This window comes from Podarcis liolepis, assembly GCF_965112155.1.
Source record: "Podarcis liolepis genome assembly, chromosome: 1".
Taxonomy (NCBI): domain Eukaryota; kingdom Metazoa; phylum Chordata; class Lepidosauria; order Squamata; family Lacertidae; genus Podarcis; species Podarcis liolepis.
In genome coordinates, this window is record NC_139554.1 from 8,106,250 (window position 1) to 8,167,197 (window position 60,948).

The 60,948-nt window shown below is 44.0% G+C and overlaps 2 protein-coding genes across 7 annotated transcripts; both read right to left on the minus strand.

The window, feature by feature from the left end:
* Positions 1–16,501: 16,501 nt before the first annotated feature.
* LOC310714448 (potassium channel, subfamily K, member 16-like) lies at positions 16,502–45,630 on the minus strand. 6 transcript variants are annotated; one of them, XM_083519831.1, is made up of 6 exons: positions 45,574–45,630; positions 35,379–35,579; positions 34,011–34,131; positions 27,948–28,111; positions 24,252–24,414; positions 16,502–17,042 (listed from the first exon to the last, which is right to left on the minus strand). In XM_083519831.1, the coding sequence occupies exons 1-6, from the start codon at positions 45,613–45,615 to the stop codon at positions 16,786–16,788; spliced, it is 948 nt and encodes a 315-aa protein (XP_083375957.1). In that variant the 5' UTR covers positions 45,616–45,630; the 3' UTR covers positions 16,502–16,785. The 6 variants fall into 6 exon arrangements, with proteins under 6 accessions (XP_083375957.1, XP_083375956.1, XP_083375958.1 ...); XM_083519830.1 differs by lacking the exon at positions 45,574–45,630 and adding an exon at positions 44,680–44,989; XM_083519832.1 differs by lacking the exon at positions 45,574–45,630 and adding an exon at positions 39,284–39,760.
* A 2,008-nt stretch (positions 45,631–47,638) lies between these two features.
* On the minus strand, positions 47,639–60,203 carry LOC310714646 (potassium channel, subfamily K, member 16-like). The gene is made up of 6 exons (XM_083520176.1): positions 60,074–60,203; positions 55,664–55,864; positions 53,000–53,123; positions 52,087–52,250; positions 50,108–50,270; positions 47,639–47,900 (listed from the first exon to the last, which is right to left on the minus strand). The coding sequence occupies exons 2-6, from the start codon at positions 55,856–55,858 to the stop codon at positions 47,740–47,742; spliced, it is 807 nt and encodes a 268-aa protein (XP_083376302.1). The 5' UTR covers positions 55,859–55,864; positions 60,074–60,203; the 3' UTR covers positions 47,639–47,739.
* Positions 60,204–60,948: the final 745 nt, after the last annotated feature.

Below are 60,948 nucleotides of genomic sequence, written 5' to 3' on the forward strand. Positions count from 1 at the left end.
CAGGGGATGGGGGTTGGACAAAACTTTGAAAACGGCATAGGTGCGATTTATTCTGAACAAAAGGGCAAATTGATAGTTAATAACGTGGTGACAGAAGAATTTAAAATAGAGAAAGGGACACGACAAGGCTGCCCAATTTCCCCATTGCTTTTTATTTCAGTTCTGGAAGTTTTGCTAAATATGATAAGAAGGGACCATTTAATTCAAGGTATTCAGGTCGGAGTTAAACAATATAAACTTAAAGCTTTTGCAGATGACCTTGTTCTGACACTACAAGAGCCAATATCTAGTACTAAGAGGGTTAGAAGTAATCCAGGATTTTGGGCGGGTTTGCCCTTGTGGCTCGTTGGAAGTTGAAACTGCCCCACACGTACTATTACGTTGCCGTCTTTATGAGGATATACGTTTGACTTTTATTACACCTGTTTTGCAAAAGTCCAGGAAAGAATCGGAACACCATAGTTTAAAACTACTGCTAGAGGACAAGAATCCCAAGACTACATTAAATGTAGCTAAATTCTGTGTGTCTGCAATCAATCGCAGGAAGCAAGTGGTATCCCATAATGACCAAATTCCTAAATGTTAACTACAGGGAGCACGCTAATTAATTTTAATTTTTATATTTAAATCCTTGTTATACTCATATTGTCCTATGTACTTCTGATATTTTTTTCTTCTTCTTTTTTTGTATGATCTGTGATATTGTGTGTGTTGACGCTGGTCGGTGACCGTATTAATAATAAATAAATAAAAAGATAGGATTGGGCTAGGCTTCCGGTTTGGATCGCGGACGGCGAGGAAGCGCAGAGAGCCTTGTAAAGGGCTTTCTGAGCAGTTCAGAGGCTTGGGGGAGTTGCAAGGGCACTGCACCCCCCATAAATCCCAGGGGGGAAACCCTGGGGGATAGGCTTCCCGGCAGCGTGGGAGCGGCTTTTGCACAGCTTGGAGTTTTTTCGCAACAGTGGAAAGACGCCCAGGGTGGAGCCGCGAGCGCAAGAACGGGAGAGCACCGACTCCGTGCTGCAATGCCTCCAGCTTCTGCCGAGAAGGGCGATAAATCTTCGTCAGATAAGAAAGGACTCTCCAGTGTGTGGTGTGCTGAGGTATTTAGAGAATTTGGAAACTAAACTGAGAGAGCCCGGGATGATTAAGGATTTACAAAAGGAATACACCCGTTGGTGAGCAGAAAATGGCGCAGACAATTATATCGCAGACAGTTTAAAAAGGCAATATCTACAAACGGCCGGACTGAGTGAGTAGTGAATGTTGCAGCTATTCTTGACAATTTGAAATAATTATTGGCCATAAAGTTGGCCTAAAAAGAAGATATAAAGTGACAAAAGAGGGTGCCAGTTGGATGAGAAGCTTGTCGGATGGGTTTTTCCTTTTTAATGTTTTATAAATACACTGTTTCTTTTTACGGAAGACAAAGCCGCAGAGAAATTTTGGACTTAAAAGTTAGGAGAAGGGGACCGAAGGCGGCATAGAGATAAAGGGACAAATAAGGATACTTTAATAGGAGCTCCGGGGGAGAAACCGTGGAGGAATTAAATAAAGCGAAGAGTACTAAACGCTAAGGGGACTCCCCCACGTGGGTTCTGCTTCCCTCGCCCATTTCCTCCCTAGTTGGATTTATTGTTTGCTGCTACCCGACGTCCTCGCCCACCCTGCTGGACCTTTCTCCTCCTCTGCTTTGTCCCCCTTGCCCCTCACTTCTATACTCCTCTTCCTACATTTAACTAAGGCAATGGACAGATTGGTGGACCTTTCTTTATTTGCTGAGGAAAGAGAAATGGATTATAAAACCTAAAAGTGGCTTTGCCTTTTAGACTGGAAGGAAAATAGACTTTTAGCGTGACAACATTGGCTAAACAGCTAATCTAAAACGGTCTCATAGCTTAATAGCTTTATTGGCTCTCACCTTAATTGACTCTGGGGAGCTTTCACCTAATATAGTAAGCTTAATAGTCTCATTTGTTTATTATTGGTTTAAGTGGACTACTCTAATAAGGGACAAAGTACTCCGGTTTGAGAGTTATCACTAAGATTTACAACACCTTCCTTTACACGGATTAGGCCAGCAAGTGGCTGAAGCTTGGAGAAATCAAATCGGATCGATCAGAAGGAGATAAAAAGCATAGATAAACTTGAGAAGACACCTTAACACCCTAAGTGTTAAAAACCCACATATATGTTAAAGAAGGCTTAGTTTGATTATCTGAAGAGAAGGAGATTGTGAGCCCCTAAAGGGGAGAGACCTAGTGACAACACATATAGTGGAAATAAGGTTTAAGATGTTGGGGAAAAATGGGAAAAAGGGGGGAGGAACCCCAACGGATAGAAAGACATCTAGACAAGAGGAAATTAAAGACCTTGATATTCTATGGCTTAAAATCTAAGAGGAGTTTAAACAAAATGAAAGCCATCTAGAAAGTAAACTAGAAGAAATGCAGGAGATGATAGATAGGAGGATAGAAGGAGCAGTAGGAGAACTCTCCATAAAAATTCAAGAACTATCTGTCAAATCCAAAGCATTTGAGGAAACCAATAAAAAACTGCAAAAAGACATGAGAGAACAGAAAAAAGAGACTGAAAAAATAAAGGAAGAGATGAGAGAGGTGAATAAAACACAAGAACAAATCTGGGATAATATTGCTATGACAGAAATGCGACAGAAACAATTACACCTAAAATTTAGAGGAGTAGAGGAAGAGACAAATGAGAACATAAAGCAAAAGATGACCAAAGAGTTAGCAAAATGGTTAGATCTGAAAGAGGAAGATGTTGCATACACAATTGAAAACTCTTTCAGAATAAAAATGAGAATAGCCCAAAATAGGACAAAAAGACCTCTTGGAGACTGTTTAGTAATATTTAACTCAATTGAGATGAAGAATTTAATATTAAAAACAAGTTATCATAAAAAGCTAATAATTGGTGGCAGGCCAATAATTGTTCTGAAGGAAATCCCAGTTAGAATTTTACGCAAAAGGGAGGGATATAGACAAATAGTGGCAGTCCTGACAAGAAACAGGATACGATACAGATGGGAATTTCCTGAAGGAATTGCTTTCTTCTTTAAGGATAAGAAATTCAAGTTGACAGACCAACAGGAAGTGGAAAAATTTATGAGGAGATATGAGAAAGAACTTGGCAAGGCAGAAGACAATACCAGAGACAGAGAAGGAGGTGGGGGTGGGAGGGGGGAGGGGGGAAGGAGGGAGAGGGCGGGGGGAGGGGAACGAAGAGGGACTAGAGAGCGGCGAAGAAGCGGAGGAAGCGGAGGAAGAAGGTTAGGAAGAGAAAGAGGAGCAACCAGAACTTAGTTTTAGTAATGTCTTTGAAGTTTTTGTCCTGGAATGTAAATGGCGTAAATGAAAAATCCAAAAGGAATAAAATAATGAAAGTTTTGAGGAACAAAAATTATGATGTGATATGCTACCAAGAGACTCATATAGCTAAAAAATATAAACATGTATTGATTAATAAAAAGTTGGGGGTGGAATTTATTAATTCTGATGTCAGTAAAAAAAGAGGACTGGTGGTTTATGTTAAAGAGAAATGGGAACCGACACTAATATGTAAGGATGAAGAGGGAAGAATTCTGGGAGTTCAAATTAATCATCAAGGAGAAAAATTTAATGTAATAACGGTCTATGCCCCCAATACAAAAAAAACAATTTTTCTGATGGTAAGAGCTGTTTGACAGTGGAATGGACTCCCTTGTAAGGTGGTGGACTCTCCTTCAATGAACGTTTTCAAGCAGAAGTCAGATGGCCAACTGTCATGGATGCTTGCGCTGAGATTCCTGGAACAAATGTTATTAGAATTAGAGAGCCACAAATTAATTCTTTTAGGAGACCTAAATGGAGTCCCCGACCCTGAAATGGATAGGAGTGAAAAAAAGAGAAAGACGAACCAAGGGAAACTCCCAAAATCTTTTAGATCTGATTGATATTTAGATCTGATTGATCTGATTGATTGATATTTAGATCTGATTGATATTTAGATCTGATTGAAAATTTAGATCTGATTGATATTTGGAGGTACAAAAACCCAACAATAAAACAATTTACACACTTTTCAGATGCACATCAGAGTTGGGACAGAATCGATCAGATTTGGACTTCAAGAGAGTTATTATTAAGAACAAGGAAATGTGAGATAGAACCTAGAACACTCTCCGATCACAACCCAATTATTTTGGAAATAAAAGGTAGATCATTGGGACAGTACAGGTGGAGAATGAACGAATACCTATTAGAAAACGAAGAGATTATTGAGAAAGCAAAAAACACCCTGAAAGAGTATTTTGAATGGAATTTAAACAAAGGAACCAAAATTGACATAGTCTGGGAAGCAAGTAAAGCGGTCCTCAGGGGATTCTTGATTCAGCAGAATAGTTATAGAAGGAAGTTAAGAGAATTAAAAAAGGAAGAAATAGTGAAACAACTGAAAGAATGTGAGGAAAAATTAATAATAAACCCAGAGGATGAAAAGATGAAACAAATATCTAAAGTGCTGCAAACTCAATACTCAACATTATTAGGGCAAGAGGTAGAATGGAGGATAAAATCAATGAAACAAAAATACTTTGAGTCTGCAAACAAGACGGGGAGATTGTTAGCATGGCAACTAAGGAAAAGGAAAAAACAAATGGTGATTAATAAGATTAAAATAGAGGAACATATAATAGAAGACCCAAATGAAATAAAGGAAAAGTTTCTTCAGTTCTATGAAACCTTGTACAAAAGAAAGGAGGATGAAGATACAATAGAAATAGAAAGATATTTGGAGAAAAATGGGGGTGAGCGGCTGACAGACGATGAAAAATCCCATCTAAATAAACCAATAACGACGGATGAGGTTAAGGAGGCTATTAAAAAAAATGAAATCAGGGAAAGCTCCAGGTCTAGATGGTCTGTCACAAAAATATTATAAAGTCCTGGAGGAATATGTAACACCTGTCTTATGTGACGTATTTAATAACATCTTACAGGGAGGGAGGATACCGGACTCGTGGAGAGAGGCCCATATTACCCTAATACCAAAACCGGAGGCGGATAAACTTGACGTAAAAAACTATAGGCAGATATCACTACTCAATAACGATTATAAAATATTTGCTGAGATAATGGCAAAAAGACTGAAAAAATATTTGACAAAATCAATTCATAAAGACCAAGCCGGTTTTTTGCCAGGCAGACAGCTGAAGGACAACATAAGAAATATAATAAACATCATTGAATATTTAGAGTTTAAAAACGAAATTCCTGCAGCTCTGGTATTCGTCGACGCCGAAAAAGCTTTCGACAATGTATCCTGGTGTTTCCTTGTAAAGTGTATGGAAAGGGTAGGGATAGAGGGGCCCTTCTTGGAGGGTATCAAAGCAATTTATTCGAGCCAAAGAGCGAAATTAAATATTAATAATAACTTAACAGATTCATTTATGATATCAAAAGGTACAAGACAGGGGTGCCCTCTGTCCCCCCCTCCTGTTTATTATGGTACTGGAGATAATTGCAAATAAAATAAGGGAAACACCGGAAATAAGAGGAATTAAACTTGGAGTGAAAGAATATAAATTAAAGGCATACGCCGACGATTTAGTGATATCATTAGAAGAGCCATTAAAAAGCATGGAAAAAGTCTTGGAAGTGCTTGAGGAGTTTGGGAAGTTATCCGGGTTTAAGTTAAATAAAAATAAGACAAAAATACTGACTAAGAACTTGGCAGAAGACTTACGAAATCAATTAGAACAACAAACAGGAATTAAGGTAGTGAAAAAGGTGAAGTATTTGGGTATTTGGGTAACTACAAAAAATATAAATTTAGTGGAAAATAATTACAAAAAAACCTGGAGTGAGATTAAAAAAGATTTAGACATCTGGAGTAGATTAACACTCTCCTGGGAGGGACGAATGGCAGCCATAAAAATGAACATCCTTCCAAAAATATTATTTTTATTTCAGAATATTCCAGTAATTAGAGGAACAACAATGTTTAAGGAATGGCAGAGGACCCTGTCCAGGTTTATCTGGCAGGGGAAGAGAGCAAGAATTAAGTTTAAACTGCTCACAGACAGGAGAGAAAGAGGGGGTTGGGTTAAGGACTGGATAGTCCTGTTGGGTTAAGGACTGGATAGTTCTGGAAAACTTAGATGTGTTAGACCTGGAAGGATTTGATGCTAGATTTGGCTGGCACGCCTATTTATGGCAAGATAAAGAAAGGGTGCATAAGGGTTTCTCCCACCATATTGTTAGAGGAGCGTTGTTAGAGGTTTGGAATAGAACTAAAAGACTGTTGGAAAAGGGCATACCTTGGTGGCTATCTCCAGTTAATATCTCATCCCTTAAAAATTTAAACACGAGAAGCCAAAGATGGACCTACGAAGATCTCCTGACCAAATCGGATAAGGGGTGGAGAATTAAACCATTTGAAGAACTAAAAGATAAGTCAATAGGGTGGTTACAGGTTCACCAAATTAATGCCCTATGGAATGAACACAAAAAAATAGGGATGAATGAGAAAAAATCAAAATTCCAAGTGGAAATATTAGAAGGAAAGAGTAAGCTTCTATCCAAAATGTACAATCAATTACTGGAATGGGATACAAAAGACGAGGAGGTGAAGGAGGTTATGATAAAGTGGGCCATAGATTTGGGATATAGTTTAGAATATGAGAGATGGGTGAAACTTTGGACTAAGGACATGAAATTTACAGCATGCGTTAGCCTCCGTGAAAATATGGAAAAAATGATGTATCGTTGGCATATTACTCCTGTTAAGCTTGGAAAAATGTACAAGACTGGAGACAAAAGATGTTGGAAATGTAAAAAAAAAGAGGGCGACTTCCATCATATGTGGTGGTCATGTAAAGAAGTGAAGAGGTTCTGGGGTTCTATCTATGATGAATTGAAAAAGATACTGAAATACACATTTCCTAAAAAACCAGAGGCATTTCTTCTGGGAATGGTCGGTGAGGAGATTAGAAAAGAAGATCAAACCATGTTCCAGTATGCAACGACAGAAGCTAGACTACTGTTGGCACAGAACTGGAAATCATCTAAAATCCCAACTATTAGTGAATGGCAAAACAAGCTATTTGAGTACTCTGAGCTAGCAAAAATGACACAGAAGATCAGGCATCAGAGTAATAAAATCTTTATTAATGATTGGAATAAATTTATATCATATATGGAGAAAAACTTAGGTAACATTAAAATAACAGTAGGTGAATTATAGAATCTGCGAAGTAAAGATAAAGGTAGAAAGAAGGAACTGCAAGAAGGGTATCAATGGGATATAGCTTAAATCGTGGTGGAGGAAAGTCAGAATGATGTTATGATAATTAATACTTTTGGAGAAATGTATTTACGTCTTGATATTTTATTGTCTACATCTGTTTATTTTGCAATGTCTTTTTTTTTACTTTCTTATTGTGATTTTAAAAGAGTGAATATTGGAAATAAAAGTTATTATAAAAAATAAAAAATAAATAAAAATAAATAAATAAAAAGATTTTAGCCTCACTGGATTTTAACAGAGTCACTACCTTCTTGCTATAATTTAGGAAACTCAACACTCAAGTTGCAATTATTTAACACAAGATCGATCTACAGCATTAAATTACCTGTCCCTTGGACACAGGTAAGAGGTACACAGCCCCCTAAAGTAGGTTAGAGCCTAAGAAACTGATAGGAATTTTATGGTCTTAGATATATGGTAATGTTTATAAGTGTACCAACCAAGCACATACATAGATCAGCACAGGAAGGCCAACCTGGAACCATTATGATTCCTAAACTGACCAAATGTTTTCTCTGCAAGGCCAAAGTGGGAAACCTCCCCATTGTCTCTTTTCTCACAAATCCTGTCTTAAGGGTACACTTAAGATATGAATAGGGTGTGAGCCTGTGACCTGGCCCAGGAACTAAGTATTTATCACTACAAAAGACTGGCCAGGCTCCCCAGGAAATCCAATCAAGCAACCTGCCAGACAGGAGATAAACAACAACAGGAGAAAAACAATATTCAAATTTCTGTTTTAGACCGCCTTTTCTGTGATGTAGGTGTGATGTATCTGAGGGGTGGTCTTAGGTTACACCCCTTCTGTGATGTATGTATGATGTTTCTGGGGGTGGGCTTGATCTACAGGATGGGAATTTCAAAAGTCTTTATAAGGCCTTGCGCACCATTTTTCTGGGTTCCTCCTCTCTCCTGCGGGTGAGGGGAGCACCCTGTTAAGATCAAGTTCACTAGCTGCTCTGCTTCTCAATATTCTCTGGTTGGCCTCTGTTATTCTCTCCTACCAATAGGGAACCTATGTAAGGACTTTATATGGGCTCTTGGATACCCCATAAGGGAAAAGAGCAATTTTTGTTTACAACAACGGTCACTACCTTCTTGCTATAATTCAGGAAACTCAACTCTCAAATTGCAATTATTTAATACAAGATCGATTTACAGCATTAAATTACCTGTCCCTTGGACACAGGTGAGAGGTACACAGCCCCCTTAAGTAGGTTAGAGCCTAAGAAACGCAAAATGACTTAAAAACAGTTTTAAATTTTATGGGGAGATCTCCCAATGATTACTGAAAGATTGAATTATAGTGAAGTTCAGGTAATAAAAACATATGTATTGTAAAACAGCTAACAAAACGAAGTAAAAAGCAAACATCAGAAAAGAAGGGTGGTAAGTCAAAATTTTGTTGAGGAGGGGAATTTGGAGATTTAATAAAAACAAGATAAAAGGAAAATCTCAACTCTGAAAATAATCTAGGGTTGCAAGGTTTTAAAAGTCTACGAAGTTTTCAGCTTCCTTCCAAAGACTCCAAGCCAGGGAATGGTTTACAATCTCAGGGTGAGAGGACACAGCAAATAAATCTGTGCTAAACTAGTATCCCCACCAGCCCCGCCCTTCAAAGACCAGTTAAACCATTCAAAAAGCTGATCCCCACAAACTAACGTAGCCATCCTGAGTGGCTAACAGTATCACATGGTTGAGTTTTTATAGCACAAAGAACAGGAGCAATTATTGCTTAATTTCTTGTAACACTACCCAATATTCTTGTAGCAAACTTCAAATTCCACTCTGCATTTGCCTGGGAAGTGACACAACTCAGAGATCCTCCCAAACTAAATTCTTTTTTGTGCTCTCCGCCCTCTACAAATGCCTCGGCTGGTGTGTTTTTTGTGTTTTGTTTGCAATAAGCAGCTGCAGCCAATAACTTCCAAAATGAGATTTAATGCTAAAAATTCCTCCACCCAAAAGCCTTAGTTGCAAAACCTTGCATTTAGCAAGGTGAAAACTGATGAAAACGGCCCTCAGTCCCTTCCTCTTCATCCAGATTCACTTGAATAAATTCCTGAAGTTTAATTGGAAAATACAGGATCTTGCTCGAGCTAGCCAGACTGTTCTTAAACTTTCCTCCTCAGAATTTTTATTATTTTCCTTCCTTTGCCATTTCCACACCCACCTTGTGTTTTTCAAGGCTGCAGCCCAGACTGCATTTTATCTGCAAAATACCGTAATCCTCTGCAAACAGGATAGTGCAAGAACACATCTGCTGCAGAAAAATTTGTTTGCCAGGAGGCTGTTTCTTCAAACTTCCTGGGTTAATCTGAAACCACAGGAATACTGTGTTTCATCACATAAAAGAGGCTGCACTTGTGTTGCTTGCAAGTAAGTCCTATGGAACTCATGGGGACTTGCTTCTGCACAGACATGAATAAATGCAATTATATCACTGAAGGGTGGTGGTTTTCCCCCCTCCGGGCCCTGCCCTCCCTCTTTGTTAGCTAAAACTAGCGAGGTCGGTTTGTATTCTGGAATTCAACTTCAAACTCGAGGCTCAGAAACGTAAGATGAGACTTGGTGCGGTCACGCTCTTTTGCATGCTAGATTATTATTATTTTGGTCTTCATATGGTTTTATTTAATATACATCCTGAACAGAGGATGGACAAGCTCAGAACATTAACATTGCAGCAAATCTTGCCTCACTTTGGGGCTTTCCTGCAGACCTAAATTGGAGCGCTCACGTGAATAACGGTTTCTCTTTAAAAAATAAAATAAAATCCCTATAACTGAAGAGAAGCCAGACCAGCAAACTCTGTATAATAAGTCATTTTCCTGTGCTCTCAGAAGCACTGAGAACCCCCTGGGTATAGGGAGGTATATAAATTCAACTAATAATAATAATCAGATGCACCCAAAACAGCATTTTCTGCACTGACTGGAAGGAACAGCAGAATTTCAGACAAGGGAGCTCCCTAACCTCACTGGGAGATGCCAGGGATTGAACCTGCAACCTTCTGCATTCAAAACAGATGTTTCCCCACAATAAACCTAAAGCTTCCCTCATCTTCACATCTATTACAATTGTTGCTGATATTGATATCCCAACCTCAGACTGGAGGCTCAAATTAAAACAGATAAAGTTGCAAAAAAAGAAACCGACCCAAAAAAACTAAGAACATGAAAGAGAAGCTCAAAAGCAAGCGAGGTCTAGTAGAATTAAAATGGTATATTTTTAAAAAAGCAAAAATTTCATAGGCAGCAAAGCAGCACTGCTCTGTCAAAAGCCCTTTCCTTTTAGGAACCACCAGTAGCATTATGTGCGTTTATAAATGTTATCTAGATTTCTGCATCGAGGGACCCTCCATCCGCAACATCCCCCCCCCCCAGCCCAAGCCTTTGCTCATCTCACGGAAGGCCAGCAGTTTGAGAAGTCAGCCTTTAAATAGCAATGAAGCTTCACATCACCTGCAGGGGAGGACCAAATTGGCAGAGGGAGGTGGTTAACCCTTGGCTCGCCCAAGCTGCTTTCTGGAAGGGAATCTGTTCCTTATCTCATTAAGCTGCTGATAGCCCCACGGAGGCAGAAAAGGGAAAGCCCCATATTATACCTCTTATTTTTCCCAGCAGAGCTAATAACAGGTTATTAGTTTCAGGTGTGCATTGGTACAAGAGAGAGATTTCAGCTGGGAAATTGGTAAGAGAGGAGGATGTAAAATATATTATTATTATATAAAATAGGGTTTAAAAAAGTGAAAATCCGGACACTTGTTGAGCTTTTTTTGCAAAAGCTATGAAAAAATATGAAGCTTTTGAGCTATGTTTTGGGGACAATTCACACAAAAAAGAGTTTTTTTTCTTTTTTAATGATTTTATTTCAGTTTTATACATTTCAATAGTTTTACAATCATTTTAACATTTCAAAACTTGACTTCCTTCCCTCTCTTTCTGCGGTTCCCTGAATTTGTTTATATATATATATATATATATATATACACTGCACATTCCAAATTAACATAATGGTCTGGTGCGTCTTATAGAGCGAAAAATACGGTAGTTGCTCAGAAGTAAGCCCCACTGGATTTAATGGGGCTTACTCCCAGGTAAGTGGCGGGGGGAGCTGCATCTTAAATGAAACCTGACTATTTTCAGGGATGGGGGGGGTCTGTGCAAGAACTCACTATAGTAGTGATATACTATCTAGGAGTCAGCAGAATTTTGAGAATACCGTATTGGCTGCAGCTTTAAAATTGGAAGGGGGGGGGGAAAGAAAAAATACCTGAGTATAAGCCACCCCCTTCCTGGCTGCATACTGGGGGGGGGGGCGTACTGTGTTGCCTTTCCCCTCCCTCACTCTTTCCCTTTCTGGCCTTGGGGAAGAGGAAGGGGGAATAACGTGTGGGGCAGCACTGCTTCACCGCACTCCTGGCCCTGTTTGCTCCGCTTTCCTGGCTGCATACCGTAAGGTCATGAATATAAGCCACACTTTAATTTTTTGTGGTCAGATTTTTTTTGGGGGGGGAGTGTGGCTTATATTCGGGCCAATACAGTAACCCCCATGTGACAAGTCAGAAATTAGGCATTGGGTTAGAACAGGGGTCAGCAACCTTTTTCAGCCATGGGGCAGTCCACCGTCCCTTAGACCTTGTGGGGGGCCGGACTATATTTTGGGGGGGAAATGAACGAATTCCTATGCCCCACAAATAACCCAGAGATGCATTTTCAATAAAAGGACACATTCTATTCCTGTAAAAACACCAGGCAGGCCCCACAAATAACCCAGAGATGCATTTTAAATAAAACGACACATTCTACTCATGTAAAAACACCCTGATTTCCGAACCATCCGCAGGCCCAATTGAGAAGGCGATTGGGCCGCATCCGGCCCCCGGGCCTTAGGTTTAGACCCTTGTTATGCATAATGGCTCGTAACCATTCAACTATAATGGCAAAGACTTGCTGGAGCTTTTTCAAAATGCAAGGGTTATATGCAGCACGTAGTCCTGAGCAAGCAAATCACATGAATACATTGAGTTTAGCAGGTTAGTCTGTATGATGCCCAAGTCGCATCTAATTCCTTTAAAATATACAGTGGTGCCCCGCAAGACGAATGCCTCGCAAGACGAAAAACTCGCCAGACGAAAGGGTTTTCCGTTTTTTGAGTCGTTCCGCAAGACGAATTTCCCTATGGGCTTGCTTCGCAAGACAAAACGTCCTGCGAGTTCTTGCGAGTTTGTTTCCTTTTTCTTAAAGCCGCTAAGCCGCTAAGCCGTTAATAGCCGCTAAGCTGTTAATAGCCGTGCTTTGCAAGACGAAAAAACCGCAAGACGAAGAGACTCACAGAACGGATTAATTTCGTCTTGCGAGGCACCACTGTACATATAAATAAATTTTATTTTCAATGCAAAATTACAACAAAAATTACAAACATTGTATCCAAAATAATACTATACAAACAAGAAAGAAAAACAGAAAACAAAAACAAAAGAAAAAGCACACATCTACAAATAAAACCATATCTTCATTCTAATCTAGTCATTACATACATATACACATATTGACTTCCTTCCTTTGTTCTCAGACCTCGAAATTTTTACTCTTTCTAAATTGTTGTGTCTAATGTGGATTACTTCTATCTTTATACTTTTTACACCGTTTTTCTCTTTCTTTAACCCTGCAAAGCATCATTCATTACATACCGATATGCTTACTCCAGAACAATGTTTTTTTCATATACTCTTTAGCACATCCCCATTCTTTTAATAATTTCTGGTCCGATCGTTCACTTATGAATGCTGTGAGTCTTGCCAGATTTATATACCCGCATCTAATTCTTTGGGTCGTGGTTCCAGCAAGAGTTAGAAATGTAGAGATTGAAGAGACTCTGAAGGGGTCGTCTAGTCCAGCCCCCCCCCCCCCCCCGGTTAAAATCTAAGGGAGGACTCCAGTGTAGACTAGCCAGGCCAGCATCTTGGTGAGTTGATGGGCCTGAGTATGAACATTAGTATGACAAAGGATGTGGCTTTGTGAGGGGGAACAAATGGATCCCCTCCCTCCCTCCCTGGCTGGTAGTGAGTAAGACAAAATTTGGGGCAGTAGAGTTGTGAGAGACAGAGCCCTGTCTGATTTCTGGTCTTTGACTGGGAGAAACAGGACCTTCTGGGGCGTTGATGCTGTGAGCCCCTCCATCTTAGCCTCAGGTTATATACCTGCCTGCGAGCACTCCAGTTGGAGAACAGCCTTGACCAAAGGTGTCATGGGCTTTGAAGACACTCAAACTCAGGACGCAAGGGAGAAACGTGCTAGGAGGAAGGCACGCTTGGCAAATCCACACCATGATCAACGCCTGCCCGGAAACCAATGTCCCCACTGTGGAAGTGAAGAGAAGGATGTGTGGATCCTGAACTGGCCTCCATAGTCACTTACGGACTCATTGTTAAAACCGTGTTTATGGAAGACAATCTTAGTCTGCTAGGAGTGATCGAAGCAGAAGAATGTGTAAATAAGCCATATATCCTGAAGACACCAAAGACTCTGCTGCACATCAAACTCTAGGTAAGGAAACCCTGCAAGCTTGCAGCACTTGGAGATTGGGGTGGCATGCAACAATATATAATAATAATAATAATAATAATAATAATAATAATAATAATAATAATACAACTTTTATTTATAAAATCAAACAATAATTAAATTATCTCCTAAAAACAGATCAAATTAAAGTCTAATTAGATGGCTTTCCACAGGGTATGGGTTGGGAACAGTAAATGGCCCAACTATTTACGCTGATCTTATATGGATGGGCCTATGAGAAAGCTGGGAGGCCTCTTTTATTTGAGTTCTTATACAAAAAGAGAAGGGGAGTCAAACCCTGACCAAAGGCCTGGCGGAACAACTCCGTCTTGCAGGCCCTGCGGAAAGATGTCAAATCCTGCAGGGCCCTGATCTCTTGTGGCAGAGCGTTCCACCAGGCTGGGGCCAAGGCCGAAAAGGCCCTGGCCCTGGTCGAGGCCAGCCTAATCTCTCTGAGGCTCGGGATCTCCAAGGTGTTATTATTTGCAGACTGTAAGGTCCTCCATGGGGCATACCAGGAGAGGTAGTCCCGTAGTGTCAGGGAACTGCCATCAGTGCCGGAGGGAGAGAGCAAAATCCAGAGGGATTCCGGAGAGCGTCCCGGGATTGGGAGAGGCAGCCCATCTTCTGGGGAAGAGAATCAGCGTAGCACCAGTGGAGAAGGGGGGCAGATGGGGGAAGCGGCGAGGCGGTCCCATGACTCCTAGCCAGGGACCAGCGAGGAGAGTAGGGGTCCTCTGCTGCCTACACCCTCCTTGCGCAGAAGGCTTTCGCGCAGAGAGAGTAGGAGGAGACTAGGCGTCAAAGAGCTTCTTTGCTGGAAGAAGTTTAAGAAACACCCACTGACGGATTCTGCCAGCGATTGAGTCAGCCACGGGACAGAAAAGGTTCACTCAGGCAATTCAGCCAGGTGTTTGCACCGGCTTACGCACGAGCAACCCCTGGAACCATTACACGTAGGTACAAGGGTCCTAGGCCGTACAGTGGTACCTCGGGTTAAGTACTTAATTCGTTCCAGAGGTCCGTACTTAACTTGAAACTGTTCTTAATCTGAAGCACCACTTTAGCTAATGGGGCCTCCCGCTGCCGCCACATCGCCACCGCACTATTTCTGTTCTCATCCTGAAGCAAAGTTCTTAACCCAAGGTAATATTTCTTGGTTAGTGGAGTCTGTAACCTGAAGCGTATGTAACCTGAAGCGTATGTAACCCGAGGTACCACTGTATAGGGCTTTAAAAGAAAACATTGGTCATGCGATCCTATATTTCAGGGGAGGCTATACTTCAGGGGGTGGGCAACTCCCAGTTTGGGAGCTTAATCTAGCCACCAGGCAATTTTTTTCTGACCCTTCAGGACCCCCCACTATTTTTGGCGATGGCACATATATTTAAATAGTGAGTGAGGCTCAGCGCCCTGATGGGGTGTCCTGGGAGGGGGGAGTTTGAACGCCCATCTATCTTTTGATGAATGGGGGTGCAGCTGTCACCTCCACCTCAGCTAGTCTTCACTGCTTTGGTGAGAGGGGGGACTCTGTGTCTCTGTGTGTGTTCACAAGCAGGCATGGACACGTGAGGGTGTGCAGTGCTCACTGGAAGGCAAAGGCCAGTGTGGTCCTCAAGCCAGAAAATTCCACCACCACCCTCCCACTTTACATGGGGACCCTTTGTCTGTCCTGATGTTGGACTAAAATGCCCCTTAGAATCATGGAATCATAGAGCTGCAGAGTTGGAAGGGGTTCCAAGGGTCATCTAGTCCAACCCCCTGCAATGCAGGAATCTCAACTAAAGCATCCAGGACAGATGGCCATCCAACCTCTGCTGAAAAAACTCCAAGGAAGGAAAGTCCACCATCTTCCGAGGGAGCCTGTTCCACTGCTGAACAGCTCTTACTGTCAGAAAGTTCTTCCTGATGTTTAGTTCAAATCTCCTTTCTTGTGACTTGAAGCCATTGGTTTGAGTCCTCCCTTCCAGAGCAGGTGAAAGCAAGCATGCTCCCTCTTCCATGTGACAGCCCTTGAGATATTTGAAGACGGCTCTCATATCTCCCCCAGTCCCCTCTTTTCCAGAATAAAAATACCCAGCTCCTTCAACCACTCCTCATAAGGTTTGGTTTCCAGACCCTTGATCATCTTGGTTGTTCTCCACTGCACACATTCCAGTTTTGAGAATCCAAGTAAGACCCTTCCTTTCTCTCCTTATTGCTAAAACACAATACATATCCTGTAATGAAGAGGCATTATAATCTGATGCAGAAAACCCATCTATTTCACAGTTTATTAGGAATTACCATATTTTTTGCTCTATGAGACTCACTTTTTCCCTCCTAAAAAGTAAGGAGAAATGTGTGTGCGTCTTATGGAGCGAATGCAGGCTGCGCAGCTATCCCACAAGCCACAACAGCAAGAGGGATTGCTGCTTTCACTGCACAGCGATCCCTCTTGCTGTTCTGGCTTCTGAGATTCAGAATATTTTTTTTCTTGTTTTCCTCCTCCAAAAACTAGGTGCGTCTTATGGTCTGGTGCATCTTATAGAGCGAAAAATATGGTACTAACATAGACCAGCTAGCCAGTTTTTAAGGAATCAGTTGAATGTCACAATGCCATATAATTATAAAAAGCTCAGCGGAAGTTCTTGTGTGTAGCTGATTTTTATGTAATTTTTTTTAATAACAATTTATTTTCCAAAAAGATGACATCAAAAATAAACATAAAAACAACAGTATATAAAACTGATTTTTATGTAATAGCCACCCTCCCTCTCTTGGTTGCCGAAACCTGGCTATTTCACAGTTTATTAGGAACTGCATAACTTAAAGAGCAACTAGTGAGTTTTTAAGGAATACGCAGAATGTCACAATAGCATATAATTATAAAAAGCTCAATGGAAGTTCTTGAGTACAACTGATTTTTATGTCAATCTAAACGAGACTGCAATGATGCACTTGTACTCTCCGTCACTGAAAATCTAACAGACTGACCCCTTTGGGACAGTGTTATGTTGTCCCCACTACTCTGTCTTCGTGCGCTGCTTCTTCTTCTTACTGGAGCTGGAGGTTCAAGTAATGAGGATACAAGGTCAAACAGCACAGCTATCCAGGCCAGACCAATGACGATCCAAGTGGCTGCGAGTAGCCGGTAGCCCATAAAATATGACCTGTCATGCTTCCTCCCTGGAGACACAGAGAAAAGCAACAGTAAAGTGTGAGGAGGTGATTTAAAGGACCCGCCAACTCAGACTTCCGGCTTCCGACGATGAGATATGGCAGCCTCCCAAGAGATCAGACAAACAGCTGTGCCAGTAATTCAGGGTTAAATAATTAACCCTGACACACACATCCCGGGGAGGGGGGAGCTGCGCCGCACCACCCGCAGACCGTAGGTTATCTGCGTCCAAGGCACGAATTTAGCAACTCTCCAACGTCAGTCCCATCAGCCGGGAGTTCCTGCTTCCTAAAAATTAAAAGGTTTGGCAAAAAAATCCAGGCGTGTTATGGACGGAAGGAGTTAAAAGAAAAATCTGCTAAACTACACAGTCGCTGGAGGCCAAGTTTCGGACTTCAAAAAGACTCCTTTCTTGTCGCTTTGATGAATGAGGTGAGCGGCTGCCGTACTTTGTTAAATTTGGTATTTCATGACTTGGCGAACCCCACCAAGAAAGAATTAATTACCCAAAGGAAACGCAGGAGGCGTAAAATAATTGGACTTATTGGCGTTATCGCAGTCCTCAACGAAGAGCCCTGATCAGAATTGGCAGAGCAAGATCAGATATGACCAGATCAGCTCGGGATGAGGAGGAAATATGGTGACAGTAGAAGCTCTGACACAGTAAGAAAAAGGATATGATCAGAAAAAGTCTCCTTCAATGGGAGGAGATTGGAGATATATTTTTATTGGAATTACAAAAGGGGTGTTCTTTACAAAGGATGCATTTACTTGCATGGAATTCAGTGGTACCTCGTGTTAAGAACTTAATTCGTTCCGGAGCTCCATTCTTAACCTGAAACTGTTCTTAACCTGAAGCACTACTTTAGCTAATGGGGCCTCCTGCTGCCGCTGCGCTGCCAGAGCACGATTTCTGTTCTCACCCTGAAGCAAAGTTCTTAACCTGAGGTACTATTTCTGGGTTAGCGGAGTTTGTAACCTGAAGCATCTGTAACCACAGTATTACAGTTTGAGAAGAGAGTGGCGGTGAACTCTGCCAGCTGTCCGAGGGCCCCGGAGAGCTGGCGTGGGTTTTTATGGGAAAACCAGAACAACCTTTGTGTGACTTACTGATTGACAAGTACACTCCTACAATACATTTGAAACATTAAAGATCAAAAGACAGTGCGAAGTCGCTAATGAACTTCAACCTTGGATGGAAGTCCAGAGCCTATTAGAACAACAATCAGCAGAAAAAGGAGGGGTCATCGAAGGAGCACTGTGCTTCAAAATATTAAGACTGAGAACAATGTGGAAAAAGCCCTCTGCATGATATTAGAAATAAGGAATGGTCAAATAAAACAAGATAGTTATACCAGCGACTGACTGATCGAGAGAGGAAATTGTCAATATCAGGACTGGAAAATTGTGAAGTAACAAAGAAGACAGCAGAAAGATAAAGGATGGACATTTAGCTCTTGAATCCAGAACACGGGAAGTCCTAGTGAAATTAATTAATTCGGATTATATAATTCCTATTTTGTTTTTGAATGTGGAAATATATGGTTTGATTTGTTATTAATAATGTTTTTTAATTGGAGAATGAATAAAAATTATTTACAAAAAAAAAAGAAAGGACTCGCCAACTCAGTTTATCTAAACTTCGTTAGGTCATGTTCACACCATACATTTAAAACACATTTCTACCACTACACATAGGAAACTACCAATGTCCTATTTGTGATGGTTTAGGCTCATGATGATGTTTGAGCCTGTAAAGGCTTTGGTGTGGTTGCACTACCAAATTTCCAATCAGTGCACATCCTGTAACTTCCTGCTCAATGATGATGATGATGATATTAATACAGTGGTGCCTCGCAAGACGAAATTAATCCGTTCCGTGAGTCTCTTCGTCTAGCGGTTTTTTTGTCTTGCGAAGCAACCCTATTAGCGGATTAGCGCTATTAGCGGTTTAGCGGCTATTAAAGGCTTAGCGGCTTAGCGGCTAAAAGGCTATTAGCGGCTTAGCGGCTTAGAAAAAGGGGGGGAGCGAAAAAAATCGCAAGACTCACAAGACTTTTTCGTTTTGCGAAGCAAGCCCATAGGTATATTCGTCTTGCGAAGCGCATCGAAAAACGGAAAACCCTTTCGTCTAGCGGGTTTTTCGTCTTGCGAGGCATTCGTCTTGCGGGGCACCACTGTAATAATAATTTTATTATTTGTACCCCAACCATCTGACTATACAGGGGTGCCTTCAGATGTCTTCTAAAGGTCTTGTGGTTCTTTATCGCCTTGACACCTGATGGGAAGGTGCCACCACTTCTTCCTGGTTCCCTGTATCCTCACCTCTTGCAGTGAGGGACTGGCACCAGGCCCTCAGAGGTGGACCTCAGTGTCTGGGCTGAATAATGGGGGTGGAGACGCTCCTTCAGGTATACTGGGCTGAGGCCATTTAGTGCTTTACAGGTCAGCACCAACACTTTTGTGCTCAGAAACATACTTGAATAGAAGTATAACCACCCCACCCAACCCCACTTACCATTCCTCCCTCCACCTCTTTCCCCCTCTTTTCTTCCTAATAGTTTAAACCATGAACCAAGAAATTGGTTCGCTAATAATGAACCATGCGTTGTAGATATTACTCCACATATATTATGCTATTTTTGTGATATACAAATGACATGAGAAAACTTGGTATACTTATTTGTATAACATTATTCTTGTTTATAAAACATAATGATAATGATGATGATGATAATAATAATAATAATAATAATAATAATAATAATAATAATAATAATAATAATAGAAATGTAGAAACATTTATTTTCATCCAACATTTGTTGGCAACAGTTTGTTCCAGTTATTGGCCTCAGGCAGCAGTGGTTGCAGTTGCTAGAATGGTGCAAAATCTATTCATTTTGTTAGATTGTGCCCAATTCTCCAGGTCATTCTGAATTCTGGTTCTGTCTTCTGCGGCATTAGCTATCCCTCCCAGTTTGGTGTCGTCTGTGCATTTGATAAACATCCTCTCAATTCATTCATCCAAGTCATTTATAAAGACAAAACCCTGTGGCACCCCACTTGTCCCTTTTTTGCAGGATGTCAACGAACCATTAATGAGTACTCTTTTGGTTCGGTTCGGTCAGTCAGCCTGCTACAAATCCACCTAACGCTTACCTTCTTCAACCCACATGTTACCTGCTTCCTCTGGAGAAAATCATGCAGTACTTTGTCAAAAGCCTTACCAAAATCAAGGTATAATATGTCCACAGCATTTCCCTGACCCATCAAGTTTGTAATTTGATCAAAAAAAGAAATGAGATTCTTCTGGCATGACTTATTTTTGAGGAACCCATGCTGGGTCTTAGTAATCACAGCATCCTTTTCTAAATGCTCACAGACCAAATGTTGAATTATCTGTTCTAGGATAGGGATGTCAATAATAATAATAATAATAATAATAATAATAATAATAGTAACAATAAGTTTATTGTTTATACCCAACCCATCTGACTGTGTTGCTCCAGCCACTCTGTGCGGCTTCCAACATATAGAAAAAGCATAATAAAAAAGTAAACTTTAAAACACTTCCCTATACAGGGCTGCCTTCAGTTGTCTTCTAAAGTTTAGAAGACGTGGGGATACAGGGCATAGCCCGTAACTGGTTGTGCTCTTTTATCTCTGGTCGGGGACAGAGGGTGGCACTAGGGAGGGAAATGTCATCACGCCACTCCTTGGTGTGTGGAGTGCCGCAGGGCGCAATTCTCTCCCCGATGCTTTTTAACATCTTTATGCGCCCCCTTGCCCAGATTATCCAGAGCTTTGGGCTGGGCTGTCACCAATATGCTGATGACCAATATGGGGTAGCGACGGCGAAGGCGGCTTTCTTCGCCGCCTCTATTGCATCTGCAGAAAACAGCAGCAGGAGACTTTTTCAGGTGGTCCGCAATTTAGCGGAACCACCTGCTACATCGGGGCCCAGTACGGGCCACATGATCTCCTGCAATGATTTTGCAAAGTTTTTTGCAGATAAAGTCGCTCAGATTCGGAAAGAGGTAGACGCCACCGTGGGAGCAGGGCCGAGGCGGGAGAGTGCTAGAGTCCTGTCTAGTCAAATTGCGTGGGATCAATTCCATTCTGTTACCTCTGAGGATGTGGACAGGCTGCTTGGACGAGTGAAACCAACCACCTGTGTCCTTGATCCTTGCCCATCCTGGCTTATAAAAGCTAGCCGGGAAGGGCTGGGCGATGGGCTTCGTGGGGTGGTGAATGCTTCCCTCCGTGAGGGAGCCTTCCCAGACCCGCTGAAAGAGGCGGTTATTAAACCGCTTCTTAAAAAACCATCTTTAGATGCGGCCACGATGGCCAACTATCGCCCAGTCTCAAATCTTCCATTCTTGGGCAAGGTGATTGAGCGAGTGGTTGCTGAACAACTCCAGGCATGCCTGGAAGAAGCGGACCATTTGGATCCCTTCCAGTCGGGATTCAGGCCTCATCACGGGACTGAAACTGCCTTGGTCGCACTGGTTGGTGATCTCCGGCGGGCTAGGGACAAAGGTGAGAGCTGTTTCCTAGTTCTGCTGGATCTCTCAGCGGCGTTTGATACCATCAACCATAACATCCTTCTGGACCGTCTTGAGGGACTGGGAGCTGGGGGTACTGTCATACAGTGGTTCCACTCCTTCCTCCTGGGCCGTGTTCAGAAGGTGGTGGTGGGGGATGAGTGTTCAGACCCCTGGGCTCTCACTTGTGGGGTGCCTCAGGGTTCTGTCCTCTCCCCCATGCTTTTCAACATCTACATGCAGCCACTGGGAGAGATCATCAGGGGGTTTGGGCTGAGTGTTCATCAGTATGCGGATGATACCCAGCTCTACCTCTCTTTCAAATCAGAACCAGTGAAGGCGGTGACGATCCTGTGTGAGTGTCTGGAGGCGGTTGGAGGATGGATGGCGGCTAACAGATTGAGATTGAATCCTGACAAGACAGAAGTACTGTTTCTGGGGGACAGGAGGCGGGCAGGTGTGGAGGATTCTCTGGTCCTGAATGGGGTAACTGTGCCCCTGAAGGACCAGGTGCGCAGCCTGGGAGTCATTTTGGACTCACAGCTGTCCATGGAGGCACAGGTTAAATCCGTGTCCAGGGCAGCTGTGTACCAGCTCCATCTGGTACGTAGGCTGAGACCCTATCTGCCCGCGGACTGCCTCGCCAGAGTGGTGCATGCTCTGGTTATCTCCTGCTTGGACTACTGCAATGCGCTCTACGTGGGGCTACCTTTGAAGGTGACCCGGAAACTACAACTAATCCAGAATGCAGCAGCCAGACTGGTGACTGGAAGCAGCTGCCGAGACCATATAACACCGGTCTTGAAAGACCTACATTGGCTCCCAGTACGTTTCCGAGCACAATTCAAAGTGTTGGTGATGACCTTTAAAGCCCTAAACGGCCTCGGTCCAGTATACCTGAAGGAGCGTCTCCACCTCCATCGTTTTACCCGGACACTGAGGTCCAGCACCGAGGGCCTTCTGGCGGTTCCCTCACTGCGAGAAGCCAAGTTACAGGGAACCAGGCAGAGGGCCTTCTCGGTAGTGGCACCCGCCCTGTGGAATGCCCTCCCACCAGATGTCAAAGAGAACAACAACTACCAGACTTTTAGAAGACATCTGAAGGCAGCCCTGTTTAGGGAAGCTTTTAATGTTTGATGTGTCACAGTATTTTAATATTCTTTTGGAAGCCGCCCAGAGTGGCTGGGGAAACCCAGCCAGATGGGCGGGGTATAAATAATAAATTATTATTATTATTATTATTATTATTATTATTATTATTATTATTATTATTACACTCAGCTCTATCTGCTGATGGATGGCCACACCAACTCGACCAGATGCTTGGAAGCTGTGGCTGGATGGTTTCGTGGGAGCCGATTGAAACTAAATCTTTCGAAGACAGAGGTCCTATGGCTAGGTCGGGATGGCATGGGGATGAGGGACCAACTCGCTTCTCTTGCGGGGGCCCAATTAGTGCCATTGCCTTCCGTTAAGAGTTTGGGTGTAATCCTTGACGCCTCCCTTTCCATGGAGACGCAAGTTACAGCAACAGCCAAGGCGACATTTTTCCACCTTCGCCGCATCAAGCAGTTGGTCCCTTACCTTTCCCGCCCCGACCTGGCCACAGTGATCCATGCGACGGTCATCTCCAGACTTGACTACTGTAATTCGCTCTACCCGGGGCTGCCCTTGAAGCTGTCCCAGAAACTCCAGCGGGTACAGAATGCTGCAGCCAGGCTCCTCATGGGGTCTCTGCCATGGGAGCATATTCACCCAGTGCTTTTCAAGATGAACTGTCTCCCGGTGGAGTACAGGGTCAGATTTAAGGTGCTGCTTTTGACCTTTAAAGCCCTTCACAGCCTAGGACCCTCGTACCTACGGGACCGCCTCTCCTGGTATGCCCCACAGAGAGCCTCAAGGTCCATAAATAGCAACACCCTAGTGGTCCCAGGCCCTAAGGAAGTTAGATTGGCTTCAACCAGAGCCAGGGCCTTTTCAACTCTGGCTCCGGCGTGGTGGAACGCTCTGCCTCATGAGACCAGGGCCCTGCAGGATCTGATTTCTTTCCGCAGGGCCTGTAAGACAGAGTTGTTCCGCCTGGCCTCTGGCTTGGAGCCAATTTGATTCCCTCCCTCCCTCTCTTTCTTTTTTCTTTTCCTTCTCCTCCTGCGATGAGGCTACATTTTAATATTTTAATGTTCCATTATTTTAATGTTGTATTTTATTTTTGTTTTTAAGTTGTAATCATTCATCTTGTTTTTATTATTGCTTGTAAGCTGCTCTGAGCCCGGCCTTGGCTGGGGAGGGCGGGGTATAAATAAAAATTATTATTATTATTATTATTATTATTATTATTATTATTAATATTATTAAAGTTTACTTATCTCCTTGGCTCGTGGGTCATAAAGCTCCATACCCTTCAATATTTCTCCAATGAAAATAGGGACGTCTTAAGGAAAAGCAGGACATTCCAGGATCAAATCAGAAACTGGGGTGGCTTCTGTAAATCCAGAACTGTTCCTGGAAAATAGGTATACTTGGAGGGTCTGTACTTGAGAAACTTAAAATACGGTTTGGGTTCCAAATTATAATCATTGCCAACCATCATTTTGTATGACACCTGATCTGAGCTTTCATATTCTTCAGCACAACAGTGAAGCCCACAGTATGAAAGTATTCTGAAAGCCTTACCTATTAGATAGTCTCCGAAACCAATGGTGCTGAGGGTAATAAATGTAAAATAGACAGCTTCACTATAATTCCAGCCCTCCATCCATTGAAAGAGAAACGAAGGCAAAATAAGAAACATTTGAATCCCCAAAACCACATAGAAGAAAAGATATTTTGCTGTTTTCTGAAAGATAAAGCAAAAAAGAAAATTAAAAAGGTAGGTTTGATGCAACAGAGCTCAGTGTTCTTGGCCTCCAGCCATGCACAGGGATTTTAGGCTGCATTAACAAATAAATAATAATAATTCTACCCTAGTTAGACTTCATCTGGAGCACAATACCCAGTTCTCCATATGACACATAAGCCAAGCCACGGTTTAATGTGGCAGTGCAAGGGTGCAAGTGTTGGAGAAAATAATAATTTAATAAAACTGTATTTTGATCATTCCGTGTTCTTTTGAGTCTATGGCCTGGCTGAACTAAAAAGGCCTGTACTGGCTTTTTTAGTACAGTACAGAACTTTTACAATACAGAACTACCTGCTTTGAGGTACTGTGCATAGTGAATGTCCATTCGCAAACACTGTTAGAATCTATGGGTTCCACTGTATGCCTAAAACAAGAATCAGCTAGGCATGGCAATTGTGATCAGTCTTGAATTGTTTTGTAAAAAAAAAAAAATGAAAGAGGAAGACATTGGAAAACTTGTAATGAACAGGAAAATTAGTCAAAGTCTTAAGAAAGAAAGACACTGAAAAATGGTTGTATGTGGGGGGCCACCAGGGGGCGCATTGGAAGATGGCCGACAATAACATCTCTCCGACCCACACAAGGTAATTAAGAGGCTGATATGGGAGTATGCAGCCTCCCTTGCCCCCCAAGGGAATGGGGGGCACTGCCTTGCCTGCTGTGTCCATAGTTCACCCCCGGATTCGAAAGAAGGGGGTGAGGGCACTAGGCACAAAGCCCTTGGGTGAGGTCGGCTCTCCTGGACGCTGTCTCTGATCGTGCACTGGTTTGCATCAGCTCGAAATATATAATTGGAAAAGAAACAAATGCACATACTTCAAGTGAAGATCAGGAGTAAAGACTGCTGATTAATGGGATCTCTGTGATGCGGAGTGACGGGCTGGACAAGAAATCAAGTGAAGACTCATCATTAAAAGATCGATATGTCGGAGTGAAATGGAAAGGGGGGAGGAAAAAACTTTTTTTTTGTCTTATGTGAGTACCCAATAACCCTCCCCCCCAGAGAGAAAGAATCGTTGCAAATTACTAATCACAAGCAGGAGATTTACATGTGAAAAGGATCTAGGAGTCTTGGTTGACCACAAACTTGACATGAGCCAACAGTGTGACGCGGCAGCTAAAAAAGCCAATGCAATTCTGGGCTGCATCAATAGGAGTATAGCATCTAGATCAAGGGAAGTAATAGTGCCACTGTATTCTGCTCTGGTCAGACCTCACCTGGAGTACTGTGTCCAGTTCTGGGCACCACAGTTCAAGAAGGACACTGACAAACTGGAACGTGTCCAGAGGAGGGCAACCAAAATGGTCAAAGGCCTGGAAACGATGCCTTATGAGGAACGGCTAAGGGAGCTGGGCATGTTTAGCCTGGAGAAGAGGAGGTTAAGGGGTGATATGATAGCCATGTTCAAATATATAAAAGGATGTCACATAGAGGAGGGAGAAAGGTTGTTTTCTGCTTCTCCAGAGATGCGGACACGGAGCAATGGATCCAAACTACAAGAAAGAAGATTCCACCTAAACATTCGGAAGAACTTCCTGACAGTAAGAGCTGTTTGACAGTGGAATTTGCTGCCAAGGAGTGTGGTGGAGTCTCCTACTTTGGAGGTCTTTAAGCAGAGGCTTGACAACCATATGTCAGGAGTGCTCTGATGGTGTTTCCTGCTTGGCAGGGGGTTGGACTCGATGGCCCTTGTGGTCTCTTCCAACTCTATGATTCTATGATTCTATGATTCTATGATTAAGAACTATGATTAATTACTGATCAAAGAGAGGACTGGTGGGAACATCGGGAATGGAAAGCAAGCTTTGTGACGCAGTTACAAATGGAGATTCGTCAAGACAGGCCTGCCCACAGGAGGACGAGGGGGAGGAGGACCATGGTCATCGGAATGTGAATGTATGGTTATCGGAATGTGAATTTGACCTGGCAGGGTCCCCTGAGATACATATTGGCAGGCCTGTGGAAATCAACGGACAGACTGTGGGAATGTTCTCTACGGAGGTGTGGAAATGGCGTCTGTCCTTTATGTGATATGGCTCTTGGAGAGTTTAAAATCCACACAGGATTTTCAACCCGCTTGTGAAGATTATCAGAGATCACAAAGAAAGAAATATATGATAACAACAAGAAGATGAGGAAAATAATAAAGAGACTATCTGGACAGAACTGTGAAATTAAAGCAGCAGCAAGAGTGATGTTTGGATCCCTTTTGGAGCTCGAAGTATGGGTACCCCCAACAATTTTTTTAAAAAAATTGGCTGTATAATTTGGAACTAATGTGATTTGGAATTAATGTGATTTGATTGGCCTGTTAATAAAAATTATTTTTTTAAAAAAAAAGAAAAAATGGTTGTATGTAATCACACGGCATTATGATGAGGGCTGATCTGAAGAACCAAATGATTTGAATTGGTTCAGGATGACGACATGGGGTTGCACCTGTTAAGATTCCTGTGATCCTTGGATTGGTGAATAAAAATGACGTGTGTAATCTAGAAATGTATAAAGAACATGGCTTTGGATGTGGTTCTTTGCAGCCTTCTTCTTATGTGTGAGGCTGTCCCTATGCACATTTCTTTTTCAGGAAAGGCCTATCATTTCACTTGGAGGTTGCATCCTTTTCTTTTGGGTTGCTCTGTGGGGAAGCTACAGTCGAGGAACCTCCTTTTCAATTTCTCCAAGACAGGCTCCAGGAGAGGAGATGGTGGCTGCTTTGGCCACAAACTAAGGCATGGTTTGGCTTAGCATGTTTGTCCAAACTCAGGCTCATTGTTTGTGCCTGCAGACAAACCACAAGCTGTAAGCAAATAAGAAACCTTCATTTTAGAAACAAGCAAGTATCTAAAAGCCTTGGTCTAAAAGCCTTGAAAAAAATGGAACTATAGGGGAAAGTAATCTCCGAGTTTGTAATATCCAAACTGTGTTGTACATTTTGTTAACGTTTACGCTTCAAAAGGTGACAATTCAATTTTTGTTCAGCAATTTTTGCACCCACCCTCACACCCACTAACATTTTGGAGAATTAAGAAGCATTAAATTCCATGAATTTGAGAAGATATATTTTGCAAATTTATACTGGAGCCATTTTCACTAAAGGCAAACAGCTGTGTTCCAAAAATATGTACTGCTAAAACAAATAATTTGGAAAGTTTCTCTCATTCCTATTTGAAGGCAAAGCGAGAGTTTATCTTCCTTACTTAATTAGAGGGCATAATTCACATGTCTAATTTATTCTTGTCTTCCTCCTATTATAGAGGCAGCTAATTATATATGCATATGTATATGCCATATAATAGAAGAAGAGCCCTGCTGGATCAGGCAAGGGCCCGTCTAGTCGAGGATCCTGTTCTCATCGAAGCTGACCAGATACCCACAGGAACCCTGTATACAGGACTTGAGTGCAGCAGCAGTCTATGTCACCCTCAGTCTTGTGACTGGTAAGATTAGAAATTATCTCCAGATGAATTACCTTGTTTTCTTTCCAATACACTTTCTCTGCACAGGTTTCACAGATTCTTGAGACAAAAAAGCCAATATAGTTCAAGCAGATGAGGTTGAAGGGGATTCCAAAGAGAGCAAAAATAACACAAAAGATCTGACCATCTGCTGTTTGGGGACAGAGGTTTCCATAGCCTGTTAAAAGATTAAGAAAGGGTTGCAAAGGACGTCAGCAACTGTCGATTTGCCAATTACCTTCAGATTTTTCAGTTCTTCAAAATTTGTGACACAGTTATTGGATTAAAAAATGAATTACAAAATTCTTATTTCTTTTGGGATAAATTTAGAAATGTATTTGATGATATGTCTTTGGTGATGAAATTGGGTATGCAAGGAGTGTCTTAGATAGAGGAACCACCATCGTGCCCAGATAACAGCCCATAACAGCCCTCAGTGTAAGCCTTCAGGGCATTTGCTCAGACAAACCTCCCTTTTAGGTTATTTTGAGAATGGACTCAATTATGACTTGGCTGATCTATCTGCCAATTCATTATTATTAAATAATTCTTATCCAGAATGTAAATTGGGACTTCCGGCACGGAATGCCATGGCGTGCAGCGGTCCCATAATAGCGGATCCCAATTCTGCACTTAATCAAGGATAAAAATGAGAGTAATTATCCTTCTGGAAACACACACACACACCCCAATCGGAGGGGCGAGCCTTCACTTGTGGGTTGTCCATTAACTGTATCTCGTTCCGACGGAATACGAGGGCAGGGGCACTTAAAGAACAGGCATGTTTTGGAACCAGAAGACATGGGAACCTGCTAAATGAAATCAGCCATTGTGTGCCAAGGTTTTGATCTGGAGAGGACTTCACCGTAACAGGATTATTATGTAAGTGAAGGAGAGCCTTTTGTTCTCTTTTTATATTTATATTATATTTGATGATCTATGATCCAGCAAACCTTCACTAAAGACATATTAAGAAATTATTAGTGGACTGAGTTTATTATTGTACAACTATAAAGGGAATGCAACAGGGACTTTAAAAAAAAAGACTTTAGAATCTGCCTACAGAGTTCTTCAAATGAAAGACTGTGAAATACTGTGATGCTTTGTGGCACTGTCTCCTATAGGTAAAGGTAAATGGACCCCTGACCATTAGGTCCAGTCGTGACCGACTCTGGGGTTGCGGCACTCATCTCGCTTTATTGGCCGAGGGAGCCGGCGTACAGCTTCCGGGTCATGTGGCCAGCATGACTAAGCCGCTTCTGGTGAACCAGAGCAGCGCACGGAAACGCTGTTTACCTTCCCGCCGGAGCGGCACCTATTTATCTACTTGCACTTTGACGTGCTTTCGAACTGCTAGGTTGGCAGGAGCAGGGACCGAGCAATGGGAGCTCACCCCATCACAGGGATTCGAACCGCCGACCTTCTGATCGGCAAGTTCTAGGCTCTGTGGTTTAACCCACAGCGCCACCCACGTCCCTGCTGTCTCCTATAAGGGTAAAGGTAAAGGTACCCCTGCCCGTACGGGCCAGTCTTGCCAGACTCTAGGGTTGTGCGCCCATCTCACTCAAGAGGCCGTGGGCCAGCGCTGTCCGAAGACACTTCCGGGTCACGTGGCCAGCGTGACATCGCTGCTCTGGCGAACCAGAGCCGCACACGGAGACGCCGTTTACCTTCCCGCTGGTAAGCGGTCCCTATTTATCTACTTGCACCCGGAGGTGCTTTCGAACTGCTAGGTTGGCAGGCGCTGGGACCGAACGACGGGAGCGCGCCCCGCCGCAGGGATTCGAACCGCCGACCTTTCGATCGGCAAGCCCTAGGCGCTGAGGCTTTTACCCACAGCGCCACCTGCGTCCCCGCTGTCTCCTATGGAGAGTGTTAATTTGGATCTACAACTGCTTTGGTGAGACATCAGCTTGTTAAAAAAGTTGGGAAGATTAAGAACAAAGAGCTAGATGTCAACCCGGCGCATGGCATGATGCCAGTATGCTTTTGGTTCAGATAAACAAGATGGTGACAGTGCTGGCTCTGACGCACTTTGAAAAATCACTCTCGAAGGGAGACAGCGCGGAAAAAGGATGATGCATTATAACATGAAAAGAAGTACAAAAGAAAAGTATTTAACACAGAAAATTATAAGCTTTAAATGCCTCTTGCAAGTTAATGGATATGGATTTTTTAAAATACGAGTGACGTTGTTACACTGGCGGCTGCAAAAGAACAACAGCAGAAGAAGGGATCGAGATAGGAATTGTTATTTTTGGATTACATATGAGACTATGTGTGGGACTTTGGAATAAATTATCTCCAAAAGATCAAAACACAGGAAGCCATCTAATGTGTTTAATTTGGAATGTATAATGGGCTTTATAAATTGTATTATGATTTGGTATGATTTGATATCCCCCTTCATGGATCACTGCCTTGCCGTGGCGAAGGGGCTTGAATAACTCAGAGAAGCTATGAGCTATGCCGTGCAGAGCCACCCAAGATGGACAGGTCATAGTGGAGAGTTTTGACCAAACGTGATCCACCTGGAGCAGGAACCGGCAAGCTACTCCAGTATCCCTGCCAAGAAAACTCCATGGACAAAGATTACCATAATAAAAGACAAAAGTGGAAAGGACCTAACAGAAGCAGAAGACATCAAGTTGAGGTGGCAAGAATACACAGAGGAACTATACCAGAAAGAAATGGATGTCTCGTATACCCCAGGTAGTGTGGTTGCTGACCTTGAGCCAGACATCCTGGAGAGTGAAGTCAAATGGGCCTTAGAAAGCACTGCTAATAACAAGGCCAGTGGAAGTGATGATATTCCAGCTGAACTATTTAAAATTTTAAAAGATGATGCTGTTAAGGTGCTACACTCAATATGCCAGCAAATTTGGAAAACTCAGCAGTGGCCAGAGGATTGGAGAAGATCAGTCTACATCCCAATCCCCAAGAAGGGCAGTGTCAAAGAATGCTCCAACTACTGCACAATTGCACTCATTTCACACGCTAGCAAGGTTATGCTTAAAATTCTACAAGGCAGGCTTAAGCAGTATGTGGACCGAGAACTCCCAGAAGTGCAAGCTGGATTTCGAAGGGGCAGAGGAACCAGAGAGCAAATTGCAAACATGCACTGGATTATGGAGAAAGCTAGAGAGTTCCAGAAAGACATCTACTTCTGCTTCATTGACTATGCAAAAGCCTTTGACTGTGTCGACCACAGCAAACTATGGCAAGTTCTTAAAGAAATGGGAGTGCCTGATCACCTCATCTGTCTCCTGAGAAATCTCTATGTGGGACAAGAAGCTACAGTTAGAACTGGATATGGAACAACTGATTGGTTCAAAATTGGGAAAGGAGTACGGCAAGGCTGTATATTGTCTCCCTGCTTATTTAACTTATATGCAGAATTCATCATGCGAAAGGCTGGGCTGGATGAATCCCAAGCCAGAACTAAGATCGCCGGAAGAAATATCAACAACCTCAGATATGCAGATGACACAACCTTGATGGCAGAAAGTGAAGAGGAATTAAATAACCTTTTAATGAGGGTGAAAGAGGAGAGCGCAAAATATGGTCTGAAGCTAAACATCAAAAAAACAAAGCTCATGACCACTGGTCCCATCACCTCCTGGCAAATAGAAGGGGAAGAAATGGAGGCAGTGAGAGATTTTACTTTCTTGGGCTCCATGATCACTGCAGATGGTGACAGCAGTCACGAAATTAAAAGACGCCTGCTCCTTGGGAGAAAGGCGATGGCAAATCTAGACAGCATCTTAAAAAGCAGAGACATCACCTTGCCAACAAAGGTCCGTATAGTTAAAGCCATGGTTTTCCCAGTAGTGATGTATGGAAGTGAGAGCTGGACCATAAAGAAGGCTGATCGCCGAAGAATTGATGCTTTTGAATTACGGTGCTGGAGGAGACTCTTGAGAGTCCCATGGACTGCAAGAAGATCAAACGCATCCATTTTTAAGGAAATCAGCCCTGAGTGCTCACTGGAAGGACAGATCCTGAAGCTGAGGCTCCAATACTTTGGCCACTTCATGAGAAGAGAAGACTCCCTGGAAAAGACCCTGATGTTGGGAAAGATTGAGGGCACAAGGAGAAGGGGACGATGGTTGGACAGTATTCTCGAAGCCACAAACATGAGTCTGACCAAACTGTGGGAGGCAGTGGAAGACAGGAGTGCCTGGCATGCTCTGGTCCTTGGGGTCACGAAGAGTCGGACACGACTAAACGACTAAACAACAATGATTTGATATCATAATAATGTGGCCCATATCATAATAATATCATAATAATGTGGCCCATATTGGAGTGTTATTAATGAAAATTAATAAAAATTATATCTTAAAAAAACAGAATTCAATTTGGCTGCTGGTGTAAGAAGAGGCATTAATTAAGAGGCTGAAAAACAAAGCAAAAAGCTTATCTTAAATTATCGATGCTCAATAACGTTTACCAATGGATAAGGATGATCTGCTTAGTTTAAAATCTTCATCTTATATTACTTTTAACTCTCCATTCCTTCAGTGAGATTAAATCCATTAGCATGGGAATAATAATATAATTGTAATTTATTATTTATGTGTCGCCCATCTGACTGGGTTGCCCCAGCCACTCTGGGTGGCTTCCCCTGTCCCATAGAAACAATACTTCAGTCTTGTCTGGATTCAGCCTCAAACTGTTGGAATGGAATGCACTGTTTACTTAAAGGGACAGACACAAGTTTTCAAAGCAGAGGCTGCTAAGGGAGAGATGAACAGAACTCAATATGGCAAAGACATGGCTGAACACACAATTGATTGTTAGTATCATCCCACAGTTATTGCAAGAGTTTGGTTTTTATTGTATGTTGAAAAGTTTAAATATATAACCAACATGCTGCATGCATTTGTAAGGACCAGACTTGAGTTGTTTTCAGCTGAGATCCCATGAAGATTTTGCCAAGCACCTTGGAATAATCAGAGACCCAATTAGAAGACTAATAGTATCTACTGATTGAAATTTGCAAGTGGAAAGAGTCAAGAAATGAAGACTCCTGGGATAGCTCAAGTCCAAAGGCTGAGAAACAGATAAGCCCTTCTCTTGGGTCTCAGAAGCCGCAGCTTTATGGCCTGAACTCAAAGTACAGATTAGTTTATCCCTAGCACACTTGAATCAACTGTTTGTGCTTCTCACCAGAAAGCTTCACTAGAGCTTTCCAAACTGTGTGTCGCGACAAGTTAGTGTGTTGGCTGCAGTGTGTAAGTGTGTCGTATGAATGCTGGAGAGGGGTTAGTTTAACCACCGGTTTGCTAAAGGTAAAGAGACCCCTGACCATTAGGTCCATTCATGACCGACTCTGGGGTTGTGGCGCTCATCTCATTTACCATCCCGCTGGAGCGGTACCTATTTATCTACTTGCACTTTGACGTGCTTTCGAACTGCTAGGTTGGAAGGAGCAGGGACCGAGCAACGGGAGCTCACCCCGTCACGGGGATTTGAACCACTGACCTTCTGATCGGCAAGCCCTAGGCTCTGTGGTTTAACCCACAGCGCCACCCGCGTCCCTCTACCGGTTTGCTAGTAAAACTCAATTACTGTGTCACAAATTGATGCATGTATAAAAACCGTGTCACCAACCTGAAAAGTTTTGAAAGCTCAGGATTAAACAGTGCTAAAAGGGTAGGTTCGCCCACTCATTCAGTGCATGGTTTTCTGCATTGAAGGCATTCATCTAGACATAAAGGGTGTGTGGTTTCTTGAGTGTATTTTGTAGCTTACTTGAAAGACTGTCATGGGGTCAGTTGCACCTGGTGGGATTTGAACTTGTTTCCCTAGCCCAACTACTTTCCACAGGGTGGTTTTAATAATAGGTTGACCCCAGAAGGGTGGGGAACAAATAACTAATCAGGGAATGGGCTCATTGGGCATATAATAAATGAACTATTTATTTGGCCAGAAAGGGCAAGACAAAGATGAGATGTGAAGGATGATGAAAGAGCAAAAGCAAAGCCTGGACCTTAACACAATTTATCTAAGCGAGAGCATTTGAATGCCCTGCATACTATATTCGGGGAGAAGCCAGAAACAAATGACAGTACCTATTGTGGCTAACATAGTTCCCACGAAGAAGAAAGAATTAGCGAAATCCCAGCTGCTGTGTCTCTCATGAGGTTTGGTTCCTATTGGATCTATTCCCAACCGAACAGCTTTTACCAGTTTCTGCAATTGAAGGCAAGACTCAGTTTGAATATTCCAACAATAAGAATAGCCCCTCCCCTGATTATCACTAGATACTGCTAATCAAATTGCTATGCACTCAGAAGGGAAGTTCTTCTGGATCCGTCGGTCAACCATGGCATTTCTTTCAGCCAGAACTTTCTGGAACTCATTTCTGGCACCTCTCAAGTAGGAGCCTTTGCCGTTAGAGGGGAATGAGGGAGGTTTCTCTCCCTTGAACCCAAGAGAGGGTTTTGTAGCAATGCATAAATGGCTTGGCTTGCCTGTCTTCATAAATTCTTTTGGACAGAGTCTGCTTGGAGTATTGGCTCTCCCATATTTTCAGTCAACAAAACAATGGTGAGACTACCCCATCTCCCACCCTCTGTTCTAAGGCACAAAGACACTTTTCAAGGCAGTTAACCAGACAATGATTCAGCTTTTCTGTGACCTTGAACAGAGTCACCTGTTTTGCAACTGCTATATGACGTATGTTCTCCTTTCCCCGATATAGTGGTACCTCGGGTTAAGAACTTAATTCGTTCTGGAGGTCTGTTCTTAACCTGAAACTGTTCTTAACCTGAAGCACCACTTTAGCTAATGGGGCCTCCTGCTGCCGCTGCTGCACGATTTCTGTTCTTATCCTGAAGCAAAGTTCTTAACCCGAGGTAATATTTCTGGGTTAGCGGAGTCTGTAACCTGAGGCGTATGTAACCTGAAGCATATGTAACCTGAGGTACCACTGTATATTCTTTGCAATATATGTTTCCCAACAAATGCAGTACAAATGCTAACAAAAACCTGCTCCTTATAACTGAATCGGAGAAAACGTCAATTTGGGTTTTCAATGATTGCTGTTCACAAGCTGGTTTTCACGAGGAAAGCCCCAGAGTAACGAAATGGTGCTCAGACACGGAGCTTTAAATCATGGACAGGCCTGGAGAGAGTGGAGGAAAGCTCAGTGTGGAGAAGCCCATGCTGCCCCCAACAGTGTTGGCAGAACAGAGCCATAATGTCTAGTAGCCATTCCTTGTCTTATCCTCCAACAATCTGCCTAATCCTCCATGGGGATAAATTTTCACATGCAGAAGGAAGAGTGAGTCCTTATGGCTCTATGCTGGCCACTGATTCTGTCCCCACCTCAGTTTCCACCTCTAAACTGTATTCCCCCCATATATACTTTCTGACCTCTCAACCTCTGGTGTCCTGCCACGGTCTATCCTTTCAGTCTTGCTAAAGTAATGCCTTACCTGTATGAATACCTCCACCTCTTCTGGGCTGAGAACGGTGTAGTTCGAAAAGAATTGTGCTTTCATGCGAAACGTTGCTTCTTCTAGTCTTTCGTGGTGATCGTTCTCCAGAAGCTCAATGACAAGGGCACCCATCACTATGTAAGTCATGTAGCCAGCCAGCAGTAGGATGCCCTGCTTCCTGCTGATACGCATCTTGTCCTGTGTGGGAATGAGAGCCAAGGAAGAAGCAGACACAAGAGCAACTATAGACTCAACAGTACAGCTGAGCACTCTCCATAGCTGGGCCCAAGCTAATGAAATGAATTTCAGCAGGAACAAATCTAAGGTTCTGCACTTAGGCAGGAAGAACCAGATGCACAAATAGAAGATGGGGGACACATGGCTAAGTAGCAGTACATGTGAACAGGATACAGGGGTCTTGGTGGACCACAAGCTGAACATGAGTCAACCGTGTGTTATTAATACCACAAGTTTTATCTAAATTAGTATCGTTAAACATCAACAAAATGTAAATGACATTCCCAGAGGAATTGAAGGAGGCAGTGGTGCACCCACTCTTAAAGAAAACATCATTAGATCCTTTAGATCTATCCAATTACCGCCCAGTTTCAAATCTTCCGTCCCTGGGTAAGGTGATTGAGAGAGCGGTTGCTGAACAGCTTGGTGGGTTTCTGGATGAAACCTCAGCTCTGGATCCATTCCAATCCGGCTTCTGCGCTGGTCATGGGACCGAGATGGCTCTGGTCTCCCTAACAGATGATCTACGTAGGCAGCTGGATCAAGGCAGGTTGGGGCTGCTGATTCTTTTAGACCTGTCAGCAGCCTTCGACATGGTTGATCACGAACTCCTGGACCACCGCCTCTTCAACGTGGGGATCCAGGGCACAGTCCTTCAATGGCTGCGCTCGTTTCTCTCTGGTCAGGGACAGAGGGTGGCGCTTGGGAGGGAATTGTCATCGCACCACTCCTTGGTGTGTGGAGTGCTTCAGGGTATGATACTCTCCCGAATGCTTTTCAACATCTTTATTCGCCCCCTCGTCCAGCTTGTCCGGAGTTTTGAGTTGGGCTGCGATCAGTACGCTGATGACACACAACTCTATCTGTTGATGGATGGCCATCCTGACTCGGCCCCAGACACACTGATCAGATATTTGGAAGCTGTGGCTGGATGGTTACGTGGGAGCCGGTTGAAGTTAAATTCTTCGAAGGATGGATGGCGGCTAACAAATTGATGTTGAATCCTGACAAGACAGAAGTACTGTTTTGGGGGGACAGGAGACGGGTGGGTGTGGAGGACTCCCTGGTCCTGAATGGGGTAACTGTGCCATGAAGGACCAGGTGCACAGCCTTGGAGTCATTCTGGACTCCATGGAGGCACAGGCCAATTCTGTATCCAGGGCAGCTGTTTATCAGCTCCATCTGGTATGCAGGCTGAGACCCTAGCTGCCCACAGACTGTCTCGCCATAGTGGTGCATGCTCTAGTTACCTCTCGCTTGAACTACTGCAATGCGCTCTATGTGGGGCTACCTTTGAAGGTGACCCAGAAACTACAACTAATCTAGAATGCGGCAGCTAGACTGGTGACTGGGAGCGGCCCCCGAGATCATATAACACTGGTCTTGAAAGACCTACACTGGCTCCCAGTACGTTTCCAAGCACAATTCAAAGTGTTGGTGCTGACCTTTAAAGCCCTAAATGGCCTTGGTCCAGTATACCTGAAGGAGAGTCTCCACCTCCATCATTCTGCCCGGACACTGAGGTCCAGCACTGAGGGCCTTCTGGCGGTTCCCTCGCTGTGAGAAGCCAAGTTACAGGGAACCAGGCAGAGGGTCTTCTCAGTAGTGGCACCCGCCCTGTGGAACGCCCTCCCCTCAGATGTCAAAGAGAAAAATAACTACCAAACTTTTAGAAGACATCTGAAGGCAGCCCTGTTTAGGGAAGTTTTTAATGTTTAATAGGTTATTGTATTTTAGTGTTTTGTTGGAAGCCGCCCAGAGTCGCTGGGGAAACCCAGCCAGATGCGCAGGGTATAAATAATAAATAATAATTATTATTATTCTTCGAAGACAGAGGTACTTTGGCTGGGTCAGGACGATATGGGATGGGGGGGCAACTCCCATCTCTTGCGGGGGCGCAATTAGTGCCAGCACTGTCCGTTAAGAGTTTGGGTGTAATCTTCGACACCTCCCTTTCCATGGAGGCGTAGATTGCAGGCTATAACAAAGGTGGTATTTTTTCATCTCCGCCAAGCTAAGCAGTTGGCTCCTTACCTCTCTCACCCTGACCTAGCCACTGTGATCCACACGACGGTCACCTCCAGTCTGGATTATTGTAACTCACTCTATGTGGGGCTGCCCTTGAGACTGACCCAGAAACTCCAGCAGGTGCAGAATGCCGCGGCGAGACTCATTACGGGGTCCTCGCTGCGGGATCACATTCACCCAGTGCTATACCAGCTGCACTGGCTCCTGGTGGAATACAGGGTCAGGTTTAAGGTGCTGGTTTTAACCTTTAAAGCCCTATACGGCCTAGTACCCTCATACCTACGGAACCGCCTCTCCTGGTATGTCCCACGAAGGACCTTATGGTCTTCAAACAAAAACATCCTGGAGGTCCCAGGCCACAGGGAGGTTAGGCTTGCCTCAACCAGAGCCAGGGCTTTTTCAGCTGTGGCTCCAATCTGGTGGAACGCTCTGTCACAAGAGACTAGGGCCCTGCGGGATTTGACATCTTTCCACAGGGCCTGCAAGACAGAGCTGTTTCACCAGTCTTGTGGCCAAGGCTCTCGCTTTGGTAATCCTCACAGAACTCTAGCCCAATTGTTGCCATTAATTTGATTTAAACTGATTTTATAATGAATTGATTTTAGAATGCTGTATTATTTTACTGTTGTTAGCCGCTCTGAGCTCGGCTTTGGCTGGGGAGGGCGGGATATAAATAAATTATTATTATTATTATTATTATTATTATTATTATTATTATTATTAGGTATCAATGGATATCAAGAAATGGCAGTCATTGAACCTGACCCTGTGGGGGAAAGTCAATGCTCTTAAACTGAACATAATACCTAGACTAGTTTATATCTTAAGAGGAATTCCAATTCACAAAATTAAATATTTGTTTAGAAAATGCCTTTGGGACTCTTCAGTTCCAAGAATATCGATTCAAAAAATTCAAATATTGATAAAGGAAGGAGGATTTGGGATCCCAGATTTAGGACTGTATCACTAAAAAAGACTGAGACTGATGAAATGGAAAAATAAAAGTGAGGCTCCCTTCCATGATTGGATTTAAGACATACAAACTTGCAACATATGAGCAACGTGTGTTTAAAGCAGACTTGCTGTGGACAAATTCAATGATATGTTGAATCCATTCTTACAAATACTGTACGTAGTAGGTTAAGATCTGGTGAATTAGAATAACAACTCTGTAAAGGATACAGTTTGGTTTTTCCTCTCTCCCCTCTTTACTTTGCCTTCTACATGGTTTGAAAAAAATTGTCTCTAGAAAATGATTGCAAGGAAGCTCTCAGATGACAATACCATATGTGAATATGTTGCTAGAAAAACTCGAAAAAAAAATCTTCATGTCGTATAGGTGTCTAAAATAAAACATTATATTGACTGTGCAAAAAGCAACTGCTTCAATTACTTCTTGGGAAAGTTGTTTGGAGTGTTAGGATACTGCATGTCAAAACACACTTTCTCTTTCCAGGTTTGGTTTGGTTTGGTTTTTTTAAGAAATACAGTTCATTTGGGAAACATGGAGGAAGAAAACCAGGAGGTTTTGTCATGTTGGAGCTAATGTGTTTTCCCACATCCATAACCAGCCCAGGGGTCATTTGGAGGAGGGAATTGAAAGGAGCGGAGAGGTCTTTGCTTGGCTCCTCACTCACCCTGATAGGGACATTCGATTCCAAATCCTCTTAAATGATCCACTTCTTTGACTTCCAATATCTGATGGGAGAGTTTCAGTGCTTCCCTTTCACTAGGTAGCTATTTGGTAGGAGCAGCCTGACCACACCTTCATGGGCTCTATGAGGTCATGGGTATATTACTCTCTTTTGTGGACTGGCTTACCTGGTCCTCTGTGAGGTCACCCCCTCTGTGCCTGATGGGCTGCTAAAAGCCTCCAGATCTGAGAGGCTGGTAGGAAGATCAGACCACAATATTTTAGAAACGTACAGGGAGCAAGCTTGATCTATTGCTACTTCGAGCAATGGGAATTCTCATCAGATTTGCAGATAGCATCAAACTGGGAGGGGTAGCTAATGCCGCAGAAGAAAGAATCAGGATTGGGGGTTGCCATTTGTCCTCTTTGTCCTCATGGGCAGAGTCATCATAGCGATCCATAGTTAAAAGCAGAAGTCAACAAATGTGTCCTCTTTTTTGCAACCCTACATTGAGCTCCAGCTAACAAAATGAGATGGTTGGATAGTGTTCTCGAAGCTACCTGCATGAGTTTGACCAAACTGCGGGAGGCAGTGGAAGACAGGAGTGCCTGGCGTGCTCTGGTCCATGGGGTCACGAAGAGTCGGACACGACTAAACGACTAAACAACAACAACAAAATGAATTTCACTAGGGACAAATGTCAGGTTCTGAACTTAGGAGGGAAGAACCAGATGCACAAATGTGGGGGGGGGGAGCAATCTGGCTTACTAGCAGTACATGTGTAAAGGATCTAGGGGTTTTGGTGGACCACAGGCTGAACATGAGTCAATAGTGTGATGAATAAATGCTAGGAATTTGGTTAATTGGGATATGGATTAGAACATAAGGTGCAGAGCTGTTCCAGACAGATAATTCCTGGGCTGGCTTATGCAAATCAACCTGGCTGACCCAAGGCTATCAAGAGTACTATAGGGGTCATTAACAATGCAAGGGAACTTCCCTCTTGACCCTAGGTGTGAACAAAGACTGGGGATTTGGGAGGTTGCCAGGGTACCTGCTCTGGGGGAAGGCAAGGGGTTTCTGGGGGGAAGAAAGAGGGGGGAAGGAGAGCTCCATCTTGGAGAGAAAGGCTGAAGGATGCTTATACTGCTGCCTCTTGAGCTGACCATGCTGTAAGATCTAGACTCCCTCCATGCAGACTGAAGTTGTAAATAGCTGAATAAACCCTATTTCTTAAAGTATGACAGTTTCCGCCTTGTCTTCTATTCTCCAAAGTGACTCTCAGCTACATCAACAGAAATAGTGTCCACATCACAGGAAGTAATAAAGGTATCAAGAATCCAGAAGCCAAGCCTGATGAGGAATGGTTGAAGGATCTGGGTGTGTTTATGCTGAACAAGAGGAGACATGAGAACCATCTTCGCGTTCAGCAGGACCCAACCATTGAACCACGCTCACCATAGTGGGTGTCCAGCCCCCTGCCAGCAAATATTGAGGGGGCTGAAGACCTTTCCACCCCTAGAAGTTGGGGCGCCTGTCCTAAATCTCATCAGCTGGCAGACCATAGGAAATAGCCTTAAATCAAGTCAGATAATTTGTTCGTCTTTATGAGCATCAGCTACACTGGCCAGCAGAAGCTCTCCCGGGTTTTTAGTCTTCCCCAGCCCTACCTGGAGGGGCTACAGATAGAGTCTTGAACATTTAGCATTTAAAGCATGTTCTCTGCCACTAAACTGTGACCCTTCCTCATCTCTTGAATATCGGATTATGCCTTCAGAGCCTTTCCAGGCAATCGGTTTCTCCTAGAAGGAATATTGTGTTTCTAAATTGCAAGGGGAGGTACAGCCATCTTTCTTCCAGATAGCATCTCTTGTTGCTAGTCAATTGCATTTCCCCAGATATGACCCACAGCATTTGATCTCTGTGAAATACACCCAGCATGAACTTGCTTTGCACTAATGAAGTGCTTTGTGGCCTGGCAGCACTATCCCTTTGATAAACAACAGTCCTCCCTTTTTCCTGCGCCGTGTTACGACTCTCATTTAAAACCTTTCTATATCTGAGGGCTGGGAAGAGAGGAGCATTTGGGTAGCTGTTTAAAAACAAATGCCCCTGAAAAGGCAAGGAACAACAGCAATGCCATCCTCTTCCCTAATAACTAGGATTGACAGGTCTCATGGGGCCAGTGAAGTACAGTGGAACCTTGGAAGCCGAACGCCTTGAAACTCGAACGTTCTGGCTCCCAAATTTCAGGACTCCCCGCACCCCCTCCATGGAGTCCCATTTTAAACATTTATTTCTACATAGTCTTCCATACTCCAATTTTTATATCAAACCATATTATCCATGGTAATTGTTACACTACAAGTGAAAGCAAAATCCTGCTAATGTTTCCATCTGCTTACAGTGGTCTCCTAAATAACTTATAATTCCCCCCCCCCCATCTGAAACCCAAGGTTTACCAAATGTGAAATATATCTGCATATTATTATAATGATCTCAGGCAGGTAAGCAAGTCCCAATAAAAATTTATGACTCTCTTGGCAGGTTTATGGTACGTTTATTTACAAATTATACCCAGAGCATGGCTCTGAGCCTGCCGCTCTTTGCTACAAGTTGGTCACTTTGAGTCTCTTTTGCACTTCTATTGCACTTTTACCCTTTCAGCCCTTCTGATTTGGGGAGAAGGTGGGTGGATTCCCTCCCACTCTCAGAAGAGCCCTCTGAACACTGTTTCTCTGCTGGTTGCATAGCAACCCCCTCAATGCCATTTATCTCTCCCCCTCCTCCTGCCTGCGAGCTCTCTGAGTCTGCTGCTCTATCTGAGTCTGGGAACTCTTGGTGAAGGGGGGAGCCAAGCTAACCCACTCCTGCTCTGACTGCATTCTTTCGTCTCCAGAGTCAGACTCTGGCTCTCTCTGGACTGGCATTCCTTGATCTTCAGAGTTTGACTCTTCCCAGGCGTTCGATTCAGCCACGTCCCTGACAATTATTTTCAGCTATCCTACCCCACTAATGAAAATAGTGCTGTGCTGTACTCTTAAGAACATCATCGACACCCCAAAATGGCTTGATTCCCCTTTCTGTTTCTAGGCCAGGGAAGACAACAAGGAACCTTGCAGTACCTTAACAGCATGAAACAAGGTAAAAGGAAGATATTTAGCTCTCCCAGAAGCAGAGCGTCTCTGCAAATGTAGTAAACAGGAACCTGATACTTTGGAGCATATTTTCTTTTCTTGTGATTTTGGCATTTATGCCAGAAGACAATTATTAGAGGCCTTACAACTCAACAGGCTCAATTCTATGCCACCAACGGTTCAAGACCTGCTCTCGGACAGGAATGATCAAATTACTGTACTAGTGGCTGAATTTTTGAGTGCTGTCCATGTAGAAAGGCTAGGCCATTATAAAGAGATTTAGTGGTTCTTAATTGATTGGCGATGTGGTAGTGTTATATTGTATTATTTATGCAAATTGATTTTCTCTGGCGTTAAAGATCTGACTGGGACAAACCTTGTTATGCTGAGCTCATATTTTGCACAATTTGTATACGGTGTTTGTTTGATAATGTGTGGTTTGCTATGCCTAATAAAGGATTGACTTATTATATGAGCCACCCTAGCCACTAGAAGGCTGTGAAAATTTGTGACCCTCCTCATCACAAATTACTCCTTTAGGTTTGTATTGTGTAGGAGAGGTCCGCCTTACAGGGTTGTCGTTCTGAGTTTCCAGGCATTATTTTTCTTGAAGGGACTGGGTACTAATGCTCCCCCTAAGTCTCCTTCGATTTCAACTAACACGGTAGAGACTTCAGTTACTGTTTCCAGTTTCTTATCTTTAAGGAACCAGCCTAGGTGTGCAGGAACCTGTCTATAAAATTGCTCTAAACTGATCAACTGTTTAAGCTCATCAATGGTTTTGATTTTACTTCTTTCCACCCATCTGTCCAGAGCTTTATCAATACGGCTACTCAGTTGCGCATAAGTTTCTTTTAATGTCACAAAAGGCTTTTCTGCTTTTCTCTGCAGTTAAACCAAACCGCCCTTTCATTCTTTCTTTGAATGTGAGATAATCAGAGGTTTCATCTTCTCTTAAATCTAAGTATATTTCACTCAAAGTTCCACATATCTGTGGATGTAAATACAGCATCCAGTTTTCCTCAGGAATATTTAAGTCCTTACAGGTCTGTTCAAAACTTAGCAGGAATGCCTTTGACACACTTAGGGAAATCTCTTCACTTTAGCTGAGGTAAAGTCTCCACCCCTACCAATGGATGTGGCAGTTCTGCTCTCAGCTTAATTTCCTCCATTTTTAAAAGAAACATGTCTTTTTCATAGGCCATCTTGGCCTCCCTTTCTCTTTCTTCTTGGGCTAACCTGGCATTTCTTTCTTTTTCTTTTCCCTCATGAGCTAATCTGCTCTCTCGCTCTGCCATATCTCTCTCAGCCTGTTATCTGTGCTAACTGAATGTCAGCTGCAATTCCGGCCTGTTCAGCTGCTATTTTTGCTTTCTCCTTTTCTTTCTCTGCTTCAACTTATGTCTTTCTTTCTCTGTTTCAACTTTATGTCTTTCTTTCTTTCTTTGCTTCAACTTTAGCCAATTCTAATACTAGCCTCAGCATTTCTAATTCAGTATTAGGATTCTCCTCAGATGCAACAGCTCCCTGTACTGGGTCTTCCCGAGTCTCTTTTGCCTGGTGCTTGCTGGCCATTTTCTGACAGAAAAAAATTCTTCTTTCAATAAAATAACCTCAGTACTTTATTAAACTGGATGTTCTGTATCTGTGGGCACGTTTCTGTGGGGGTTTTAACTTCGTATCACGGCGCTGCCACTTCTTAATATGCAACGGCGAAATGGCTCTCTCTCTCCCTGGCGCCGCTGCGCCAGCCCTCTGTTTCCCTTTCCCTCAGGTGAAATCCCCAATGGAGAATGAATCACGAGTGACAGTCAGTATTTTCCATCACAACATGCCTTCTTTCAGAAGCTTAGTTTAATCAGCATCGAGTACAGTGGTGCGCCGCAAGACGAATGCCTCGCAAGACGGAAAACTCGCTAGACGAAAGAGTTTTCCGTTTTGGAGGTGCTTCGCAAAACAAATCTCCTATGGGCTTGCTTCGCAAGACGACAATGCCTTGCGAGTTCCTGCGGGGTTTCCCCCCCCCCCCGCTTTTTCTAAGCCGCTAAGCCGCTTATCAGCTGATCCGATCAGCAGATAAGCCGCTAAAAGCCGCTAATAGCGCTAATCCGCTAATCCTTCAATGGGCTTGCTTCGCAAGACGAAAAAACCGCTAGATGAAGAGAATCACAGAACGGATTCTTTTCGTCTTGCGAGGCACCACTATATACAACTCGATGCTGATCAAACTACAAACTACATTACTTCTGGTAAATGAGCCACCTTAGCCGCTAGAGGGCCATGAAAATTTGTGTCCCAGACTGTTTCTTGTCTGCCCGTGTTGTATCTGAAACCCGAGGAGCACACTGGTTGCCAGATGTGAAATACATTGGCAATATTTGCATTAAGGGGCATGACGAACTCAGATCTATTAATTTTTAGTATGCCTGTTCTTATGGCCTTTTAAATGTGTTTGTGGGAGTGGAGGGCATTATTTTGTTTTGGGCTTTGTTTTAACTATTTGTTTTGTCCTTTTACCCTGTATTTTTTTTCTTGTGAACCTCCTTGAGACCTTCAAATGAAAGGTGGTGTATAAATTTAATAAAGAATGAAAAAAAAATTGTTGGCTACAGCCCCTTGTCGTCGTTGTGGGAGAGCCTCCAGCTGTATGGGAGCTGAACATCCAAGCATCAGCATTGAGATGGAAGAATCTCCTTTCCCAAACTGAGTGGTAGAACATCTGCTTAGCAGGCAGCGAGTCCTGAGTTTAAACTCCAGCATTTCCAAATTCCTGTTTGAAATTCTGAATTGCCGCTTGCGGTCAGTCTAGACCGTATTGTGCCAAATGACCCACTGGTCTGACTCTGTGTTAGGCAGCTCCCAGTGTTCCTAATCATTATAAATGGAGTGCATTTGTTAAGGAATGCAGACTCTCCAAGTTTCCATCCCTGTTTTTGATATGATCCTTAGGATGTCCCTATTTTCACTGGAGAAAAGCTGGGGAGTATGGGAATGACTCCATCTCACTAAGAACCAGGAGGCTACCAAGAAGCTGGGAATAATGTGGGATGTAACTTGCCCAGCTTCCCTCAATATTGTGGACCAGTGTTCTTTGAATATGGTTGAAACAGAACATGGTTCAAATTCTGCATTGGTTGAGGTTAAATCTCTCCTTACCCGGATAAATAAATTAGAACTCTTCCCCCCCCACACACACATTTTTTTCCCCAAGGGAAAAAAGAAGAAACAATTTAGCACAGCATCCACAATGGCTTCCATCTGCAAAGTATGTTTTATCTATGCATATAGAATGTTTTTGTTGTGTGTTTCTCTGGGTATTACAGTCATACCTCGTGTTGCATTTGCTTCAGGTTGAGCATTTTCAGGTTGCGTCCCGTGGTGACCCGGAAGTATTGGAAAGGGTTACTTCCGGGTTTTGGCACTCACACATGTGCAGACACACAAAATGATATCATGTGCATGCGCAGAGGCAGCGAATCGCGAACCGCGCACGTGGGTTGCGTTCTGCTTATGTTGTGAACGGGACTCCGGAACGGATCCCGTTCACAACCAGAGGTACCACTGTATAGAAATTACATTTGGCGCCACTTTCAAATCAAAGTCCAACTTTGACAAGCCTTTATCTCCTGGCCATGCTAGGCACATCACAAGGGGGTTGTGAGATTGTCCGCACGTTATTAAATTGCCTTTATTTGGGGCATCTTCTGTTACTGCACGAAGCGTGTTTTGCTGCCACCTGTGCACATATATGCGCATATCTCCCTAGCAAAGCTATATTTAGACTATCTTCTTTATGGTGTGCTTTTTTCTTTGTCTTCCAGTGGAGGCCTGAGGTCTTAAGCATTCAGAATTCCCCCCTCTTTGTCCAAACAAGTGCCAAGAGATCTTGGCTGTCCTCATTTTCAACTTCACTCCGATTATACTATGACCCTAAAAAGGCTGCAAATTCAGGGATGAAAAAGAGTGGGATGGAAAAGGTAGGCATACGCAGAAGGGGTTTTTCCTTCTGGTGGTGCCTGGACAGTCAATACCGTGGAACGGGAAAAGTGACCCAAGCAAAAGCACAGATCCCTTCTCCCCAGAGATGCATTCACACACACTTCACTTGGCAGTACCTCAGGAGATTCTTTCCTCTCAAAATGTTCCAAGAGCTTTCTCCTGCAATTCCATATTTCAGGGGCGGTTATACTTCAGTGGTGGCCAACTCCCAGTTTGGGAGCTTGATCTGGCCCCGAGACAATTTTTTTCTGGCCCTTCAGAACCCTCTACTGTTTTTGGCGATGCCACATATATTTAAATAGTGAGTGAGGCTCAGCGCCCTGATGGGGTGTCCTGGGAGGGGGGAGTTTGAATGCCCATGCAGTTACCACCTCCACCTAAGCTGGTCTCCACTGCTCTCATGGGGGGGGGGTTGTGTCTCTGTGCATGTCTGCCTGTGTGTGTGCACACGTAGGCGTTCACACATGTGAGGGTGTGCAGTGCCCACTGGAAGGGAGATGCCAGTGTGGTCCTCAAGCCAGAAAATTCCACCACCCCCCTCCCACTTTACATGGGGACCCTTTGTCTGTCCTGATGTTGGACGAAAATGCCCCTTAGAATCATGGAATCATAGAGCTGCAGAGTTGGAAGGGGTTCCAAGGGTCATCTAGTCCAACCCCCTGCAATGCAGGAATCTCAACTAAAGCATCCAGGACAGATGGCGATCCAACCTCTGCTGAAAAACCTTCAAGGAAGGAAAGTCCACCACCTTCCGAGGGAGCCTGTTCCACTGCTGAACAGCTCTTACTGTCAGAAAGTTCTTCCTGATGTTTAGTTCAAATCTCCTTTTTTGTGACTTGAAGCCATTGGTTTGCGTCCTCCCCTCCAGAGCAGGTGAAAGCAAGCATGCTCCCTCTTCCATGTGACAGCCCTTGAGATATTTGAAGACGGCTCTCATATCTCCCCCAGTCCCCTCTTTTTCAGATTAAAAATACCCAGCTCCTTCAACCACTCCCCATAAGGCTTGGTTTCCAGACTCTTGATCATCTTGGTTGCTCTCCACTAGACACATTCCAGTTTTGAGAATCCAAGTAATACCCACCCACCCTCTCTTGGTTGCAGAATACCTGGCTATTTCACAGTTTATTAGGAACTGCATAACCTAAAGAGCAACTAGTGAGTTTTTAAGGAATCAGCAGGCTGTCACAATGGCATAAAATTATAAAAAGCTCAACCGAAGTCCTTGAGTGCAACTGATTTTTATGTCAGTCTCCACCTGAATGAAATGAAAAATTCTTCTCAGTGGACATGTAGCAGACTGATTCCTTTGAGGCGGTGTTATTTTTACCCTCTACTGTCTTTTTGTGAGCTTGGTTTTGGATCCACAGGTGCCAGGAATGAAGATACCAGTTCAAACAGCACAGCTATCCAGGCCAGACCAACGATGATCCAAATGGCTGAGATCAGCCGGTAGCCCGGAAAATAGTCTCTGTCCTGCTTCTTCCCTGGAGACACAGAGAAAAGCAACAATAATGTGTGAGGAGGTGATTTAAAGGACCCACCAACTCAGTTTATCCAGACCTCATTAGGTCATGTTCACACCATACATTTAAAAGACATTTCTACCACTGAATTGGGGTAAGATGAACACAGGAAACTGCCAATGTCCTTATTATTGCCTATTCATGATGGTTTGGGCACATGATGCTGTTTGAGCCTATAAAAGCTTTGGTGTGGTTGCGCTACCACATTCCCAATCAGTGCACATCCTGTAAATTCCTGCATATATATATATATATATATATATATATATATATATATATATATGTAAAGCGACCCCTGACCATTAGGTCCAGTCGTGACCGACTCTGGGGTTGCGGCGCTCATGTGGCCAACATGACTAAGCCACTTCTGGTGAACCAGAGCAGCACACGGAAATGCTGTTTACCTTCCCGCCGGAGCGGTACCTATTTATCTACTTGCACTTTGACGTGCTTTCGAACTGCTAGGTTGGCAGGAGCGGGGCCTGAGCAACGGGAGCTCACCCCGTCACAGGGATTTGAACCGCCGACCTTCTGATCGGCAAGTCCTAGATTCTGTGGTTTAACCCACAGCGCCACCTGCGTCCCATATATATATAATAATAATAATAATAATAATAATAATAATAATAATAATATAATGTTGTTGTTTTATTTGTATCCCACCTCCACTCAGGGAGGCTTCCAGCATATATAAAAACATTATAAAACATAAAGTGTTAAGAATCTCCCTATACAGGGGTGCCTTAAGATGTCTTCTAAAGGTTGTGTAGTTCTTTATCTCCTTGACATCTTCCTGGTTCCCTGTAACCTCACTTCTTGCAGTGAGGGACCCACCAGAAGGCCCGCGGAGATGGACCTCAGTGTCCGGGCTGAACAATGGGGGTGGAGTTGCAGTTCCAACCAAGAGAAAGGTGCAAAATCACTGTCCAGTAAAATATATTGAGCATTTTCCTTTCATGTTTGATGCATCCAGCCCAACCCCCTGCAATGCAGGAATCTCAGCTAAAGCATCCATGACAGATGGCTATCCAGGAAAAGAGAGTCCACCACCTCTCAAGGGAGTCTATTGCACGGCCGAACCAGTCTTACTGTCAGAAATTTTTAATGAATGTTCAGTCAGAATCTCGTTTCTTGTAACCTGAAGCCATTGGTTTGAGTCCTACCTTCAAGAGCAGGAGATAAGAAGCATGCTCCCTCTTCCATGTGACGGCCCTTAATATATTTGAAGATGGCTATCATATCTCCTCTCAGTCTCTTCTTTTCCAGGCTAAACATAGCCAGCTCCTTCAACCATTCCTCATAAGGCTTGGTTTCCAGACTCTTGATCATCTTGGCTGCCCTTCTCTGCACATGTTCCAATTTGTCAACAGCCCAGAACTGGACCCAGTATTCCAGATTGTCAGATTGTTCTGACCAAGCAGAATAGAGTGGTACTATTCCTTCTCTTGATCTGGACACTGTACTTCTGTTGATGCAGCCTAGAATACCGTTAGCTTTTTTTTCTACTGCATCACACGGTTGACTCATGTTAAGCTTGTGGTCCACCAAGACCCCTAGATCCTTTTCACATGTACTGTTAGTAAGCCAGGTGTCCCCCATCCTGTATTTGTGCAGCTGCTTCTTCCTGACTAAGTGCAGAACCTTACATTTATCCCTATTGAAATGCATTTTGTTAGCTTGTGCCCAGTTCTCCAATCTGTTAAGGTCATTTTGAATTGTGATTCTGTCTTCTGTGGCATTAGCTACTCCTCCGAGTTCAGTGTCATCTGTACATTTGAGAAGCATCCTCTCAGTTCATTCAACCAAGCATTTTATAAAGATGTTGAACAACAACAGGTCCAGAACAGAACCCGGTGGCACCCTACTTGTCACTTTTTTCCAGGATGTCAAGGAACCATTAATTACTCTTTGGGATAGCTCCTGTAAATCTGGAGCTGTTCCTGGGAAATAGGGATACTTGGAGGGTCTGTACTTGAGAAACTTAAAATATGGTTTGGGTTCCAGATTATAATCATTGCAAGTCATCTTTTGTATGAAACCCGAACTGAGCTTTCATATTCTTCAGTCGAGCAGATTGGTTCCCACTAGTACCTTGAGGCCACAGATGACCTAGCTTTATCTCTAAAACCAGTTGAGCTCACAATATGAAAGTATTTCGAAAGCCTTACCAATTAGATAGTCTCCGAAACCAATGGTGCTGAGTGTAATAAATGTAAAATAGATAGCTTCATAATAACTCCAATCCTCCACCCGTTGAAAGAGGAATGATGGCAAAATAAGAAACACTATAATTCCCATAGCCACGAACAAGATAAAATATCTTGCTGAATTCTAAAAGATAAGGAAAAAAAGGAAAATAAATAAGGTAGGTTTGATGCAACAGAGCTCAGTTTTCTTGGCTTCCAGCCATGCACAGGGATTTTAGGCTGCATTAACAGATAAATAACAATAATTCCATCCTAGTTAGACTTCATCTGGAGCACAATACCCAGTTCTACATTCACATGCAAGTGCTTGGTTCACATCTATTCACTGGGAACCTACATCCTTTTCTTTTGGATTGCTGTGTAGGTAAGCTACAGTCTAAGAACCTCCTTTTAAATTTCTCCAAGACAGGCTCCAGGAGAGGAGATGGTGGCTGCTTTGGCCACAAACTAAGGCATGGTTTGGCTTAGCATTTTGTCCAAACCCAGGCTCATTTTTTGTGCCTGCAGACAAACCACAAGCTGTAAACAAAACAGAAACCTTTGTTTTAGAAAGAGGCAAGTATCTAAAAGCCTTGGTCTGTCATAATCCCGTGTTAACATGGCCAATTTGATTTTCTAAACCTTGAAAAAAATGGTGATGATGCAATTTTTGTTCACTTGTACGTTGTTGCATACACCCTTGCACCCATGAGCATTTTGGAGAGTTAAGAACAATAAATTCCAATTTGAGAAGATATATTTTGCAAATTTATCCCAGAGCCATTTTCACTAAATGCAAACAGCTGTGTTCCAAAAACCTGTGCTTCTTGAAACAAATAATTTGGGAAGTTTCTCTCATTCCTATTTGAAGGCAGAGCTCGAGTTTATCTTCCTCATTTACCATATTTTGCGCCCCATAGGACGCTCCGGCCCATAGGACGCACCTAGTTTTTTTGGGGGGGGAATAAAGAAAAAAAATTTTATTTCCCCCCCCCCCAGGTGCGGGGCTGGAAGAACCAGGTCGGGGAACAGCGGGAAGGCGCGCTCTGCCTCCCCGCTGTCCCCCGAGCTTGTGGGGCTGGCGATGGGGAGAAGTGCGCTGATCCTGGGACTGCAGGCAGCTCTGCGCCGCCATCCGGAGCGGGGCAGGACTTAGCGCCCCACTCCCGATGGCCGCGCAGAGCTGCGCTGATCCCGGGACTGCAAGCAGCTCTGCGCTGCCATCCGGAGCGGGGCGGGACTTCGCGCCCCGCTCCCGATGGCCGCGCAGAGCTGCGATGATCCCAGGACTGTAGGCAGCTCTGCGCGGCCATCGGGAGAGGGGCGGGGCTTCGCCCCCGGCTCCTGGTGGCCGCTCAGAGCTGCGCTGATCCCAGGACAGCAGGCAGCTCTGCGCCGCCATCCGGAGTGGGGCGGGACTTCGCGCCCCGCTCCCAATGGCCGCGCAGAGCTGCGCTGATCCCGGGACTGCAGGCAGCTCTGTGCAACCCTCGGAGCCGGTCTCCCGAGGGTTGCGCAGAGCTTCCTGAAGCCTGGAGAGCGAGAGGGGTCGGTGCGCACCAACCCCTCTCGCTCTCCAGGCTTCAGCGAAAACCTGCATTCGCCCCATAGGACGCACACACATTTCCCCTTCATTTTTGGAGGGGAAAAAGTGTGTCCTATAGGGCGAAAAATACGGTAATTAGAAGGCATAATGCACATGTCTAATTTTTTCTTGTCTTCCTACTATTATAGAAGCAGCTAATTATATATGTATATGTATATGAAATATAATAGATATAAGAAGAGCCCTGCTGGAACAGGCAAGGGCCCTTCTAGTTGAGGATTCTGTTCTCATCAAAGCTGACCAGATGCCCACAGGAAACCTGCATACAGGACCCGAGTGCAGCAGCAGTCTACGTTGGCCTCAGTCTTGTGACTGCTAGATTAGAAACCATCTCTAGATAAAGTAACTGAATTACCTTGTTTTCTTTCCCATGCACTTTCTCTGCACAGCTTTCGAAGACTCCTGAGACTAAAAAGCCAATATAGTTCAAGCAGAGGAGGCAGAAGGGGATTCCAAAGAGAGCAAAAATGACACAAAAGATCTGACCTTCTTTTGTTTGGGGACAGAGGTTTCCATAGCCTGTTGAAAGATTAAGAAAGGGTTGCAAAGGACGTCAGCAACTATCGATTTGCCAATTACCTTCAGATTTTTCAGTTCTTCAAAATTTGTGATAGTTACTGGATTAAAAATGAATTACAATATACTTATTTCTTTTGGGATAAATTTAGAAATGTATTTGATGATATGTCTTTGGTGATGAAATTGGGCATGCAAGGAGCGTCTTAGATAGAGGAACCACCATTGTGCCCAGATACCCCATAATAGCCCTGAAGGTAAGTCTTCAGGGCATCTGCAGTGAGGAGAGAAAAGAGTTCCTCCATTCGTCACCATCAGTTGGCTAGAATCAGTTGCAATTCCCAAGTCCCTAAATTTTTTCAAGAATGCTCTAAGAATATGATTTCTTTCAATTGCTTGCGGACTTGCGGAGCGAGCAAATCAGACAAAAAGGGTGTGTGGTTTCTTGTACATTGTGTAGCTTACTTGAAAGAAGTTGCAATCCTATGCAAATTTATTGGGGAGCAAGTCCCACTGAATGCATAGGGTTGTGCTGAGGGAGACGGATTTGCATTAGGTTGACCCCAGAAGGGTGGGGAATAAATAACTAATGAGGGAATGGTCTTGTTGGGCATACAATAAATGAACTATTTATTTGGCCAGAAAGGGCAAGGCGAAGATGAGATGTGAAGGATGATGAAGGAGCAAAAGCGAGAGCAGTTGAATGCCCTGCATATTATATTTGGGGAGAAGCCAGAACCAAATGACAGTACCTATTGTGGCTAACATAGTGCCCACGAAGAAGAAAGAATTAGCGAAATCCCAGCTGCTGCTCTGTTTTTCATGAGGATTGGTTCCTACTGGATCTATTCCCATGTGAACAGCTCTTACCAGTCTCTGCAATTGAAGGCAAGACTCAGTTTGAATATTCCAACAATAAGAATAGCCCCTCCTCTGATTATCACCAGATACTGCTAACCAAATTGCTATGCATTCAGAAGGGAAGTTCTTGTGGATCAGTTTAGCACGTTCTTCCCCCGGTGGCTAGCCCAATGCTCATGGGAAGCCCACAAACAGGACCTGAGCACAACAGCCCTCCCCTCACTTGTCACCCCCAGTAACTGGTAGGCATAGGGCTTTTGCATACTTAACGTTTTCTCTACTCTTTCCAGGCAAAAGCCCACACTCCAAGGGGTGCTTGTTGTGGTTTGCACCAAGCTTTCCCAGTGAAAACTGTGATCTATGTTTGAGTTGTTGAGAGTGATGCAGTGGTTTCACCCTCAAAGCTTAGTGATAAAGTAGACTCCTTACACAAGACTTGAAAACAAGTCTTGACTGGTCAGGATGGCAACTTGGGCTTTTTTTCAGCAGGAACTCTCTGGAACTCAGTTCTGGCACCTCTCAAGTAGGCGCCTTTGCCATTATAGGAGAAGGAGGGAGGTGTTCATGGTGAGTTCCGGGAACTTCCGATACCTCTTTTCCTACAAAAAAATAGCCTGATGACAACTGTATAACAAACTGTATTGTTTATATATCAAGTTCAATACTAAGTATTGCTCCGCTGCTTGAGGAGAGTTGCCAGCATGCCGAAGCCTGTGCGCGCTGAGATCAGCGCGTCCAGGCTTCGCGGACCTCTCCGCAAGCAGCGGGAGCGCTCCCGCTGCTTGGGGAGAGTTGCCGGCATCCCGAAGCCTGCGCGCGTTGAGATCAGCGCGTCCAGGCTTCGCTGACCTCTCCGCAAGCAGCGGGAGCCAGCGCTGGGCTCCCACGGCTTGCAGAGAGCTGCCTGTTTGTGGGCTGGGGTCGGGGGAAGCTTGGGCCGCCCCACCTCGTGCCGGGGGGGGGGAATATATTTTTCCCCTTTATTTCCCCCCCAAAAAAACTAGGTGCGCCTTATGGGACGGTGCGTCTTATAGGGCGAAAAATACGGTAAATTTGGGTTTTCTGTGGCAATGATTCAGCTTTTCTGTGACCTTGATTGGAATCACCTCTTTTGCAGCTACTACGTGACGTATGTTCTCCTTTCCCTAAATTATTCTTTGCAAAATACAGTACAATACAACCACAAATATTATTATTATTATTATTATTATTATTATTATTAGTGGTAGTAATAGTAGTAGTAGTAGTACCCTGCCCATCCCGGTTTAAAAACTGGGCTCAGGGCAGCTAAAAACAATATAAAACCTTGATTAAAATGTGACTTATTAAGAGCATAAAACAGCGTAGAATGCAACATAAAATGCAGCATCAATAAAATTCAAAAATCCAGGGGTCATTTTTGGAAAAAGAAAAAAAAACCCAGTCAGTAGACATTGATTGATCACCAGGGCTAACTGGCCAAGTTGGTCCTACTAGGGCCAGCAAGGAGACCAAGGAAGAATTTAAATGTGGGGGTCCCACAAAGGGTTTCTTCACAGAAGAATAAAGGGAAAAGAGAATAGAGGATCAGGCTAATTCAGATTGAAGGCCAAGTGGAATAACTCTGTTTTACAGGCCCTGCAGAAGGAGATTAAGTCCTGCAGGGCCCTAGTCTCAAGGGACAGAGCATTCCAGCATGTCGGAGCCCTCACTGAAAAAGCCCTGGCCCTGGTGGAGGATAGTGTGGCTTTCTTAGGACCCGGGACCTTTAAGCTATTATTATTCATGGACCTTAGGGTCCTCTGTGGGTAAGTACGAGGGTCCAAGGCTGCATAGGGCTTTAAAGGTAAAAAAAAGCACCTTAAATCTGATCCTATACTCCAACAGGAGCCAGTGCAGCTGGTAGAGCACTGAGTGAATATACTCCCATGGCAAGGACCCCATGAGGAGCCTCGCTGCAGCATTCTGCACCCACTGGAGTTTCTGGGACAGTTTCAAGTACATCCCCGCATAGAGTTACAGTAGTCAAGCATGCAGGTGACTGTCGCATGGATCACTGTGGCCAGGTTGGAGCGGGAAAGGTAAGGGACCAACCGCTTCATAAGGTACAAATACTAACAAAAACCTACTCCTTATAACTGAATCAGAGCAAAACGTCAATTTGGGTTTACAATGGATTGCCTTTAACAAGCTGGTTTTCACAAGGAAAGCCCCAGAGCTACGAAATAGTCTCAGACACGGAGCTTTAAATCATGGCCATGCCTGGAAAGAGTGGAGGAAAGCTCAGTGTGGAGAAGCCCATGCTGCCTCCAACAGTGTTGGCAGAACACAGCCATAATGTCTAGTAGTCATTCCTTGTCTTATCCTCCAACAATCTGCCTAATCCTCCATGGGGATAAATTTTCACATGCAGAAGGAAGGGTGAGTCCTTATGGCTCTATGCTGGCCACTGATTCTGTCCCCACCTCAATTCTCACCTCCTAAACTGTATTCACCCCATATATACTTTCTGACCTCTTAACCTCTGGTGTCATGCCACGGTCATCTCTTTCAGTCTTGCTAAAGTAATGCCTTACCTGTATGAATACCTCCACCTCTTCTGGGCTGAGAGCGGTGTAGTTCGTAAAAAATTCCTCTTTCATGTGAAAAATTGCTTCTTCTACTCTTTTGTGGTGATCGTTCTCCAGAAGCTCGAAGACGAAGGCACCCATCACCATGTATGTCATGTAGCCAGCCAGCAGTAGGACGCCCTGTGCCCTGCTCACAAACATGTTGTTCTGTGTGGGAATGAGATCCAAGAAAGAAGTAGACACAAGAACGACTATAGTTTAGTCAGCAAGTCCATATTTTTCTTGACCCAGACTCAAGCATACAGCCCCATAGCTGGGCACTCTTCATAGCTGGGCCCAAGCTAACCAAATGAATTTCAGTAGGGACAAATGTACGGTTCTGCACTTAGGCAGGAAGAACAAGATGACTTACTAGCAGTACATGTGAAAAGGATCCAGGGGTCTTGGTGGACCACAAGCTGAACATGAGTCAACAGTGTGATATTAATACCATGAGATTTATCTAAATTCGCCTCATTAAACATCAACAAAATATATCATGAGGTATCAGTGGATATCAACAAATGGCAGTCATTGAACCTGACTCTGTGGGGAAAAGTCAGTGCTCTTAAAATGAACATAATAGCTAGACTAGTTTATATCTTAAGAGGAATTCCAATTCATATACCAAGAAATGGTTGTATGGAATAGGTGGATGAAGAGGGGATTTTAACATTCATGCCGACATGACCTTACAAGGGGCCGCTCGGGACTTCGTGGAAAGCATGGCCTCCATGGGGCTGTCCCTGAATAAGTTTGGCCCAACTCATAGCCGTGGACATGCCTTAGACTTGGTGTTCACCTCTATGGATGTTGGTGATCTGACACTAACTAAAAGCGAAACAAAAGAAGTGCCATGGTCAGATCACTTCCTGGTGCAACTGGACTTCTCCGCAACCCTTCCCCTCTGCAGGGAGGTGGGACCGATTCGGATGGTCCGCCCCCACCACTTAATGGATCCAATTGGCTTCCAGAGAGTGGTAGGGGATGCTTTATCCCAAGTTGATGGCCTTTCAGCTGATTCCCTGGTGGCACGCTGGAATGTGGAGTTAACCAGGGCTATTGACTGTCTGGCTCCGAAGCGCCCTCTCCGATTGCATGGAGCCCGGACAGCCCCATGGTTTTCCCCGGAGCTGAGGGTGATGAAACAATCGTTGAGACGCCTAGAGCGCCAGTGGTGGAAAACTCATTCTGAATCAGACCAGACACGGGTTAGAGCTCAACGTCGAGCCTACCAAGTGGCAATGGCGACAGCGAAGAGGGCCTTCTTCGCCGCCTCCATTGCATCTGCAGAAAACAGCAGTAGGAGACTTTTTCAGGTGGTTCGCAATCTATCGGAACCACCTGTACCACCGGGGCCTGGTAGGGACCCCAAGATCTCCTGCAATGCTTTTGCAAAGTTTTTTGCAGATAAAATCGCTCAGATTCAGAAGGAGGTAGACTCCACCGTGGGAGCAGGGCCAGGGCAGGAGAGTGCTAGAGTTCTGTCTGGTCCTGTTACATGGGATCAATTCCAATCTGTTACCTCCGAGGATGTGGACAGGCTGCTTGGACAAGTGAAACCGACCACCTGTCTCCTTGATCCTTGCCCATCCTGGCTGATAAAAGCGAGCCGGGAAGGGCTGGGCGATGGGCTCTGCGGGGTGGTGAATGCTTCCCTCTGTGAGGGAGCCTTCCCAGACCCACTGAAAGAGGCGGTCATTAAACCGCTTCTTAAAAAAACATCTTTAGACCCAGCCAATTTGGCCAACTATCACCCAGTCTCAAATCTGCCATTCTTGGGTAAGGTGATTGAGCGGGTGGTTGCTGAGCAACTCCAAGCACGCCTGGAGGAAACGGACCATTTGGATCCCTTCCAATCGGGATTCAGGCCTCATCATGGGACTGAAACTGCCTTGGTCGCGCTGGTTGATGATCTCCGGCGGGCTAGGGACAAAGGTGAGAGCTGTTTCCTAGTTCTGCTGGATCTCTCAGCGGCCTTTGACACCATCGACTAACATCCTTCTGGACCATCTAGAGGGGCTGGGAGCTGGGGGCACTGTCATACAGTGGTTCCGCTCCTTCCTCCTGGGCCGTGTCCAGAAAGTGGTGGTGGGGGATGAGTGTTCAGACCCCTGGGCTCTCACTTGTGGGGTGCCTCAGGGTTCTGTCCTCTCCCCCATGCTTTTTAATATCTATATGAAGCCACTGGGAGAGATCATCAGGGGGTTTGGACTGGGTGTTCATCAGTATGCAGATGACACCCAGCTCTACCTCTCCTTTAAAGCAGAACCAGTGAAGGCGGTGAAGGTCCTGTGTGAGTGCCTGGAGGCAGTTGGAGGATGGATGGCGGCTAACAGATTGAGGTTGAATCCTGACAAGACAGAAGTACTGTTTTGGGGGGACAGGGAGCGGGTTGGTGTGGGGGATTCCCTGGTCTTGAATGGGGTAACTGTGCCCCTGAAGGACCAGGTGCGCAGCCTGGGAGTCATTTTGGACTCACAGCTGTCCATGGAGGCGCAGGTTAACTCTGTGTCCAGGGCAGCTGTCTACCAGCTCCACCTGGTACGCAGGCTAAGACCCTACCTGCCCGCGAACTGTCTCGCCAGAGTGGTGCATGCTCTAGTTATCTCACGCTTGGACTACTGCAACGCGCTCTACGTGGGGCTACCTTTGAAGGTGACCCGGAAACTGCAATTAATCCAGAATCCGGCAGCTAGACTGGTGACTGGGAGTGGCCGCCGGGACCACATAACACCGGTTCTGAGAGATCTGCATTGGCTCCCAGTACGTTTCCAAGCACGATTCAAAGTGTTGGTGCTGACCTTTAAAGCCCTAAACAGCCTCGGTCCTGTATACCTGAAGGAGCGTCTCCACCCCCATCGTTCAGCCCGGACACTGAGGTCCAGCGCCGAGGGCCTTCTGGCGGTTCCCTCATTGCGAGAAGTGAGGCTACAGGGAACCAGACAGAGGGCCTTCTCGGTAGTGGCGCCCGCCCTGTGGAACGCCCTCCCATCAGATGTCAAAGAGATAAATAATTACCTGACATTCAGAAGACATCTTAAGGCAGCCCTGTTCAGGGAAGTTTTTAATATGTAACGCTGTACTGTTTTTAACATTGATTGGGAGCCGCCCAGAGTGGCTGGGGAAACTCAGCCAGATGGGCGGGGTATAAATAATAAATTATTATTATTATTATTATTATTATTATTATTATTATTATTATTATTATTATTATTTGGGTATATTAATGTTAGACCAGCTGATAAATAAAGAGGCTGTATTTTATATATATTCTGTTTTAGGAGACAAATACAGATTACCTACAAATGCTCAATGGCAATATCTCCAGATTGATTAATTCTCATTGCAACAAAAAAGGGCCATCAACAAATATAATTCTTTGTTACTAGCAAACCATTTGATATACAGGTATTGAGGGAGGGATGGAATAAAGAATTAGGGACCTCAGTTTCGAGGTCACAGTGGGAAACTCTTTTTAAGTGCTTTAACAGGGGTTCTCTGGACCTTAAATTGAGGTTCATACAACAAAAAATAATATTTCAAATATACTGGACCCCATTACGTTTGTTTAAAAAAGGGCTATCTAAGGTATCTAACTGTTGGAGGTGCAATCAGTACAATGCTTCCCCAAAACCTATGTGTTTTTCATTGTCCTATAAAGAAAGATTTTAGGCAGATGGTAACAGAAACTATCAACAGAACTGTACGGAATAATCAACAGAACTGTACGGAATAATCTTACATTTACAGTGCAAAATATCCTTTTGAATTATATACCCAGCACATGGAACCTTACAAAAGGAAAATATGAGTGGAGTTTCCGTGCCCTTACCAATGGCAAAAAGACGGATACTGATGAATTGTAAAAATAAAAAATGAGGCTTCCTTCTACCTTGCATTGAAGACAAACTTGCATAATATGAACAACTTGTATATAAATGCAAACTCGCCATGGATAAATTCAAGGATATTTTGAATCCATTCTTACAAATACCATAATAGGTTAAAATTAAAAAATAGTCCAGTAGCACCTTAGAGACCAACTAAGCTTGTTCTAGGTATAAGCTTTTGTGTGCATGCACACTTCTTCAGATACACCAGATAGACATCTGAAGAATGTGTGTCACACATCTGAAGAATGTTTTGGACATGCAGTTTTAGGAACATTGCATGTCCAACACATTTTCCCTTTCCGGGTTTGGTTTGGGGTGTTTTTTAAGAAATACAGTTCATTGGGAAACATGGAGGGAGAAAACCAGGAGGCTTTGCCAAGGTGGAGCTAGTGTGTTTTCCCACATCCATAACCAGCCCAGGGGTCATTTGGAGGAGGGAATTGAAAAGAGGGGAGAGGTCTTTGCTTGGCTCCTCACTCACCCTGACAGAGTCATTCGAGTCCAATTCTTAAATTATCCACTTCATCAACTCCCAGTATTTGATGGGAGAGTCTCAGTGGCTTCCTTTTACTGGGTAGCTATTTGGGAGGAGCAGCTTAACCCCCTCCCCCATGGGCTCTATGAGGTCATGAGTACATTACCCTCTTTTACTTACCTTCTGTGAGGTCACCCCCTCTGTACCTGCTGGGCTGCTGATAGCCTCTCTAGGTCTGAGAGGCTGGTGGGAAGATCAGCCCACAGTATTTTAGAAATGTATAGGGAGCAAGTTCTGATGAGCAATGGGAATGCTCATCAGATTTGCAGATGGCACCAAACTGGGAGGGTAGCTAATGCCACAGCAAAAAGAATCAGAATTTAGGGTTGCCATTTGTCCTCTTTTTCCAGGACACGTCCTCTTTTTCATGGGCAGAGTCATCATAGCGATCCATAGTTAAAAGCAGAAGTCAACAAATGTGTCCTCTTTTTTGCAACCCAACATTGAGCCCCAGCTAACAAAATGAATTTCAACGGGGGCAAATGTCAGGTTCTGCACTTAGGAAGAAAGAACAAGATACACAAATATAGGATGGGGGGCACCTAGTTTATTGGCAGTACATGTGAAAAGGATCTAGGGGTTTTGGTGGACCACACACTGAACATGAGTCAATAGTGTGATGCAGCAGCAAAGCTAATGCTATTGTTTAACCCTCAGAATGAATAAATGCTAGGATTTTGATTGATTGGGATATGGATTAAAATACAAACAGCAGAGCTGTTCCAGACAGAGAATTCCTGGGCCTGCTTATGGAAATAAACCTCGCTGACCTACAGCTATCAAGAGTACAATAGGAGCCATTAACAATGCAAGGGAACTTC

Coding starts and splice junctions, on each gene's coding strand:
- LOC310714646 (XM_083520176.1), bottom strand. CDS start 55,858: ATGTTTGTGAGCAGGGCACAGGGCGTCCTACTGCTGGCTGGCTACATG. Junction 53,124..55,663: donor AGGTGGAGGTATTCATACAG/GTAAGGCATTAC, acceptor CTTCAATTGCAG/AGACTGGTAAGAGCTGTTCA. Junction 52,251..52,999: donor CACTATGTTAGCCACAATAG/GTACTGTCATTT, acceptor ATCTTTCAACAG/GCTATGGAAACCTCTGTCCC.
- LOC310714448 (XM_083519830.1), bottom strand. CDS start 44,811: ATGCCCCTTAATGCAAATATTGCCAATGTATTTCACATCTGGCAACCA. Junction 35,580..44,679: donor ATGGCCCTCTAGCGGCTAAG/GTGGCTCATTTA, acceptor ATTCCCACACAG/GACAAGATGCGTATCAGCAG. Junction 28,112..34,010: donor AACTATGTTAGCCACAATAG/GTACTGTCATTT, acceptor ATCTTTTAACAG/GCTATGGAAACCTCTGTCCC.